Below are 72,089 nucleotides of genomic sequence, written 5' to 3' on the forward strand. Positions count from 1 at the left end.
CAAGTAGAGAGGGGCAGGCTCAGTTATGCCACGCACACACCCACTTTCTAAACACATAAAAGCAGACAGTGCAGGACAGGTGGAACTTTCACTTTCCACTTTCTGCGGGACGCTTTGCCGAGCGATCCAGACTTCAAATCCATCAATCTCCAGAGACCGGAAATTAACTCCAGAATTTGTAGCAGAGAGGCCTGAATCCACAAGCTGAATCCTCTTCAGCAGGCCTCAAAACCAACCAAACTATTCAACAGCTGGGGCGAGCTGTTTGAATTCTTTGCAAAGAACTTTTGCAAGAACCTGTAGCAGTATCCAGAGAGACCGATGTATCCGGAACCGCTAGCAGAACCGATAACAGAACCGGAGACCCAGAGACCAGATCGCTGTGAAGAACCGCTAGCAGAAGTCCAGCCAATCCTGACCAGATCCGTGACGAGGCCCATTCCTGTCCAAAATCTAGTGTGAGTACCCAGTTAGCACTGTGCCAAAACCAATCTCTTAGTTTAAAATAATCTAATCCAAACTATGTTAGCCTATTAGAACTGTCTCCTAGAATCATGTCATTCTGTCATCTTTAAAACTGAAAACTGTCATCTGTCATTCTGAGCTTTAAAATTTCAAATCTGAGAAACTACCTTTGCTAAATCGGCCGTATCTCTGGAACCGTTTGTGCTAGGAGCGAGTTTTAACTGTCATCTTAACGCTAAGATTCTATGCTTTCCAACGAGCCTAGAATCGACTTCCTACACTAAATTTGCCACAATTTGACATTTTGCTTAATTTCTGCCACGTGTAAAAAATATTTGTCCTTGCCTTCCTTGCTGAAATTCGTGTGCAACCTGACAATCATTGATAGAGTATTGCTAAAGTGATCCTGAATTAATTTAAAGTATCTCTCACTCACCCGGAACCTCCTATAGGGAATTAAAAGCAATTTTAACATATTTTTCATTTAATTGCAACCATATCAAAGTATCTTGCCTGTGTTTAAAACTCCTACCTGTTTTCCTATAAGCTTGCTAGGGGGGAACTGAATTATATTTGATTGCATTCCTGAGAACTGTGTGCTCTCCTCCCATCTCTTTACCTTGCATAGAGGGGGGGTGAATTGTCAAAGAAAAGTGATTACATTGTCTTTCATTGAAGTCATATCAAGTTTATTTTATGTACTGCATTTTCATTCATCATTGCATTGTCCTTGTCCTTGAAGCCATAAAAGCATTCTCAGCTACTTTATCCTCTCTATATCACTTTTAAGCCATCAAAAAGAGTGAACCACTGTAACATTATCCATTGTTGATCACCATCATCTTCACAAGTGTGCTATAAAACCGTAATTTATTATAAAAGTGTGATATATATATATATATTGTACAGAAAGAAGTATAGTGAAGATTTGATTAGAGACAACTCTGTTAAGCCGTAACAGATGTTAAAAGACCAATTGTTAACAGTAGTTTCGAATGACGAAAAGACAGTAGCCACGACTTGAATGGCATCAATGACTTAAGAGGTAGCCTGGTTTATCTTAGTTCCCAGAGGCATATTGTGTGTCTTTGAGGAAACCCAACCGGTTGTACTTTGTATATGTTTTTATTTAAGGGTTTCTGTTGAACCTAAAGGCATTTGAGGGGGCACTAACACACATATTAGACAAGATCAAGGGGGCGCTATATTAAGAGGAAGCTGCACTCGGGAGGGGCCTAATTCTCTAAAACTGTGTTCGGCAAAAGTAATGGGAAATGCTAGCACATCCCCTTCACTTGCACCTAAAATGGAGCATAGGTGCCACAGAGGCCATTTTAAAGTCCACTTCTTAGATCTTAGATGTGACCACTCAGAGACCCTTTTTTAGACCCCTTTGGACAATTGAGTGATTCTGGGATCACTTATCCACACTTTGAAGAGAATCTCTAATTCAAAACAGTATATCTTTTAAAATCCATAGAAAATAAACACTTTCCCCTGCGTCCATTGGCATTAGGAGCACGGGGGTGTGCAATGCATTAGAGGGTCCACAGTAGGGGTATGAACCATTGCCACCAGCTTCCATTTCGGTCCCTCAAACAGAGAAATGCCATTTTCTTTTTTTTTATTAAATTCACAATGACAGGCCATTTAGGTGGGAGTAGCTGTTCGACATCAATTTTGGGAGAGTGTGTCTTGCCCAGATAATTAGCAGGTGGTGGCACGCATATCCTCGAAATGTGCATGGGCATTGGCAGGGGTGGACCGGCCTACAGGGAACTCTGGAGATTTCCCACTGGGATTCTGCATCCTGGGCCTCTTGGTTACTATTTTAGTTCCAAATGTCCTCATGAGAAATTGTTGGACTCACTCACATTGTGTGATTTGGGGCCACTTTGAAAAACATTTTCAGGGCCTCTTTTGGTTCCTAGTCCATCCCTGGGCATTAGAAAAAACACATCCTTGCGTTATTTTTAGACGCCTGATTTTCCGATTATCAAGCACAACAGAGCACCCTGAGAGCTGTTGCGAGCATTTGTGGGTTTCCCTTGAACACATCTTTGACAATGGCATTTGCACGTGAGCATCTGAAAAATGCATTTCCAGATTCACCCAGTGTGTAAATTATGAATAAAGTGGCAGGGGGAATCTGAGATGACCTCACTTGCTCCACTGCAAACCTTCATGCATGAGGCGCAGTTTTTTCCCCACTGCATTACCATGGGCTCTGTTGAATGAACACACGCTATAGATCAACCCTTTACATATTCAATATGTTGAAGCCATTTGCTGTCGCAGTCTCCCTTTACAGTTATTTTCATGAAGCATGCCAGCCCATATAATTTGGTGGAAATAAACGTTTTGAAACTATTTTATCATCACCATCAACCTGGATCTTTCGATTCCTACAGCAAAATGTAAATGGCGCGCGCTTTGTAAATCAGTTTACCCTGACGGCGACGGCATTCGGGTATTCATATTTCCATCAGCTCAAATTAAACTACGCAGTTTGCCGTGCTCCGGAACGTTATTGAAAGCTTTCCAGCACGCCATCATTATTCTGGCGTGCAGCTGAAGGTTGCCGTTAGCATTCTGGAAGGGTTTCAAGAGCCACGAAGAGGACGGCGACGCTATCCCTGAAGGATATCGCTTAGGCCGAAGAATAATTTCCGCACGAGGCTAGAGGGCGGTAATGCTCCGTCTGTCGGAGCCCTTCCAGACAGATTTACTGCTCTCGGAGCAATTAGGCAACTGCGCGAGGCCAAGAAGTGGCCTTCCCAAGCTTTTCAGAAGCATTTTTTCTTCACACTTGCTGTTTCCAAGACCCAAAATTGGTAACCTATCTTGCTTCTAGTCTCTCTAATATTAAAGACTCATACGCCAAAAATGTTTCATGTATTTTTTTTTCATTTTTGCACGGGATCTGGTCAGTAACACTTTCTTTAAAAATACGGCATTTGTCAAGGAAAATACTGTTCAGGCATGGCTCGTTGTTTATGCAAATACGTTTTCATCAATTTACCCCATGGATGCACTAATTGTTTATTTATTTTATTTATGGTGTGTGTAATCGGCAAGTTGAAATCTTAATTGCCTTTATGTGTGATCCCTTCCTCTTCCAAGGAAGAGCAGATAGGGAGAGGTTTGTGTTTGCTGTGAGAAATACAGAACAGGTCCTATAGTAAGATTATATTTCAGGATAGATGTATGAGACGAGGCATGCTACTATACTTGGCCCATTAGTTAGCGAAGCAGTTGCCTATTTCAGCAGTTAATTTGTCAGGAAGCCAGGGTGTGTTCAAACTTGAAAGGTGGGTGATGCTGGTGATTATCACAGGAGACCCAGTGTGCATATGCAATGATTTCACTGCCAAGCACCACTGCATCTAGATGGGGCTGGACACCAGCTTACATCTCAGTAGATGCTACACAATCATGTTCTTGGTGATCCAAGTAGAGGTGCCCTTTAAGAGGCCAATCCTTCCAAACTTTCTATAACTGAATTGTAGAATCAGATGTCACTTCATCTGTCATGTCCTCTGGACCTGTGACATCCTGCTACCACTCCAACAGGGCCTTTCTCAAATAGCCCCCTATGACTGACACTCCCTTTTTTGACCGACTAGAATTGGATCCTATTTTTGTTCAACCTACACCATTACACCATTAAGCCCACCTTTGAAGGCATTCCTATAAAGTACAACTGCACACCTCATGTGGCTGCTGTCCGGCCCATCGTATACACATCAACAGGCCGAATTGCCTTGGATGGTCTATCCCAGTTCCTAAAGGATATATACTTTTTCAATAGCTACCATTAGCCCAGAAGCTGCCATTTTAAGCCTTCCTGTATAGAATCAGCAAGCTCACAGCCATACCTTTTGCTACCATTTTTCATAGCACCCTCAATACACCACCCCACCATCTTGTCCACCATCTTGTGCCACACCCCTACCTGGGACCTTTTGCATAAGCCCCAAACACCTTTTAGGTCTCCTTGGCTTGTAAAAGTGCAGACCTGCATAATTTCTGCACGCTTACCACCTGCAGCAACACTATTGCTGCTTTTCTGAATTTCCATAGGAAATTCAGCAAAACTCGTAATACGGCCCGTTCTACCTACCTACCCTTTTGATATCAAGTGGTTGGAGAAAACGACAATTCTGTCAATTGTGTGAATTAACTTTTATGAAACTCATTCTCAATTTGCATTTCTAAAGTAATATATAAATATATTACATTGTTGTCTATAATAGTCGCTCATATTTATTTGTCTATGTATGGATGTTTGTGTTAATTTGGCATGAAAACTCAAGGAAACAATAGCAGGCAGGTTGTGTTTTCCTTTCTGTAGACAAGCTGCTTATATTTATTTGATATGTTATGGGTGACCCTCTCCCCAGCTTTGAAAGTTCGGGGCCCACTTGAATTCCTTGATTTTTTATGGTAAATAAAACATGTTCAGATGAAAAGAGCCTGCTTCTTATATCATATTACAGGGTGTAATTGTTACATTTGCCAGATTGTGGGCTGGGATTGTTGCACTGGGGGAGCATTACGTTCGGTTCATTCTTTGGAAAAGTAAATATGTTCCTTAAATAGATGTCACGGCAGTAAAAATAGTGTAACTCCTAGGGAACCTTCCAGAAGAGATAGCCTGTTAAGTGTGCCTGAGGGGAAGGCGTGGAGGTTTGTAACAGGCTGAGCAGTGAGGGTGGACAGACGTATGGAAGCAGTAGGTCACTCAACACTGGAGTTGTATTGGACCAAGGTGGGCAGAGGTCGAACAATGCTAATGAAAATGGCACACCTTGATTTTGGGAATGGGGGAACCTCTTCGAGGAAATGTGAACCTCTACCTCTGGGTTCTTATTTGCTATGTGTAAAGATGTTGTGTTGCTATAAAATGTATGATACAACAATACAATTGATTCGAAAATGTAACTATTTGTATTTTTATTCTGCTTCCTTTTCGGGATGTAGGGCCCGTATAAAATATTGCTGGTGTGTTCTGTATTTGAAACTTTTTCAATTGGGGATGTCCTTTGTTTAGAATCTATTTTGCATTGATTCATGCTGAGGGCTAATAATTAACATTGTGTAGAATACCAATAGACAATAAAAGGTAAAGGGTCCCCCCTCAGCACCAAATGATGAAAGTAGGAGAAGACTGTGAGTGATACGATGGTAGGCTTATTATAAGGACGCATGCCTTGGGATTGGTTGGAAATGAGAAAAGGATATTGACAACAGCACACCTGTCCTTGGCAGGGATGGCTGCACAAAGAATGAGCTTGAAAGGGAAAACATGATTTGTTCGGGCAATTGCCGAGGTAAATGATCTGGGAAGTGTATACCAGGAAATTGACAGTCACATCAATCGATTAATGGCAGAGAGACTGAGAAGATGGTCTGTGGGGTCAGCTTTCTGCAAAGGCCTCGCCAGTGGAAACAATAGTCACTGTGGCACTTGTAATGGCACAGAGGACACACTTAGAGTTCAGCCCCAGGGGCAACAACAGTTATCTCTGGGACCATCATATTGCCAACAGGCAATCAATGAGATCTCAGAATCTCAGTATGCCAAGCCTACACTGCATGAGCAGTCCCACATGGCTGTGGCTCCGATCTCTACACTCCACTGACTTCATCACTGATAGTGGTGGTCATTCATTCTTGGACAAGGGAAATTAGAATTACACTAATTATTTTGCATTTCACAGACCCAATGCCACTGGGAACCATGTGTCAGAATGGTGAACATTTGGTTTAAGTGCTTGAGCATTTGATAGAGAATGTAGCACTTTAATATGCCCACCCTCTCACTGGGCTGAACAATGCATTTCACAAATCTCCTCAAAGGAGGAACCTAATGAGAAACTGCTAAGGTGTACTTTGGTTGGAACCTTTGGTAATGAGCATGTCAGTTTCAGGGTCTTCACCAACACCTGATGGGGAAATGCCATGTTACCTGGAGTGTGTTTTCCCCTACCATTCAGGTTTTATACCCTACATCACTTCGAAGGCCAGTGGCTGAAATATGTAAAATGAAGGTTTTGGGAAACAACTCAACTTCTGCTCATAGAAAGGTGCAACAATGCTAGGTTTGGGGTTAATTGAGCCAGCCACCATTTTGGTCTACCACCTTGTTGTTTGGGAAGGGGGAATTTGCAAGCAAAGACAACTGGTGACCAGTAGAGAAAGTAAATGTCTTGCAATTTGATAAAGCAAAATATCTTTAGTTTTCTTTGAGATTCACAGCTGAAATCTGCACTGGTGTGAATTCGAGGAGGTTCATCACACAGAATTTCAAAGGCATTGGACAGGCATTGGAGGCAGATAGAATTACCCATTAGGAGGACATAACAAAGAGCCCTACCACACTTCACAGCCCTTTGTCTGTTCCTAAAAAATCTCATAAATCTACCCAAGCCCCTTCATGACCAGTCAAGCCTTCGTGCCCCCATTAGTTGCACTAGCTCCCCATGGATACCAATGCAAGGAGAACATTCATTTTTTAGAGGTGTTCACAAGCTTGTTTGAAGTTGCCTTCTGTCCCTATCCGACAGTTCATAATTGATGTAGGGTTAGACTACTGTGTCCTAGGAACTCACACATAGTGACTATGTTGTGTCAACTGGTCTTACTAGGCATGCCCCTTAGCTTCTTTTTCTTTTCTTAACATCATTGGGGATTGTTGTTGACCCGTCTGGTCTCAAATGGAAGTGCTTTAGGTTTGGTAGGCAGATGGTGCTCCTTCCCAGTAATACGTTTTGAGCATTGGCACACCTCAATCAAGTTACAAGGCTTAATCATGACATCATGCTATCATTCAACATACATCCAATAAAGTCCCTGGCTCATTTTTTCTAGTTGTTGAGTTTATCTATTGACCTGCGATTTTGGATCCAGCTTTGAGAAGAGATTTAATGATGTAACCTCATCTTGAATTATGACTAAATCTTTGAGAGACGCGGTTATTGTTCTCATATTTAAAAAGTTGATGTTTTCATCAACAGCAAGCAAAAGACCCAGTTCTTGGCTGAATGTCAGCTCTACATCATCCCTTATGTATGATCGTGTATTAGAGCGGCTTGAAAAGGACAACACCATGCTATTTAGCCAACATGGATGTCAGGTAAGTAAGGCCACAATTGAGCAATATGCTAACCTTTTTTGATAGTGTCAAGATAACTACCTTTTAAGAAAGCAACAATATACCTGCCCTTTATATACTAACATATCATATTTGATACCTCTGGCTTATTGCAAAATGATGCTACAGCAGTATGCTGTATTGTATTATGGCTTTTCAGAAATATAACACAGTCACAGTGGTGTCTGGCATTTTAGGGTTAATAATCACTTAAAGCCATTATCAAATACTTCACATGCACTTTGATAAACTAGCACTGAATTTGGGTGCAGAGGCTTATTCAGCATTGCTCCAACAGCTATTAAAATACATTGAAATGAATGAAAACCATATCTATTAACAACATAATGTATAAACTCACTAAGGGATAGACACCAGACTACCCCTCCCTTAAACGTACAGGTAGGGACCTATTCAGATGCTACTAATTTCTTAAGCTAGCTATAGACGATCACACTGATATTTATACAGATAAAACAAAGTTTAATTGAGGCAACAACATGTTAAAAACATACCCAAAAAAGGTTGCTAATGTTAACCAGAGAGAAGACAAATGGACACGTGTCTTAACATGAATATTAAATACAACAAGAAAAAATGTATGTGTAGTTACAAATTCCAAACACATTTTAACTGTCGACACACATTGGTATTTCTAGCTCAGAGACCCAGATTAGTGTTTATACCTCAGATGTAAATATTGCAAACACTTCAGTATTATAGATGGAGAAATGGCTTTCACGGACCCCATGCTTTCTTCAGGACAACGTAAAGATTATTAGATGTACAAATGTTCATCTAGAAAGTTAAAAAGAAGTGCGAATTAAAAAGTGTGATCAAACCATTATTAAACGATGGAATATAGAAAGCCAACTAAGTTCCTACCCAAGACTGGATGGTTACTATTTTTCCTACAGTTCTTACAACTAGATTGATTTGCCAGTCCCCAACCATGGACCACCACCAACATGTCACATGACGTGACTCCAATTAGTCGTGCCAGGTAATTAACAATTCTCTTGCTTGCCAGTATATATTACTGTAGCATTTGGCATTAAATTCAGTTGCTGTCTCTATCATTATAGGTAGCCTCTGTGCACTAGAGTCTTCCAACACTGTATGCAAGACATTTTCAAACCTTTCCCCTATCCCAAGACATCATTAATTACTTAAAGGTGAAGGTCTGACCTATTCTTTCTATATTCCATTATTTAATAATGGTTTGATCACACTTTTTAATTCACTTTTTAATTCACACTTCTTTTTAAGTTTGTAGATGAAAATTTGTACATCTAATAATCTTCATGCTGTCCCGAAGAAAGCACAGAGTCCCTGAAAGCCATTTCTCCATCTTTAATACTTTAGTGTTTGCAACATTTACATCTGAGCTATAAACACTAATCTGGGTCTCCGAGCTAGAAACACCAATGTGTGTCGACAGTTAAAATGTGTTTGGAATTTGTAACTAGACATACATTTTTTCCTGTTGTGTTTAATATTCACGTTTAGACACATGTCCATTTGTTGTCCATTTGTCTTCTCTCTGGTTAACATTAGTATACTTTTTTGTGTATGTTTTTAACATGTTGTTGTTTAAATTAAACATTGTTTTATCTGTATAAATATGAGTGTGATCATCTATAGCTAGCTTAAGAAATTACTAGCTTCTGAATAGGTCCCTAACTGTACGTTTAAGGGAGGGGTAGTCTGGTGTCTATCTCTTTTTTCTCTTGATATTCACTTTGCCTTCCAGAACTAGGCCCCCCTTTAACAAAAAGAAGGCTACTGCCCTCTTACTTTATAAACTCACAAAGGGGCATGCTGAATTGTTCTCATACAGTTTACTGGAGCCATGAAGGTGGATATGGAATTACCTAATATATCATTAACACGTAATAACACCTATCATGTTTCCATAGTAGCTGTGCGTCAAGTGTAACACAACGATAAGTGTTATTACGTGGATAGACTGGCCTGCATTCAGTGTAGACCAGTCTAACCAGGTAAAGACATTTGTTACTGTGCATCAAGGGTAATGCAAACAAGAATGACATGCCCCATGCGGGCACCACCCCAAAATGTAAAGGCCCCCCTTTATGGATGGGGGCTGACACACACACACAGACACTTTCACACATCACTCATATGAACTCCTTTCATGTAAGCATTCACTACATACAGACATACATGCATGCATATAATCCATATATGCATACATGCACATCAAATAAAAAAAGACCAAACTTACCTGCATGCACCCTCCACACTAGCTCACACTGCCACGGGGAGTACCATATGGCCTCTCGCCACCTCACCGAGATGTAGACATGCTGTCTGACAGGAGAGGAGTACTATCTTGTCAGTCAGCATGTTCACGTTATTGATCTGCGCAATGTGAACACACTGACTGACAAGAGAGGACTCCTCTCCTGTTAGGCAGCATGTCTATGCTACTAGCACAATAATAGGAGGTGGGGGCCAGTCTTCCTAGGCCCTGCCAGCTCCCATTGTTGTGCATTACGTTTGTTATGGAGCCGAAACAGCTCTGCAACAAACAATCAAAAATGCACAGCAGGGGGTGCATCTCTGCTGAGAGACAGGCAGCACAGTCCCCCATGCAAATGAAGACTATGGGGATTGTGCCTCGCCTGAGTGACAGGCCACCACCTAGCCCGACTGACAGGCAGCAGAGTCCCCATGACCTTTTTTGCATGGTGACTGTACTGCCTGTCTCTCAGCAAGGGTGTGTCCAGCCCTATATGCTACCCATATTGGGACAAGGAATAGGGAGGCAGGTAATGCAAGGAGTATTAATGGGGTACTGGGACGAGTAGGAGTGAGACGAGCTAATAGAGTAGAGGTACGAGGAAGAGAACAGTGGCAATAATATTACAGATTACTAATGGGGTATTGGGATGAGGAAGTAGGAGGTTAGGGTAATTTAATGGATTGCTACTTATAGGGCAGCTGATTCCTGTGATAAAAACTGAGAACCTTACTTGGTGCTGTGCCTTATACAAGAGAATGAAAACGTTTGACAAATGTGTGCTCAGAATTCGAAAAACACGACTTGCTTTGTAGTCAGTACAATTGAATCTGTAAGGCAGCAACTGGTCAGGGCTTCTTAGTCACTACTATAGCTATCCGTTTCCCAACCACACACACCACAAAACAACGCTGCTCCACATTTCAGTGTCTGATTTCAACTGGTAAACAAATCAATGTCGTCATCATCCAAGCTGGTGTGTTAGCTAAGGGTAAATATCAATACATAGTCTCCCGCTATGAAGTGACTGTTCATTTTCACACATGTAAATGGTTCAATTTATAGCAATGCAAGGCTTTTCCTGCGATTAGATACAAAATCCCAGGTCACACTGAAAACTCCCTCAGACTGTACACTTTGGGATGGGGAGTGCACACATAGAGATTGTACCACAACTCACATAATAGCTTCTTGCTAGATGGACCACTTGCAGTACCAGTTCCATAACAGGCCATTATTCCTTTGCATGGTTGAAGTGTCCAGTAGATAGTCATCCAGCATCTGTGGAGCTGATGGTCTTGTTGATCATGGCCCATCTGTATTCAATATACCAGAATCATTGCTGTGTCCAATCTGCTCTCAAAGCTTTCAAGATGTGTCAGTGATGCATTGCTCTTTAATGCTGCTTTTGCAGGCAAATTCAACATGTCAACATGCCTGGTTCACTTGGCAACATTTGAAGTGGTTGATGTACTTCCTGTGTGCTTGCCCCAATTGATGTTGTAAGCACTGCAGCAATGCATCTTTGCACATTTGCACAGTGTCTCTTACTGGTGATGCTTGTTGTGTTACCTCCTCTCCTCAGACATGAAAAACTGACACATTTACTTTGAAACATGGGTCCATAAAGGACACCAGCAGGCACTCAATGTCACATTTAAATTCAACTAACCATGGGTCACCACACAAGTTTGAACACAGGTTCCTCATTCACGTTACCTGAAAAGGTGTGGGTCCTCTTCATAATAAACAAGTTGACCTCAAGCAACTACACCAGAGGAGGGCCTCATTCAGGAATTAGTTGTGATGGCTAACCCACTTGGTCACCTCCTTGAAAGGTTGCTGCGCTGAGTAGACATTAGACAGTAGATGCCATTGTTAGAAATGCTACATCTTGGGGTACGTTATGAGTGTTGCTGTAATCTGCAATGGCATTGCACTGCTCACATAGTCTGTCAAGCAAATGCAAAGTATAGTTCCAATTGGTGGACACCAAGCTATTCAGGTTGTGCAGTGGAAACTTGTGTCAGACTTGAAGTTGGCACCATTGATTTTTGGCATAGGAAGCCTGACTGAAATAGGGGCTGATCTTCTGAGCCACAGGGACTATTTTTTGACAGGATCATTATGGCCGATAAAGTGTTTGACCATGAGGTGAAGGACAAATGCAAAGCAGGGGCCGGCATTTCCTTTGCCTGCCAATTTGTATGGGATCAAGGAGATTTGATCCACTGTCTGCTGCAATGATGGACTAAAACTATGACACTTTAGCCACTCTGCTTTCATCTCCTCCATCGTCTCACAGAGTTCAACTCCCCTGTGCTTCTGCCCTGAAACCCTTGCATGCACCTGGTTGCCTCATGCAAATTGCACACCACTGCTGCCCCCTTGAATGCTCTGGGAGCCCTGATGTCTGTTGGAGGAAGGAAAGACCACCCAATGTGCTATGATGGCCATGTAATGAATACGCTGAACACTGGTACGTGTCCCTGCTGAAATTGACTTTTTGCCTCTTGAACAGCTCTACTACCCACCTCTCTGCAGCCATAGCCTTTTTGTACATGACAGTAATGCTTTGCAAGAGACAGATCGCTGGCTAGGAACTTCTTAGCAGTGATCTACTTTTCCCGTTAAGTGCCAGAATCCAGTTTCTTCAACAGATGAGTAGAGCAAGTGATCTATTGCCAACATAATAGCCAGGTTTGAATTGAGCAGGAACTGTATGCCATGGGACTAGTGATATTTTGGGCCATGCACTGATGCTTCCCTAACACTGCCTTGAAAAAGAGGGGAGGACTGCTATGCACTGCTTTGTTAAAGGAAGGAGATCTTGCTGTCTTACTCCCTGTGTCTACCACTGATGCAGCTGAAGTATCTTCAATGGTAACAGTGCAGACTGGGTCAGGTATGCTGCGCGTATGAAGGTTCCGGGTGGTATGACACCTTCCCATGTTTGTGCATGGTACTGATGCATATACAGTTGTGATACCCCATTTGTCCCTGCCTTCCCTTGCTGCACTGATTTCCTGCAGAGTGTGCATGTATCCACGTTTTATTGCTGTTTATTCTATGTGAAGTACTTGCATGCTTTTGACTTTTATAGCCGGTCAGCACGATAATATGGGTATCGTATGGTGGTGCTGGAAGTTTTGGTGCTGGTGGAGTTCTTCATGGCACGTAAGGATGTAACATGCTTTCTGATCTACAATGTGAGGTCTGTTTCTTAAAGATTTTGTATACCACAGACTGCATCTAGCTCATTCTCCTCTTCTGTCTCAGAATTAATGCTTTCAATGCTTGTACACTCCTGGGCTCTGATGGAGCATAATCATTAACTAGATCATCATCTCTCTCATCATCATTACTGTCTTACCCAGTGAATCGGGCAGCAGAGATATAGACGTGGAATTTTCAGTCTTCTACCACTGATCAAGTACTCGATCTGTTGTACTTCTTAGATAGAAATTGGAAAACTCCCACTTCTGCCCCCTAATTGCTGGTTGGAACTAAAGGGGTTCTAGGTCATTTGGTCAAAAATAAATGGTCGACAGGACAAATGGTCGACACCAAAAGGTCGACAGGTCAAATGGTCAATTTTTTTTTTTTTTTTGTTTTCACATTTTTTTTTATTTTTTTGGGGGGGGGGTCCTTCCCCAACCCCCTTTTTTTTGCTAAAAACCCCTAAAAAATATATATATAAATAAAAAAAAATTCGACCATTTGACCTGTCGACCAAATTGTGTCGACCATTTGTCTGTCGACCATTTGTCTGTCGACCATTTGACTGGACACCAACTAAAGGTACAAACTCCTCGGATGGTCTAGGAAGATGTTCATTGTTGTGCAATACCTGTCTATTTTCTTTTTCTGGTGTATATATTCCTGGGTGTCTTGTGACAACGGGTGTTGTATGTGAGTTGGATGATATTCTCAATTCACCACATGCACTTCTACCCTCCCCAGTGCACACGCAAGTGCTGCTGTAGGAGTGAAAGATAATGTGCAGATTATCTCTCCCTGCTGCATGCTCACTTAGGAGCTGACATGGTGTTCCAAATGTGTCCAACTGTGTGTGTCTCACCAATATCTGTTTCCCAACCCTGAAAAATTTGGTGAGAACGACTCTCCCACAAGCTGCCCTCTGGGATTCCCGGTTCCTCCCACTCCTTCTCAAATGTGTCACCCTGTGGCACATATCTCATCCACTCGTTTCAAGAGAATGACACTGACTGGTGTGTCACTCTGCTACTCCCTCCCAACAAAATCATATGAGCATGCCTTTCTCACAAGCTCTCTTCAGGGTTTCCCAGCTCCTCTTGTTCCCCCTCCCTACTGTCATCTGAATTTGCATGCCTCATCAAATCACTTCAAAAGATGGAAACTGATTGGTGGCTCACCCACTGCCTCCCCAAATCACTGCTGCTCAACCCAGCAAAATTAAAAAAGCATGACGCTTACAGAAAATCCAAACATAGAGGTTTGAACTGTTCATAGATAAACATAGATATGTTAATACACATACATAAATGCAAGACAGTTGTTTTCCGGGGTCAAGCTCTATATAAATCACATTCAAATACTTTCAATATTTCCATAGAGCGACCATATAACACTGAAAAGTGGATTGAAAATAATGAGCTAAAGCTGGTCGACACTAGTATAACCTGTTTGATTTTTCAAGGTATACTAAGTGTGTCGGACATATCAAGTGCCTTTAGATTTCTTGGTTCTCTTTATTATTTTGATTATCTTACTACTTAGATACCACTAAGGCCGTAGGATATCGCTTTCTTTGATGTCATCAGGATTAAAGGTCGTGTGATGATACTTCCTATGATGCCATCAGGTTTGTGGTGCCATTTCTTCTGCCACTGCCATTTTGGTGAATTTATGTCCCTGGGAAAGGACCTATTAGGTCCCCTACTTGAACAGTAGTATAGCGCCGCAATGGCGCTGTAATGGCTCTCTCCCGCACTAAAATACAGGCATGCTGTTATTTTGTTACTGGACAGTGCCTAGGGATGGCGGGTACATGCACCATAACTGTCACTTTGACAGGCCTGTGGAATATGCAATACTTTAAAACAAAGCAAACTGGGCATGTGCGTTGCTTTAACGTTCCATGAAAATGGTATGCCAAAGCTGCAGAAATAGCCAGTATGCTGGGACAGTGGCTCACATTACAAGACACGTCTTCGTTCCCAAAAGATCCAAATGAAAAACATTTCTTAGGGGGCATGAAAGTATCCCTCCCCAGATATTCTGTTTCAGAATGAAGTCTCTGGGGGAGCTTGCTCTCTGAAGTGAAATCGCTGAATCTGTACAGAGGTGGGTGCGTTTCGCAACACAGGCACTGTGCAAACGTGCTAAGCAGTCCTTAGGAATCGTTTGGCCCTAACGCTCAGGAATATCCCCCTAAGGAATCATTGACGAATTTAGAGATGATTAATGCTTCCTAAAAGGGGTCAAAGAGTAAACGTGACCTTCTTCGGCTTGAAGAGGTCATTACTGCCCGAGAGAAAAGCAGAAGTCAAGTCACAACTAATCCACGTCAATGACTCCTTGATGTAATATTGTTACAATTATAATTGTTTTAACTTATGTGAACGAACATTGATTTTCCATGGATCGAAAGAGTGACGAAGTTCCATAGCAAGCATCAGTGCAGAATTTGCGCTCGCTGTGGCTCATGGGGTGACCTGTGTGAATGGATTGGAAATGCGTCTCTGGAAACCCTATGCACTCACTGAGCTTTTTTCACTTTTGGCAATGACAGTAACATGGTCAGATGCTGGTTCACGAGAGTGACATAAGGCAGCACTGGGGCAATGCGATTGGCATGGGACAGAACAGAGGGCGTTGAGAGTCCCATGTGGTAGAATTGGGGAAATCAGCCAGGGACTTCATTTAGGGGTCGCCAGAGGTCGCAACTGTAACCTCTGAGGTCTCCCTTGCTACCCCTGGGTCTCCCTTGCTAACTCTAAAAAAAAACTTTTTTTTTTTTTAATGTAATCTCCTAGGCTGTGGCCAGCACCATGTGGCTCTTTACTTCTGGAGTGGCTGGCTTTCTTGTTCAGGCCTCTTAAAAAAAAGAAAAGAAAAAAGAAAGTCTGGCACCCACGAATGGGCAATTACCAGGGTAATCCCCTTTTTGTGGGTGCCGGAATTGGGTGATCCCCATGCCCATTAGAGTCCCATAGGGCTCAATGGGAATGGGGATGCCTGTAGCACCGGCACATTTCAAAACGGTGCCTGTGCTACAGGCATGCTGTGCTCGCGGGTGCCTTTCATACCGCCAGGTCAGACCTCGGTGGAACTCATAGTTTGCCGGTTCGGATACAACGATACCGGCAAGCTTAACGGTACCGTTGTATCCGGACTGGCAAGCTGGTAATGAGGCCCATGTGTCTTTCTGGAATTCTATACAATAATTGCTAGACTCATTAAAGGTTTATTTCAGGCACACTTCAGGGGGTGAGTCACTGAATTAGTCTATTCTTAAACACCTCAACTCAGCCTTTCATCCTTCTGAGGTCGATAAATGAGTACCAACACAGGTTGAGTGATATTGGGTGTATATTTTTTCTATATAAATTGCTTAAGCGTAAGTGCTATATAATAACACATCATTATCATTTGGCCATGCATTCACAGTAATTTGGTAATATGGGTCTATACACACTGATTCTAATGATATATATGGCGATCCATTCTTTTATGAAATGTACATCACATTATAGGGATATTGTAACCATATCTTAGTGTACTTGGTAACAATGCTAGGTGATGCCAATTCCTGTTTTGTCAAGGTGTGAAAGGTCGTGTTCCATCGCTTGCCGCAATATCACTTCGGGGTGGGGTCAAATGACATCACTTCCTGTTATGTCATCAGAGGTCAAGGGTCGTGTGATGTATTGTATTGTATTGTATTGTATTTTGTTTTTGTATAGCGCCGGTAGCCCGAGGGCATCAGGGTGCTTGTACATAAAACACCGGTACTACAAGACGAACAAAACATATGAGACAGACGATGGGAACAAGTACTATTGCATTGCAAGGTCTCTAAGAAAGTCCTACGTCCAAGATCTCATATAAAAAGGTGTGTCACTTCCGCTACCCCTGGCATTTTAGTGAAATGACGCCCCTGCAATCCGCATGATCTTGATATAAATATGTGGGTAGTGGGAATGACATGGAGTAGAACTCATCCAATGAGAGTGACATGTGGCAGAATTGGCTTGGAGCGAAATTGCGGGCAATGAGAGGAATATTGGGAGAATTGGAGCAATGAGGGTAATATTGGAACACATCAGGGGGTAATGGGATATGGCATATGAAGTACTGTAATATGTAATTTGTGCCCCTACAGAACTACTTGTAATCCTAGGTCCCTTTAATCTGATTTCACCCAAATATGGTGCAGTAAAATTAACCATACTGACACATTTACAAAAGGCAATTTTTCAGAAGGAAACCTCCCTCCAGCCCCATTCGTTAGACTTGCATAAAATAAAGGGACAATCTGCCACTTCCTCTAAGCCGTCATGGACTTCTGCTTAAGACGCTAGTTTTCCCAGCTCTCAACTTCAGGAATTAGATTGAAGCAGTTTTAGTAGACGATCAGGCAATATGAAACTAGGGAAGGAACTCTTGTGAGGGTGGAATTTTGGGAAATCTCATTTGACCTTTCACAAATATCATCTCCCACAAGTAACACCATTTGAGAAGGGTGGGCAAGAATCCATATGTAGACCCAACAGCTCCTGTCGGTGAATAAAAAAATGAAACACACAGAGGAACTCAGGGATAACCAAACTCTGAGGGGATGAAGTCTAGTATAGGCAGAAGCCTCATAGGAGTACAGTGAATCCCAAGGGAGAAGAATATTACAGCAGATCATATAGGAAGAAAAAGAACCAGCAGGGAATTGGAAGGAGATCTCAAGGAGCCATGTATGAGTCAGGACATGTGCTTAACAGTGAATTCACAAGACTATGGCAGTGCTGAAGGGAGAATGATTCAGGAGCGGACAATCAAAACTCAACCAGTGAGGGCGCTAGGCATGAACAAAGGAAGTCCTGCCAATTGAGCAAAATGTGAGCATGAGAGAGGGTAAAACAGAGAGAGAGAGAAGTAAGGATATATTGAGAGACCATGCTTAACATGGGGAGTCTCCCTCAATCAAGAGGGCCCAGAACACATTGATTATTTGTGTTCAGCTAGTCCTATATATGACTCATATAGAGCCACATAGATCTCTCCCTCTGTGCCTACAATGAGCCAAGAACCAGGCCGGGGAACAGAAGAATATATATTTATTTAAATTATCAGTTCAATGAATCTTTTCAGTAAACAGTTACACAAGCCACCTTCTCTGTGGCACAAAACAAAGCTTCAATTTCCTTTTTGGTTCAGGCACAGGGAAAACAGGCCAAATAAACATGTAAAAACTCTTGTCCAACGAACCCCTTTTATTTCAAAATTAAAGAATACCTTGGCCCTTTACTAGAGCATGAAAATTACTTGATATGGTTTAGATTTAAAACAACCGCACAGTTTTGGTTTTCAAAAGTAAATTACATATGCAGCTCTTGCATATTTTAATTTCCCTGCACACTTAAAAATGCTTGCAGTTTTGAAATCACAGACCTTTGAGAATACTTTTGATTGATAGAACCCTTCTTCCTTCTTCAACTAAAAGCAACTAAAAGCAATACAACATATTTCTGCTATCAGGGTCACTTACTCACTCTCTGAAAAGTGTGTGCATTTTTCACTAGATAATTACACTTTTTTTTGTTTGGCAAAGTACTTCTCTCCCCAGTACTAAAAATCCATGCCTAAGTTATATTCAGCACCCTCTGTTTAAAGGCAAGGTCTTGGGAGTATGGACCATTACTAATTTAATTTTGGTCATGGACACCCCTTTTCTTTAGATAAGTCTGGGGTCGACAGAAATAATAGATGTACCACATTACTTTAAATAACTATAACCTAAAATCCCGCTAGGAAAGAAGGCAGAGGTTGCAAACTCCCCTGAGTTCCCCCAGCATCAATCTGTGAGTTAATTAAATTAATATTCATTTACAGTTTGCCCCCTCCCACTATTCAGGGAAAAATATTAAGGCAAGCAGGTCCCTCATACTGAGTTTTGTCTGGATTAAGCTACTTACATTTGATCTCTCTCTTTTTGGCATTCAGGAAGAGACACCAGTGTTTCAGGTCCCTCTCTTGGAGAAGCACAGAGAACCGGTCAGGGACTTCAGTCAAAGATAGCCACCAGCATGCATGCCAAAATCTCAGCTTCCTTTGTCTTTCTCAATTGCTGTCTTCCCAGGCAAAGTTAATCCTGCAGCCATTTTTAGACCTTTCCAACCCAAGTAATGTCAGGCAGCTGTGTCAGGATTCAACCAGATGGTGTTAAGGAAAGTCTCCTTTAATACTTTTAGGCAGACTTCCTTCCCCATAGAGTGAGGGCTTTTTACCCTATAAGCCACAACTCAAAATATTAAAATTAGAAGGTGCAAGTTTATTGGTTCTGATTTTTCATTGGAGTTGTATCCCCTTTTCCTCCCCCCAAGGTCCAACCCCTCTCCCATGATAGGCTCTTGGATTTCTAAAGTGGAATTGATGGGACAGAGGGACATGCTTACTATGATTTACATTTTTACGTGTCGTTTTATTCACTCAGAAAGCCACTACATGACAAAACTTTGAAATTTACAAATTAACATTTCAAAATATATATATATATATATATATACTTATATATATGTGTGTGTGTGTTCCTCTTATCATAGCAGACTTATGAAAATTAGTCACGTTTTGGCAGGACGCTGCACGCGCAAACTGTGATTTTCCACAAAAATTATAATAGTTATGAACGTGAAATGTTCTACCAAGATATCTAATTTAATAAGCCTCCGGCTTCTTATTCAGAATATTTTGAGAAAGCTAGAGACACATATTCAATCATAACTTAGATTCTGTAACTCAGACTTTGTTGAAAGTGATGGCACCACAACTGCCTTGAAATACGCTTTAAAATTACATATGTCCCACTTCTGTAAGTATCACAGTTCAAAGGTTAATGGGCAAAATGTAATTCCTGATATAAACCTATAGCCATCTATTTACATATATCATTTTCAGTTTAATTTCTCTATTCCTCTTAAAACATGTGCCCCAGGCCTCTTTGCTCTCTGTTGACATTAAACAGCTATAAAATGATCAATCATTCCTGTGAAGTCAAAAGCTGAGCTAATGGATACTAAAGAGATTTTATCTCTCTTTCCAGATGGGTCTCTCGCCTCATGTGACAATTTTAATTGCAGGCCACCCGCAAGCCAGTCCAGGGATAGTCCACAACATTTCTTGAATTTGGGGTATTTTACATGGATCATTCCACTCAATAGCAGTCTCTTTGTTTATCCAGCCTTTTGGGATGCAGATCTTATAGGCAGCAGGTGATATCCTGTCTACAATTTCAAAGCTGCCACACCAAGATGGAAGAAATGTCTGTTCCTTGGTCTGATACCTCTGAGAATTGTACAGGCCAACCTTGTCACCTACCTCATACTCCTTCTTTGTGGTCTTTATATTGCAGTAAGTTTTCATTCTTTCAGCCAACTTTCCTAAATTGCACTTTGCATAAGCAAAAAGCATGCTGGAGGTGCTTCCTTAAATGTTCAATGAACTCATGAGTGGCGGGCGCATTAATCAGTGTCTGTTCCTGAGTTCTATAGAGCAGATGCTGAGGTAACACAATGTTTTATCTGTTCATAAGCTCAAATGTAGAAATCTTAGTTGTAGAAGATGGTGTAGACCTAATAGCCATCGGACAAACGAAAGTCAAATTATGCAACTGCACCCAGAGTCTGCCTTGAACTTATTCAGGATTCTCACAATTGTCTTGTTGTACTGATAACCCCCCCCACTCGAGGCTGGGTGGTAGACAATGTGGAGTTTTTCTTTTTACCCCTAGAATCTCCCACATCTTCGCCATCACCTCACTTGTAAAATGACTTCCTCGGTCCAAAAGGTGAAAGTGAAATTATTTTTTTATTTTTGATGCTGTTTGATTTTATTAAATGAATTGTAATAGAAGTAAAAATAATTTTGTAAAAGTTTTTTTTTAACCAAATACAAAAATAAATAAAAAGAAAGCACTTCCTCGGTCCAACTCAATCCTTTGCGGGAGGCCCAGACAAAAGAACATGTGGTTGGTCATTAGTGCTGCAGTTGTGTCTGCCTTTCAATTCAAAGCAGGAAGACATTCTACCCACTTTGTAAACACGCATGTTACCATCAACATGTATATGCTTCCTCTAGAGGAGCAAATCACTTGCCTGATGAAATCAGCTTGCACATCTGACCAAGGCAGTGTCATTCCCCTTTTCTGTATAGGAGCTCTGTGTGTGAGTGAACTGGGTTGAAAATGAGCACACTCGAGGCACCCCTTTCTATAAATGTCGAGGTCCTGGCCCATGTGGGGACAGTAGGCAACCTCATGCAAGATTTCCAATATCGTATGAAACTCCCTATGACCGGCACTCGCTGTGTCATGGGCATGGTTCAACTTCAGGCTATGGAATGAGATAGGTATCATCCACTGGTCACAACCAGGTAGGGATATCCATGCCAAAAAACCATCTTGAACCGGAACATATTGGAAAACTTCATCAACACAAGGAGATCCTCTTTAACAGTATAATCAATTCTATTAGAGGGAAACTCCCAGAGTCTTCAATATGTTAATATCATTTTCCAATAATCTTGTCCTCTTTCTGTGCAGGAATCAAATCTCATCCGGGGTATCTTTAGTCCACTGAACAGTCGAGAGTTCACTGTTGACACAAGCTTGTGAGCTGGTGACAGAAGTGACTTGAATTTCACCAAGCAGGGATTCTATGTCTATGAAATCCCCCTGCAGAGCTTCAGTTTTTGCCAGCTGGCCAGCCAGGTAATTCACATTCTCATCTGTCCCCTCTATTTTGGAATGAGCTTGTATCCTCTTACAATAGATGGGTCATCTAATTAGAGATCACCAGATCATCAATCGACTGGATCAGTTTACCATGCTTTCGGGGTTTGGTGTTGGCCCAAAGCATGCCTCAATTCTTCTAGTTAATCAGGTGTTTCACAAACCCATTCCTGACATAACAAAAGTCAGTAATTATGACCAGTTCTTTGTGTTGGTGGTGTACTGCAGTGACAATGGCTTGATAAACGGACATCAACTCTGCCAACAGACTTATTCAAGATCCTATTTTGTAACCAGCAGAGGGCTCCAGGGTATCATTCACCCAGGCATTCCTAATACCAGCCATTAGTTATTTTGTTCCTGTTATTACCAACATGGTAGGAGCACCCATCCACATAAACTATGAGTATCTCCAGACACGTGTCTTCTTTATAGACCTTGTGCAGGGAAGTTAGGTATGCCTCCATATTGTTTTTGGTCATTAAACTTTCATCCTCGAGACAGTATTCTTGAGCATAATTATGCAAATCAGCCAATCCTTGGACTAGAGGACTCTTCTTGTTTTGGACACATCTGACTTCCACACGAAAGCCTTGTATGAACAGGAACCAGGAAGTAATTCTGAAATTACTTACATTCCCTGCCAGGATTCAGTCACTGTGTAAGTATTGTGCGGGTTAGTGAGGAATCTCTATGATGATGTGCTCCCCCTGGATAAAGAGATGGTAGTTGCCAATTTCCATGCAATTGCCAGGAGTGCCTTTTCACAGTCACTGAATTTTTACTCCACAGGGGAAAAGGTTTTGCTTGCATATGAGATAACTTTGTTAACCTTGTCATGCTTTTGGTACAATACCACTGTTGGGCAGGTATCTGAAAAATGAGTCTCCAAGAAGAAATCCTTATTCTTAATGGGTTAAGCCAAAGAAAGCGCTTTGGAAAGGCTTTGTTGCAGTTCTTTAACTGCCTCAGATTGTTGGGACCCCACTCCCACTTGACCCCAGCCTTTAATAAATGGACCAGGTGTCGAGTGACCTCTGCGTAGTCTTCAATTAACTTTTGAGAAGAAGGCTTCTTAATTCTCGCAGAGTAGTAGGGTCTTTCAATTTCAATAATGCTTCCACCTTCATCGCCTGGGATTGAGACCCTCAGGGGTGATTTTGTGCCCTAAGAAGTTCACTCGGGTCTTAGACAGCAAAAGACAGTTTCGCTTCGGCTTTCCTGCTACTTGGTCAGAACGTAGCAGATTTCTGCTAGTTCCTCCACAGATGAGCTCTTGATCAAAACTTCATCTGCATGGGCAAGGTTTCCCCTTTTGCCTAAATCGAGCATGGCCTTATGCAGAAAGATGCTGAACTTATTGTGAGAGGTTATGTATCTAAAGGGGGTTCAGGTCCACATTTATTGCTACTCCGCGAAGGTAAAGGCAAGCTTGTATTGGTCTTCCCTACTCACGGGTACTCTCCATTGGTCAAATCAATGGCTGTGTACGCTTTTGACTCTTGGATCTGTGCCAGCCCTTGATCGAAGTAGAGAAATGGCCATCTTGACACATGGAGCCGTTTGTTGAACTCCTCAAGGTCTGCATATAGTCTCCATTGGCCATTTAGTTTTAGTATTCCCAGTACTGGCTTGATAAAGGTACTGTAGATCGGATGCATTATTCCACAGGATTCAATATTCTTAATAAATTCTGTCAGTGACTCCATGGATGCAAGTGGTAACCGGTATTCTTTCACAAATACTGGAGCCATCTCTTAGTCCCTGGGTTTGGTGGTTGAAGGAATAGATGTGCATCCAGAGTCATATGAGTACACTGAAAAGATGTCCTGAAAGTCCATGAATACCTGTTTCATCTTTTGTCTTTGCTCCTCAGCTTCACAGGCATTGTCAGAACTGATCCGTTCTTCCGACCATCTGCTTGAAACCTGGAAAGACCTCGGGCGTGGACATTTCAGCATTATCCTCCAGCTCGGTGGAGAGATCTCTTTTTATGGTGTTATGGATTGGAGGTAGCTGTTATTGACTCTGAATGCTACCTCATCCCCCTTGATGTTATAGGTCAGCTCTTCCACCCCACAAGCGCAGGGAGAGTACACCAAGAAATTCCCCCATCACTGGTAAAAATCTTTTCTGGAGGAATACCATTGCTGGTGCTGAAACAGTTGTTTGGAATTGGTCCAATGATTTCATTACCTAAATCAATAGAACAATTTTGGGCATCAAACACCATTCCAATAAATGTGTCTGCGCCCAAAGGGATACTTTGAGGGTCACTATTATCCACCAATATTTGAATAGTATAGTATTTTAGATCCGCTACAGGTGTCGGATGTACATATCAAACAAGTTGTCTTATATGGGAATTCAAATTTACATAGGCGTCCTGATGTTTGTTGTTCTGTCCTTGCTTAATTTTGAGGGGAATCATGAATTGATGCACCTGTCCTGGGATGGTAATCTCTTCTCGCACTTCAACTGCATAAGGCAGCAATTGAGCTGACTAGAATGCTTGTTCAGTGTTGTCAAAGCCCATGGTGTTACCTCCCAGTCGTGACCAGACTTTATTATTAATTAGATCTAAATGACTGTGAATCATTACCCAACTCAAAGGTGGAAGGGACAACTCTCACAACCCAAAAATTATGTTCTATGCTTTTGTTCTCAATGGAAATTGTTAGCATACACCTGCAAGACAGAAAATGTTAGGAATTTGGGGTTTCCAGACCCACTTCCCATTTATCAATCAATGGAAAGGTGTGAACGGTCTGATCTTTTGGGAGTTTCCTGAATAATCCTTTGCTGATTAAACTTTTTCCATTATTCAGGCATACTCTTGTGAGCACAGGCTCCTCACCCTCATTTATCTGAATGAGGAAACACAACTGTTTTGCCCTTTTTCTGGATGTCTGTCAGACTTTGAGCTGGTTCTTCATTATATTTTTTCATGGGGCACAGTGTTTCTTCTAACTTTGGACTAGTGTAACATTTCAGGGTGTTCCCTTCCAGTATGGAATGTCACTAAAACTGGTAGGAAGGTTGATTCTCAAGAATGGAGAAAGGTTCCCATTAACAGTTTGTTCTCCTACCGAGACGACAGTGATGTCTGTGACCTGATTATTCTGGAAATGGAATTCCACTTTCTCAGACAGTTGTTCGATTAAATGGCAGGTACCATTCAAGCTTTCATAATTGGTACTCATTTTTAGTTTTATCGGCTAGTTAGTCTGCGTACAGAGGACCTTGTTTACACAGTTGATTAGAGGTGATAACCTCACAAGGAGATAATTCCCCAGAAAACAAGGTGTGCCCTCTGGAGTCACGGCTATCCACGGATTATTTAACCAATATTTTCCAATTTTGATTTCCAGATCTGAAGTCCATTCGACAGGAATGTCATTCTCGTTGACATTTTGGAGTTGTCTGGGAAGATGTATGAGGGGAATTTGGTGTCCCTCCCCATTCCTGAGTTTAGTTGGTCAAAGGCCTTTTTGGAAACAAGGGTGGTTTGGGATGAAGTATTCACCCGAGCTGATAATTCATACTGACCCAGCACCTTGACTGGGGCATAAAATCTGCCCCCTTTCTCCTCCATGGTGCAAAGAAAGTGTCCGATCTTTTCGGTGCTTCCTGAATAATCCTTTGCTGATTAAGCCTTTTCCATTATTCAGGTATAGTCTATTGAACACAGGCTCCTTTCCCTCATTTATCCGAATGGAGAAAAACAACTGCTTCACCCTTTTTTTGGATGTCCACCAGACTTTGAGCTGGTTCTTCGTCGACTTTTTTCATGGGGCTCAGTATTTCTTCTGACTTTGGACTAGTGTAAAATGTCTGGGTGTTCCCTTCCGGTGTGTTATGCCACTTGGACTGGGAGGAAGGTTGATTCTCAAGAATGGAGAAGGGTTCCCATTACCAGTTTGTTCTCCTACCAAGATGATGGTGATGTCTGGGGCCTGATTATTCTGGAAATGCAATCCCACTTTCTTGGACCGTCATTCGATTAAATGGCAGGTACCGTTCAAGCTTACATAAGTGGTACTCATTTTTAGTTTCATAGGCCGGTTACTCTGGGTCCAGAGGACCTTATTAACACAGTCGATCAGAAGTGATAACCTCCGAAGGAGATTGTTCCCCTGTAAACAAGGTATGCCCTCTGCAGTCAAGACTATCAGCGTATGTTTTTACCGATGTTGCCCAATTTTGATTTCCAGATCGGCAGACCCTTCGATGGGAATGTCATCAACATTTTTCAGTTGTCCGTGAAGAGGTATAAGTGGGCTTTGGTGACCCTCCCCCTTCCTCAGTTTAGGTGATCTAAGGTCTTTTTAGATAGGAGGGTGGCTTGGGATCCAGTATCCGCCAGAGCTGACATTGACCCTCCTTCTTGACCAGGGCATCAAATCTGCCCTCTTTCTCCTCAACGGTGCAAAGAAAGTGTGAGTCATTTGCCAGCTCAGCGTTCCTTTTTTTGATATTGAACTATGACACTGTGGGACCTTGGGTGTTTTTCCACTGCGGAGAGCGGTAATCTGTAAAACAATTTTTGCATTTAGCAATTTGTATCATTGGGGGATCCTCTTTCTGCACCTATTCTTTGCTGTCTCATTTTACCTGGAGACAATTCTCAGAACCTCTTTGGGAGAGGATACCTTTTAATTTGTGGCCTTATCTGGCTCACATTGTTGGGATCTAAGATTGTTTTGATCTGGGTCAGTCTCCATACTTACCCTGTCCAAATCAGGGTCTTTTGAGACCCATTTGTCTTTGGGATGGATCCCCAGTTCCGGAATGAGAATATTTGCTTACCTGAATTCTCCAGGGACTTTTCTATTTCAAAGGTTGTTTGTGTTCATCCTCAATCCAGGTTTTTCTTTGACTTCTCCTACTTATCCTCTGTTCTTTGGGTTCTAAGTTCCCAGGGGTAGAAGATTCACTTTCAAGCTGAGCGGTGTCCAGGGGTTCTGTCCGGGTGAGAAAGGAAGCTTCATCTAGGGCTTAGCATCTCCCCTCTACCCGGGGCCTCCCCTCAGGAACCTGTGGCTTGTTCGATGTTTCCTCCCATCATTTCCCACTGGGGCATCAGACCCGTGTGTTGGGGAATTCTGGAAAGCAAGGTTAGGTTGAGGGTTTGACTGAACCCTCATCGTGCACTCCAGGACATCGGTCAGTTGCTGGACCTGTCGCTCAAGCTGTGAGACTTTTTATGAGTTGTAGGGATGTCTCTTTTCATACCTCTGCTGCTTCCAAAAAGGGTAACTGTCCCTCCTCCCAGAGTAGATCTGGTACAGGAAATTTCCCCGATAATATTCCATGCTGATTCTCCCTTCTCGCTGTTTCAGGGATCTATTATTCAGGAGGTTCTGATTCTGAGGGAACCAGTTGAAGAAGTTCAGGTTGGGAGGTGGAGTGGCACTTCTCTCCTGAGGTATGTTTGGAGGGATGTTTCCTGGGGGAAGTATTTACCTGATTAGTAACGACATACCCCAAGATTGGTTTTGTACCCTTCTATGCATTCTCAGCACAGGGTCAAAAATCACCCTATTCCTGCTTGATTTCCACAATCAATGCCAAATTAACAGTCGATTCATATCAATTTACTTTTGCATTTGTACTTGGTACAATCTTATTGCTCTATACACCTCCTTGGCTCTCAGGGGTCAAGTCGCAGTGGTACTTTAAAAAAGCATGAATAACCTTCTATCCAACTCAATGTGGTTACACCAGGATTGATAGTCTGTCACAATGCACTTGTCATGAGTCAAAGACAGCGAGCTAGATCCTGGCAAATGAGCCCCCATTTTGTAACAATATATTAAAAGACCACTCTTAACATGCAGAGTGCCCCCAATCAAGAAGACCCACAGCACATGTATCATTTGTGTTGAGCTAACCCTATCTATGACTCATGCCAACAATGGGCCAAGTACAAGGCTGGAGTACAGAAGAATATATATTAAGTAAAATTATAGGTTCAATTAATCCTTTCACTAAATTATTACACACGCCACCTTCTCTGTGGCACAAAAAAAAAACTTACATTCAAGAAAAACACATTTTTTCCTTTTTGTCTCAGATGCAGGGAAAAGAGGCAAAAATAAAAATGTCAAAACTCTTGTCCCACAAACCCCTTTTATCTCAAAATAAAATAATACCTTGGCACATTAGTAGAGCATGAATATTACTTGATAAAGTTTAGATTTAAAACAACTGTACAGTTTTGGTTTCAAAAGCAAATTACACATGCAGCACTTGCATATTTTAGTTTCCCTGCACACTTAAAAATGCTAGCACTTTTGAAATCACACAGATTTTTGAGAATACTTTTGATTGATAGAGCTTTTCTTCCTTCTTCATTTCATCGAAAAGCAGTACAGAATCCTTCGACTATCAGGGTCACTTAATCATTCTCAGGAAAGAGTGTGCATTTTTTAATGGATAATTGCACTTGGTTTCATTTGGCAAAGCGCTTCTCTCCCCAGCATCAAAAACCCAGGCTTCAGTTATATTCATCATCCCTCTGTTTAAAGGCAAGGTCTGGAGAGTGCGGACACTTAGGAATTTCATTTTGGGACAAAGACAGCCCTTTTTTTAGAGAAGTTTGGGATTGAGCGGAAAAATAAAATAGATTAACCCAATTACTTTAAATTACAAATCGTTATAGACCTTTTATTTTGGGATTGCAAAACGTTCCCATAAAAACAACAATTGCCAATATATTTACACATCCCACAATAAAAGAATAAACAACATTCCACCCTCAATACAGCATTTTAAAATACAAGAACCTTCAAATTCAGTCAATTTTCATTAAATATTTCCTCAGAGTTAGCGCTTTCTTTAAAAATGATAATAAACCCCAACCCACGTAGACTGAGTCCACCCATACAGGTAGCACAGTGCAGGTTCACACGGAAGGAATCGCTGGCCCCACAAGAACGGTTTAAGTTTGTGATCTCTAATTAAAGAGAAAGCTGGACAAAACAATTAAAAAAATGGGCCAACTCCTCGTTGGGCGCTTCACAAAAATGACACAATTGATTTTCATTTTCATTGCCATTGGACCACGCTGCCACCACTGCTCTTAGATTGATACAATTGAAGCGTTCCCTGTTAATGACAACCCTCTGAGAAGGGTTCTGTGCCCATTGCAAATATTTCTGCAGAACTGGCATCGCAATAATCACATGTTTCCTTCCTATTACCGGCCACTGGATCTCGATGACTCCCTATTATCCAGAATACCCTGGAAACCCCTTACTTTTATAGCTTTCAGAACATGGTACAACAAAACATCTCTCCCAAAAAAATATTTAGCCATGTCTCCTTCTGACAACATTGCCTTTACATACCTAAGCCAGGGAATCCTCAGGTAGGGGTCCCTAGGAACCAAGTAATTAATTAGCTCCTGGGTTAAACCATCTTTGCTGTTCTCTCCGACTCTAAGCCAATGATTTACAGGCTGAGCTGCAATGGAATTACTAATAAACCTGCATCCCAATCCCTTGTGGACTGCAAAATTAGCAGCTGAGCATGGAAGCCCCATATAATTTATCTTCGTGCTAGGAAAGAGGGCAGAGGTTTCGAACTCCCCTGAGCTCCCTCTGCGTCAATCTATATGGGAGTTAATTAAATGAATATTCAGTGAAATATGCGAGGGGTCTACACAGTTTGCCCCCCACCCACTAGTCAAGGAAGAATATGAAGGCAAGCAACCCCCCACAATGAGTTTTGTTAGGATTAAGCTACTTACATTGAATCTCTCTGTTTTTAGCACTCAGGAAGAGACATCAGCATTTCAGGACTGGTTTGGGACTTCAGACAAAGATAGTCACCGGCATGCATCCCCCTGTTCCTGCTCTCTTTGTCAAAATCCAAGCTTCTTCTGTCTTTCTCAATGGTTGTCTTCCCAGGCAAATTTAATTCTGCAGCAATGTTTTGGCCTTTCCAATCCAGGCAATGTAAGGCAGCTGTGTCAAGATTCACCCAGATTGTCTTAAATCAAGTCTCCTCCAAGATTTTTAGGCAGCCCCCCTTCCTCATAGAGCAGTGGCTTTTTACCCTTTAAACCACACTTCCAAATTTAAAAATTAGAAGGTGCAAGTTTATTGGTCCGACTTTTCAATGGCGGTTTATTTCCTTTTCCTCCCCCAAGGTCCAACCCCTCTCCCGCCAATAGGCTCTTATTACATGACAAATTTTGCAATTTACAAAAATAATTACAACCTAGATATCTCTTTGTTCCTCTAATAATAGCAGACTTAATAAAATTATTTCTCTCTTGGCCGGACGATGCACGTGAAAACTAGTTTTTCACCATTTCCACAAAAATTATAATAGTCATGAACATGACATTTGTTACCCAGATGCCTAATTTAATAAGCCTCCAGCTCCAAAACTTTTGGATTCAGAACATTTTTGGGGAAGCTAGAAACACATGTTCGAGTATAACTTACTTTCCATAACTCAGATTTGGATGAAAGTTATTGCAACATAACTTCCATAAAATAAGTTTTAAAATTACATATGTCCCACTTCTGTATGTATTATGGTTCAAAAGTTGCTGGGAAAAATGTAATTCCTAATATAAACCTATGTCCACCTATTTACATATATAATATTCTGTTTAATTTCTCTTGAAACATGTGTCCCAGGCCTCTCTGCTCTCTGTTGACATTAGCCTGGTATACTTCTAGCAATCATTCTAGTGAAGTTAAAAGCTGAGCTAATGATTACAAAAGGGATTGTATCTCTCTGTCCAGTTTGTTTTTGGCCTCAAAAGATATTCTTAATTTCAGTCTACCCCCAAGCCGGTTCAGGGATAGTCCGCAACATTTCTTGAATTTGGGTATTTTACACAGTTCATTTCACTTAATTGCAATCTTTCTGTTTATACAGCACACCAATAAATTCCTGTCATACAGGTACGCAGCTGCTCTGAGGTCCTGAACTTCAAATCAATTGTCTTTCAGAGGGAAAGCCGAGCATAGCATGTAATGGGCAAAGTGGCATTGAATCTCAGTGTGGAAGTCAGCTCAAATGAATTCTGTACTTTGCATGTCACAATAGCTTTCTTTAGATATGGTGCCTTCCTATTTTTCTGAACATGTTTGCACATCACTGTTCATTTTTATCATCATGATATATTCATTCTTAGTAACATGTTTCCCCATGTCTATATTTCCATTGCAAAATGCACATGCAAGGCCCTTTTGAATCAGTTTCTCGTGCACACAGCATTTGTTTTTTCAATGGGTCAACTGAAAGTGAAACACTACTGTTAATTGTGTCATTCACAATGTGCATTTTCAATAACTTTATACAGTCTGGATATATTTTTCCTTGGTTTACTTACAGAAAGACACAAACTCTGTATTCACTTGGCATGTTATATGTGTTAAAGTTGGAGGCTTGCTTTTCATTCTGCCAGTATGCCTTTCCATAAGAAGAATGTATTTGGCATTAGAGGCCTGAGCTAAAAATATCCCACAGAAAGAGAGAGGGACAGAGAGAGAGAGAGAGCAAGAGAGAGAGAAACAGTAAAGGCATTGACTTCTAGTCTGAGGAATACATCAATATAATGTGAAAATTACCTTAGGGATAACTTAAACAATGGGATCTCCTCTTATTAGGTCATATTATATTGACTGCATATCTAAAGGTAATGTAGGATACAGTCACAATCCATTACCATTTCAAAAAGAAATCTAAGTCACAATCTAAAATGTTATTTATTCATATTTGTTGTAAAACTACACAAGATTTTCTTCTTTGCCTTAGATGTCAAAAGTTGTTTCTTAAGAGAAATTCCAGTTTTTTTGCAGTGGATTAAAATGAGGCGTGGGGAATTGGAGACAGTCATGACATTGCACTGTGAGAACATTTTACATTTGTATGTTATATTCTTTGTAAGAATTTCCTTTCTGGGATACTGTGGATTGGGAAATGAAAGAATTTACAAAATAATTCCTAGCAATTATAACTGAAAATGGCACTGGCTAAGTAAACATTTTATTAAACCTCTGCTGCAAACCACCTAACACGGTTTCCTTTAATTGTTTTAGAGGTTTCATGCTTAAAACAATTACTTCAAAAGAATTGTCTTCTTTCAACACCCTTTTTTTAAGAGAAAACCTGGTGCACACTAATGGAATGCAAATGTCCCATTATTTCACAGCCTATAATTGTAGAGCCTTACAAGTAGAAATTTCCATATTAAAATTATATAGCTTCTTACATTTTTATTTCTGTTCTTTTAGTTGAAGCCCATCACCTGTTCTTGCCTCCTTTATAAGATTTGTACCTATTCTTTCTCAGTATTTTTTATCCCGTGGCTATTTCCAGTTAATTGGTAATAAATGTCTGCTATGCTTTTTAAATGGCAGGCGACTGCCAACTTATGTAAAGTCACCTTCAATATAGTATGATTCATTCTTGACTGAATGTATCCAAACTCATACTTTTGATTCCTTCATTTTTCAAGTGTAGTCTCAGCCACTGATCAGTATTTTGTCATGAAAGCTATAATGTCTTATTTCACCCTAGTTTACAGCATTGAATGCTTTCTCTATCACAATATTATTATTGGACACTTTAGGGAGATTTGAGCAGGACTAAATCTGGGAATATTCCTTTTCTATATTAGGGCAGATCATTTGCCAAACTTTAAACAGAATCAAAATCCTGCAGCCACTCCTGCAATTCCAATGGAGTTCTGGGTTAAGCTCGTAAGGATAGGACTGGGTGAGATTACAATGATTTCCTATGCAATTCAGGATGGAAATATAGACTCATATCATGTAATACCATGAAAGGGGTTAGGAAAAATACTTTTCTTTTTTTTCTTGTTGATGTCTTTCAAAATATGCATAGTCTTGACATCTTTTACAATATAACAAGGTGCCAGATAAAATCCTAGTTGTCATGAATCTTTGGACAAGTCCTTTCTGGACTTCCTGGTCCCTGACCCATCGGGGCTTGCACTCAGCAGTACTCCCAACATGGCCGCCGAACGCGGAACGCTGTTTACCAGTTTCCACGTCGTATGCACTACGTTCTATAAAGCTGACACGCCCCCGCGCCCCCACAGCCCTGCATGTCTCAACGCTACCGCTTGCAGTGGCTAGACGTGTGCTGCCGTAGTTCGTACTGTGAATTCCTTTGATTACTGGTTCCTGGTCCCCTAAATTCCTCCTCCTTCATTCCTTCCCTTCTTGTCCTCTGTTGCTTCCCGGATCTCCTTGCACTCGTTCCCCAAGTGCACTCCTCACCGCTTCCTGGACTTTTCCCGGACATCTGAACGTTCCCAGGAGACGGAACGCTGAACGCACGCTGGAACCCGAGGACCTACGCAGAGGGTTATACAAGACCCGAACTGTGCGAAAGAAGACTCCATCGAAAAACTCCAACAAACAACAGAGACAGGTGAGAAGGGGGAAACATGTGACAGATTGAGACGCCAACAAACTGATACAGATACGGACATGGAGGCTGCAGTTCAAGACCTCATGCGCGGCATGCAGGAGTTAACAACAGTAGTTCAGAATCTCAAAGCCGAGAATGCCGCATTAAAACAACTAGTCCTGTCACGTGATTTCGCGACCAAGGAAAGTGGATTGCTGGGCGGAGTAGTGGATAAATATGATGGCTCATTAAAGAACCTTCGTGGCTTCCTTGATTCATGTTTAGTACACTTTACCTTTAAGCCCTACTACTTCTCTACCCCCAGGGCAAAGGTGGGCTTTATCATTTCGCATCTTTCTGGGAATGCATTAACTTGGGTTACGCCCTTAGTTAATTCTGGAGATGCCCTCCTGGATGACTATGATGGGTTCGTACGGGCTATAAAGACCATGTTTGACTGCCCAGAGCAGGTTTACAGTGCCCAAGAACGCCTACTGGATTTCCAACTAGGGTCCCAGGATATGCTTAATTATGTAACACGCTTTAAGTAACTGGCCAAGGAAGCAGATTGGTCCTCAGAGGCCTGCTTTACCCTTTTTCGAAGAGGATTGAATGAAGAGATAAAAGACGAGCTAGCCAGGGTAGCTTGACCAGGTTCCTTGCAGGCTCTTATGGACCTCTCTTTACAAATAGACTTTCGTATCCAGGAAAGGAAGGGGGAAAAGAAGAAGATTAAAATGCCTTACCAAAAGACCTCTATAGAACCTTCCTATAGACCTGAGCCCGCTCCTGCCCCGGCCACAGACCCAGAACCCATGCAACTAGGGGCCTTCCGAGGACCCATATCCCCGCAAGAAAGGATGCAACGGATTCACACCGGCCTCTGTATGTACTGTGCCTCTGATAAACATCTTGTGAGAGAATGTCCTTTAGCCCCTCCACGGCGTTCGGGAAACGCCAGCTCCCGATCCTAGATGGAGCACAGCTTCGGGAGAGAGATGTTTGCTCCACATCTATTCCATCCTTGTACTCTCCTGGACAAAACAACCTTGTGATCTTGCAGGCCTTTCTATCACCGTCCAAGAAAGAAACGTACCCCATTCTGCCATTAGTGGATTGTGGGGCCATGGGGATATTTATAGATAAGGATTGGGTCACTACCCACCTCCATATGAAACTCGAGACATCATGCAACCTGTAGAGGCCATCGATGGAAGACCTCTCTCTTCACGACCCATAACCCTGCAAACCAAAGAGATCCTGCTCTCTATAAACCATCATCGAGAGGTGATCAAATTTGACATCATAAAGGCTGCCCATTATCCAATGGTACTCGGTATGCCCTGGTTACAGAAGCACAACCCATACATCAACTGGGCGGTAGGATCCTTGTTTCTTGATTCAGAACATTTTATGTCTCACTGTCTATCCCTGGATTCCTCGTCAAGATCCTCTGAATGTACGCTGTCAGACCAGCAAGGCCCATTCACAGTCTCAAATATTATCCAGGCCCCAGGGCCTATCAGGATTACACTGATGTGTTTTCAACTGCCATAATTCAGGCCCTACCCCCTCACAGACCTGAAGACTGCGCTATTGATACTGAACCCTCAACAGTGATTTCCTTTGGAAGGATGTTCATTCTATCAGAACCAGAGAAAAGGGCCCTCCGAGAATACTTGGATACCAACCTAGAAAATGGCACCATACAACCATCCAAATCCCTGGCGGAAGCTTCATTGTTTTTCGTTCCGAAGAAAGATACCAAGGAGCTTAGGACTTGCCTGAATTATCGTGGTCTTAATCAATGCACCCTCAAGGACCGCTACCCATTGCCCTTAATCCCGGATATCCTGGAAGCGGTGAGAGAAGCTGTAGTCTTCACGAAATTGGATCTCAGAGGTGCCTACCATCTGATCCGTATAAAGGAGGGTGACGAATGGAAAACAGCCTTTAGAACACCCTTTGGTCACTTTGAATACCTGGTTATGCCCTTCGGACTTGCCAGTTTCATGGACCGGGTGCTCTCCGATATGTTGTTCCTCTTCGTCATAGTTTACCTGGACCATATACTGATATACTCCAAGGACCATCTTAAGCATGAAGAGCATGTTAAGGCAGTCTTACAAGGGCTACATGAACATAAACTCCTGGCTAAACCCGAGAAATGCCTTTTCCACATCTCTACTGTTCACTATCTCGGATTTGTCCTTAGTCCAGAAGGAATTGGAATGGACCACTCAAAAGTAAATTCCATACTATCCTGGCCTGTTCCAACTACTGTGAAACAGATTCAATCCTTCCTGGGGCTTGCCAACTTCTACCGGAAATTCATACCTTCCTTTTCGGAGATAGTACAACCGATCAATACATTGTTTAAGAAGGATCTTTCTTTTCTGTGGACAGCAGCCCAAGATGAAGCGTTCCAACGATTGAAGTCAGAGTTTACATAAACCCCCATCCTGACTCAACCTGACATTGATTGACCTTTCTTAGTGGAGACGGATGCCTTCAACTACGCAATCGGAGCAGTCCTAAAACAGGAATTCGAGGACAAGTTAGAACACCCCATCGCTTATCTCTCGTGAACCCTAACTCCTAGCGAGACCCATTATTCTGTTCTGGAAAAGGAACTATTAGCCATCCGTCAAGCCTTCACAGAGTGGCGTCATCTACTCCTGGGAGCAAAATATCCTGTTCAGGTCCGTACGGACCATCGGAATCTTCAAGTTCTACAATCCCTGGAATGTAGGAATAGTCGTCAAGCCTGTTGGGCCTTCTTCTTTGCCCAGTACCAGTTCCAAATCCATCATGTTCCTGGAACATACAATATAATTGCTGACACCCTATCCCGACGTCCCGACTATGAAACTCTTGAAGATCGATCCTTTCCAAAGATGTTTCCCCACACAATATTTTTACCCCAAGCAATCAGCCTCCTGGAAGACATTCGGATTCAAACCCAGTTCTCTGAGATCTGGAAGGAATTTACTGGGAAGAATCGATGGAATCTTAAAACAAAGGATGGGTATTTGTTCAAGGATAATAGCCTGGTCATCCCCACACAGAGACTGCGACAAAGGATTACACGCCTCTGTCATGATACCCTTCATTCAGGACATTGTGGCATCACCAACACTCTACCGTTTAATACAAAGACAGTTTTGGTAGCCAAAAATGAAAGTTGACGTCCAGCAGTACATCCAAGCCTGTGCAGTCTGCAATCAAAACAAGCATGATAACAAGAAACCGGCGGGTCTCCTACTCCAACCAACGCTACCAACAAGACCCTGGGAATTCATCGCTACGGACTTCATTGTGAAATTACCACATTCCAGGGGATACACAACTATCATGGTTACCATTGATTTATTCACTCACATGGCTCATTTTACACCCTTGTATAAACTACCATCTTCCTCAGAACTCGCTGGAATCTTCCTGGAACACATATTCCAACTTCATGGACTCCCTTCCAAGATCATATCAGACAGAGGACCTCAATACATATCTCAATTCTGGAAACACCTATGCCGTATACTAGGAATCCAACGTGCCCTTTCCTCAGGTTATCATCCACAGACCAACGGAGCTACTGAACGTGTGAACCAAACACTGGAGCAGTATCTTCGTTGTTTCACCACCAAGGTCCAGGACGATTGGTCACTCTTAATACTTGTGGCTGAATTCGCCTACAACAATTCGGGTCACTCGGCTGTCAAGACCAGCCCTTTCTTCTGCAGCCAAGGATTCCACCCTTCGGTTCTACCATCCATACTCCCACATACTACACCGATTCCTACAGTCGACTCCTGGATTGAAACCCTCATCAACGTACACAAGGAAGCCAAAGAACACCTCGAAAGGGCCCGAACTATCACCAAGCACTATGCGGACTCCAAAAGAAGACCAGGGCCTTCCTATGCAGTGGGTGATAAGGTCTGGCTATCCTCGAAACTACTGCCTCAACACTTACGACCAAATAAGTTGGCTCCCCGGTACTATGGCCCTTTTTCCATAAAGGAAATCATTAACCCAGTGGCCTTCCGACTCAAACTACCAGACTCCTGGAAGAGGATCCACCCAGTGTTTCACACTTCTCTATTGAAACCATACGTCCAGACCTCCCGGACTGCTCCAAGGTCTACCCCTGTGGTTGTCGATGATCAGCTAGAATACGAAGTGTCCAGAATATGTGACTCCAGGTACAGACGTGGTCAGCTACAGTATCTGGTTGATTGGAAAGGGTACCCTCCCAGTGAACTCACCTGGGAACCAGTCTCAAACCAAAATGCCCCCACACTACTCCAAAGGTACGACCTTATTTACCCGGGCAAACCCGGAGGAACAGTCCTTCGGAGGAGGCATGCTGTCATGAACCATCGGACGCGTCCTTTCTGGACTTCCTGGTGCCTGACCCACAGGGGCTTGCACTCAGCAGTACTCCCAACATGGCCGCGGAACGCGGAACGCTGTTTACCAGTTTCCGCGTTGTATGCACTACGTTCTATAAAGCTGACACGCCCCCGCGGCCCTGCCCGTCTCAACGCTACCACTTGCAGTGGCTAGACATGTGCTGCCGTAGTTCATACTGCAAATTCCTTTGATTCCTGGTTCCTGGTCCCCTAAATTCCTCCTCCTTCATTCCTTCCCTTCTTGTCCTCTGTTGCTTCCCGGATCTTCTTGCACTCGTTCCCCGAGTGCACTCCTCGCCGTTTCCTGGACTTTTCCCAGACATCTGAACGTTCCCAGGAGACGAAACGCTGAATGCACGCTGAAGGCCGAGGACCTACGCAGAGGGTTATACAAGACCCGAACTGTGCGAAAGAAGAATCCATCGAAGAACTCCAACAAACAACACAGACAGATGAGAAGGGGGGAAACCTGTGACACTAGTACATGTATGAGCTGCCTAAAACTTTAGTCATCCCCCTCATTTGGAGCATAGAAACAAACCTCTGTGAATAATTTCCTACCCTGAGTCTCTTATTTAAGGTTTCAATAGCTAAAAATACATGATTCTTGTGTCCCTATGATAAATCAAAGAGCTATTGATTTTCCAGACTTTCTATTTTTCTTTTTACATGTATTTGATTATGAAACATTTTGCCCACATTCTTCAGTTATTAAAAGCAACACCCCTCCACTTTCTTACTGAAATACAAAGTAATCGCTTCTGCCAATAAAACTTCATACTCCATTCCCTGTGCATAGGAAAATCCTGATAACAGGGGGGCTTTCTGTTCAACAAATCTTGTCTTGCTTGGTCATATTGAGCAGTACTCAACACTACACGAAGATGCAACTCATATCTGCATGTCAATCCCTCACAAAGAAGCTCAGACACTTCAGAATGATGGCACCAGGTTGTGATCTTTTCATCATGTTATGCTTTCATAGGATATAATGAGCTTTCTGTATGTGCTTGTGTAAACCATCTCTTTCTAATTCTAGACACGCTTTTGCTATTAGAATAACCATATTTTGCTCAAAGTCTGGGCTTACTCCTTATCGTCTCCAGGATTTGGAAGAAAGAGTGGTTGGTACTGACAGGACAACTTTTACCATCCTTATTCTTTGCCATATAACTTGCATGTCCTGTGGTCTTCACATGTTTGCTCTTCACTGACTCCTCCTCAATATTCCTTAGTGTTCCCCGCTATTTCTTTCAGAGATACACTGCCTTAAATATGCTGACTTATGTATTGATTGATCTTAGAGCTCCATAACCTTTCTGACCTTCCTGTTTGTTTTACCTTCACCAGTCTGTAATGGAGTATCCCTTATTGCAATGATGCTTGAAATTCTGGTGGAGTTGGCTAGCTTTTTGTCCTGCTTCTGGGATCTTGGATCACCTTCTAGTTTGGAGATATGTGCCTTTGCTGACGCTTGGGTGATTGATATTATTACTAATCTGCTTTTAGGATCAAACTGTCAAATGGTTGCAAAGCTATTCCTTTAATTCAAAGCTTGTAGGATAGGTGACTTTTTTCTGGACACACTATATAAATGATTGCATTGGCTTGGTAGAGGACTCAAAATCCTAAAATGCTGTCTGACTCTTGCGTCTCTTTTCCTTGCCCTCCCTATTCAGCATTTCTCTTTATTTACTTTAAAGATGTTGTCATATAGCTTCGGTACTAGGGTGTTTAACATTTTAAAAATATTTTACAACAATGTCACAATTTCTGAATAAGAGGAACAATATTCTAGAAATGTAAAAGTGAGCCCCTATGTGATCAGTCTCGGTGGATTTGGCTCTACACACTTGGCTGATATACCTGATATTCTTTCTGTAAATTAGATGCGTGCACATATTTGAACCAAGAAATTAAGAATCGAAACAGTAAGCAGAGACAATGCACCTAACCCCTGTTATCTCCACAGGCAGGGGCAATTTAAAAAATACAAAAGCTGTTATTGCTCTCATTAAAGAAACTCCTTCAGCCTCCCAATTCGCACCCTATTTATAATGAGAAACCAGTTTTGATTTATGACAGAGGGACCAATAAATCAGTGACAAAAAAACTCAGTCAGTGTAGTAAAACAAGCAATAACTTCCGGAAGGTGTTGTAGTGATTTGCCTTGCCACCCCTATCACTGAAGATAACCAATTGTCTCAACTTTAAATACCTATGGAAAACAATCCATCATCTTGCCTTTTTTATTAAAACACATTACAAACATTAACAGGGACTCTTTTCACTAAGTAATAACAAAGGCTTGCAGGTACAGGAGTTGACATTTTCCCCTGATTTCTGTATATGAGTGCATCTATGTGAGTGTGCACAATATTTTCCTACATCCTTATTACTTCTTTAGGGTTGCTGATCTGATATCCCAGCTTTAAAATTGTTTTAAGGGGCAGAAGTGAAGTTTGCTGACCATAATGTTCACCAGCGGTGGAAGGTTGGGCTTTTCAAAGCCAGCAAAAGACAAACTTTATGGCTGACTGTGTGGGCTGTAAAGAGTTAAAAATTCACAAGGTAAGTGAAGAGGTTGTCAAACTAATCTCAGAAAATTGGGTAGTGCTTGTCACCAACTACCAGTGTCAATAAGACACCAACGGGCCGATACATGAAAAAGTGCACATTGTTCCTGCAAAGGCTGCATGCCTCGTACGACACTGTGTGAGCCTGCGTACATAATACAAAATGTGTGCCTCATGTATTCATGACATTTTCTGCGCAAAGTAAGCGTATATGCAAGTTGCACCCAGAATGCCCCGACACGCCCCCATGTAAAGCAAAAACAGCCACAAAAACCACCTCTGCGTGCTCTGCTGGTTGCGAATAGACGCAAAAAGTAACTGTTACCGGCACCCCAACAACATGCGTATGATGTATTGTAACTTGGGTAAAACTCTGGAAATGTGCGTGAGAACCCCCGTAAACCATTCCTGCACCAAACTACACTGCGTACACGCACCCCTTAATCCGATCGGATTCCCAGCTGCGTACACACACCCCTAAATCCAACATGCAAATACATATGCGCGCTGCGATTCCTATGTGCAAGTGTTCTTACACCAGCCCTCGGGTGGCAGAAAGATGGAGGGATTTGTGTGGGCATTTCATAGGCGAAAGATTGCGCAGTCACATCCATGAATACGCTTTGTTGTGTGCAAGTGTGGGCGTTGTAAGGACTGCCTGCTGCCCGTCCCTCATCACGCCCACTTTTTCCCTTGTTCTTCCTCATTTTCTGAGTTCCGTCCCCTACTCTGCCCTCTGTGCAAGGCACTCAACTGCTCACAGAGATGTGGTGAGCCTATGTGAAGTCACCGCAAGTTACGAAAAAGTGCTCCGCAGTCGATTCCATGAATCGACGAACGTGGTTTCACACACAGAATGAAGCACAAATCACTGATTTTACACGCAAATAATTCCATGAATCAGGCCCCAAGGCTGACAACATAATGCTTAAAAGTTACTCTTCTGGGGGATTATCATGTTCGAGGGGTCAACAGAAACGTATATGTCTTTATAATATGATACAAAAGGTTATAATTTGCAAATAATACATACTAAGGGTTAAGGAAGGCTGGAAATAAATGTTTCAAACAACTAAAGAAAACCATTATGAGCCATTCGAACCTGCTTAAGAACCTTAGCCCATTAGTCTGTCCCTTTTCTTCCCTTTGGCTCTGCCACCTAGAGGTCAAGTAAGGTAACTCACATTGTTTAGGTTTTAAATGTCCTCACACTTCTTTCTTGGTTTGATTGTTTGACAGGTCACTCCTTTGTTGCACTTGTCAGAATGTTACTCTACTTAGTAGCAAATACCATGTTTTCTCCAGCACCTCTTCTTGTTCTCAGCCCTTTTCTTCTCTGATTTACTATATTGCATTTGTATTTGTCTTTTGTTGAGTGACACTCTAGCTCAGGAACAAAAGATTGTGGTACAGAAAAAATTTAGCAGACAGTCTTGCAGCGATGATAATCCGCAGAGAGTGAATCCTATGTCACAAAGGAAGGTCTTCTCTTTCCCCCTCAATATCTTGCAATGACAGGGCTTTCTTTCTTTACCTTGCTTCTTGGTTTGCTTTACAATCTCCAGCTCACAGCTTCTTCCTTGATCTCCCCTATTGCCTCATTCCTCCTCTCCAGAAAGATGTTTTCCACCACCTCCCATATCAGGCTACTTTCCACCTCTTTCTGCCCTTAGTATTCCCCTCCTCACCGTCATTCTTCTCTAGCAAGTCTTCTTATCCTCCCCGTGCTCTAGATACTTTTTTGAAGAGGGAGCATTTTATTCCCTATTATTTAAAGTTGGGAGTAAAATGATTTTTCAGGGAGTTAAAAAATAAGACTCATTGCCAGTGGCTGTATTTTATGAGAATAACAATATGTTTCAATTTTTAAATATTTCTTTTTAGCTAATTATTCCTTTTTACCTCTTCAGATCAGGCAGCAATAATAATAGTAATAGGCCACCCACACAGTAAATCTTGGTTCATGAATTATTCTTTAAAAAGATGACAATATGCTTGAATGCATCTCGTTAATGCTTACAAATGCGAGTGAACGCAACTTAACTCGGTATTGACAACTATATTTGGCCCCTAGGTCTCAGGCTGCCTCACTCTCCCGTGCACAAAACCACTAGCTACATGGAAAGGGTAAGCCTCCCCTTCCATTTATTTTGTATTATTCATGCGCAGTGTGTTAAACAATAACCACATGTAAGACTAGAAAGGTGGGAATCATTTTATTTATTAGTATCAGTATGTGTTTGGACAACTGACATCCCAATTCAGGACACACACATTCCAAAGGGGTGGCCAGGGAGAAATGTAAGGATGGAGAACTTTAATATGCATGCATAATCTACCTTTACATTCAGCTTTGTTTGGAATGTCTCAGTCACTTTTACTTAATGACTTTACAAACTACAAAAAACATAATGAAAGCATTACAATTCAAACATTAACTCAAGATAAAAGGGATCACTCTCATCTTATTCAATTTGATATCCATTTAGGTTTCTTCTGTAGCCTTGGAATAAAAACTATCTTGCCAAAAGTCTCCTCTGCATAGTTTGCCTGCAATGGCGGGCCTGGTAGCATGAAAAGCACTGCTTACACAATAGTTTTCAATAAAGGATTGTGCCATAATTCTCTCGGCTTGCTTTGATGCTGAGATGCACCTAGAAAATTGCCTAGGTTTTCTAGTTGCTACAGACCAGTCATACAGTGTCAGTTTGCAGAGAGGTGCACGGTGCACCCCTTTTGTGTGATATTGATTACCTTGTTATGTTATGTGTGCTTGTATCGCTCCGGGAGCAGGCGGGCATCGAGCGCTGGTAACATATGACAATGCTAAATATACAATGGGACACACCTTAAGCATCCAGATGGACTCTGTGTTTCCTAAAAAGGTACGATCACTTGAAGAGGCAAGTCTTCCAGCATTTCCTAAATGTTTGATAGTTCTCTTCCAACCTTAAAGTGCACGGTAGTTTATTCCACTGTTGCGTGGCACACACTGTAAAGGATCTGCCCATTCCTGAATTAAGATTATATCTTGGCACATTAAGCAATCCTTTGTCCATTGAGCGTAACTGTCTCAAGGGAATGTATCTTACAAATTGATTATTGAAATAGCGGGGTGCGTCTCCAAAGAGGCACCTCTGTATGATGGTCATTGACTTGAAGTTCACTCTGTCTTCAACCCTTAGCCAGTGCAGGGATTTTCTTTCCGTTATTATGTGATCCCTGGTTTTTATTCTCTTAACTATACGTAGCGCGTTGTTTTCCATTACTTGACACCTGGAAAGATCTTTTTTGGTTGCTCATAGTAACAATGCATTACCTTAATCTAATCTTGACAGACCTATTGCTCTAGCAATAGTTGCTGTGTTGTCCTCATTCAGATACGGTCTGATTGCTCTCATGAGGCGTAGGTAGTATGCATTTATTTATGCAAGTATTTGACCTGAGCCTCTGACCTCACCGAGGCATATACCATCATCCCCAGTGTCTTGACCCTGCTCATGACATGTATTTTGGCCCCTTTAATAGAGAAGGTTTTGTACTCCTCCCCTAATTTAGCTCTAGCTTTGCTGGTTCCAAAGATCATAAGCTCTGTTTTCATGTAGTTTAAACACATACACTGTTGCTGCATCCAGAGATCTATTATGCAGTACACTTCAGCTATTTTAGCACTATCCCTGATATATTCTCCCTCTAATTCAATAACAAGTTGCGTATCGTCGGCGTAATTTGTAAAGAAAACACTGACGTCATCCAACAAGTCACAGAGGCTTCTCATGCAGATATTAAAAAGCAACGAAGATAAACTTGCTCCCTGAGGTACTCTAAAGATAATTGATATGGCCTCAGAAAACGTTTCCCCCCAGTGCACTCTAGCCTGGCGCTCCGTAAGAAAAGATGTGAGTCAGTCCATGGCAACCGGGGCGGACCCAGCTGTTCCAATGCTTTTACTAGGAGCTGGTGATCTACCAGATCAAAGGAAGCGCTAGGATCAAGCAACAAGCATCCCTGTTTTGCCTCTGTCAACCAGCTCAAGCATGTGGCTTTGCAGGTCCAGCATGGCCGCTTCCATACTATGGACGGCCCTAAAGCCTGATTGTTGTTGATTAAGTAAATCCTGGTCTTCTATGTGTTTCTGTAGTTGAATAGCTGCTATCTTGTCTAGTATCTTGAGGATGAAGTTAGAGTTAGTGATCAGACGAAGATTGCCTGGGTCCTTGGGGTCAAGACCTGCCTTTTTGACCAATGGCTTGATAGTTACTTTCTTGATTTCCTTAGGCACTGAGCCTTCTTTGAAGGATGCATTGATTATTTTAACAAAACCTGGAGCAAATATTTCGTTATTTTCTAGTATGATTTTAGATGGAAGTATGTTTTCAGCACACAATGTTGGTTTCATTTGATTCATAACCCCCAGCAATTATTTTTCAGAAACTGGTGTGAAGTTAAATGTATCTATAACTCCCAGATTAGGACAGTCTTATTCCGGCGGAGATTTTCCAGAGATTTCTCTGGCCTTAATAATATTATTTCTTGCCTTTTGCGTTTTCGCTGTGAAGGCATTTTGGACTATGTCGCAATCTTTCCTTTGATGGGGAAAAAGGCGGTGTGAGGACCTTTGGTTTTTCAATATTTTTAACTATCTCAAATATTTTACTAGTGGTGTTTGATGCTGCTGCTATTTCCTTATTATAATATATAAAACCTCTCTGTTTTTAATTGCGTTTATCACAGTATTTTAGTCCATAAATTAACGCTGTACCACAATTTCAAATCTAGCAAGGTTTTTTCCCCAACAAAGTTAAGTGAGCACCACAATGCCAAGATTTCAAAAAATAGACAGGATATTAAATACAATGTTAAAAATACAGAATAATGGGACAGAAATGTTAACATTTTAAAATTCACTTTACCTTCCCTCAGTGAGTGAAGTGCTCTTTAATTAATAATGTTCTTAGATTTAAACTAGACATTTCTGCTGGATATATTTCCTTGCTTAAAGTTGGTTTCAGGATTTCATGTTGCGATACACAGCTGCAGGGGCCAAGAGTTGCCCATTCTTCTTTCACTTACTTTTTTCAAGCTCAAGCGTCCACATCTTTCTTTAATGTTGTGCAGTACTATGGTGCACCTGTGAACTTCACTGAGCAAAGCCCAACTTGATAAATGTCTGTTACTATCATTTTCCTTTCCGTCTCTGCTCCAAACAGTTACCTTTCTTGGAAAGGACACATTGGCATTGGCTAGTTTTTTTATCTGATAGAGCAGCAGAGAAAACGTCTAAGGGGTGAGAGGGGAAATGTGAGCATGCGAGATGCACCCTTCCCAAAGTGTTCTTGTAGATCTAACATCCAAAAACCCAGATATACCTGGGAGTGCAAACTGATATACAAGGGTAGATGGGACAACGATTACACCCTCAGATCCATGGCATTAGAGGGACCAGATAAGCAACATCCTACCAAAAACCAGCCCTATGTTTTTTACTTACATGGAGGCTACCACGACTATTTTCATGGATTGGAATACTTTCTAAGTCTAGGATCTCATATCTTTGCAGCTCTTTTTCTCACAGGGGCAAGACACAGACAACCACCATAAAAGTCTAAAAGTAATGGGGTGCCCTGATTTAAACAAAACTTCTGCTCTGCATAACAAGAATAAAGATCACTACCTCATATGTAACAGAGATATAGTCAATCAACCTGAATATGACAAAGTGCTAAGGATAGAAACCTATTTGCTGCTGTCAATCTGCATTTGGTCTCACATGTTTGAGGCATGAGGCATTGAACAAACAAGGCAGTCATAACAGATCAAGCAGCTCTCACATACCATTAGAATGCTTGGAAGTAAATGACCCTACAACTAAAACTCCTAAGGCATATCCTTGGGGCAATGACTCATCACACTTTTGATCAATGCCCCAAATCACCTCTGTTTCCGACCTCACACTTCTCTGAACAGATGGTGGTGGATTTGTGGGGTAGCTATGACTGCATTTTTGAACACCATGAAGATTGTGGCTAACCGACATTCTGAAGATACAAGAGAGGAGTGATCACAACTTCAATCAAGCATTGGTAATGCCAACAGTGTGGGGTTTTGTGGGCAGCTAATAGCAGTGTCTGTGAAATGCCTAATACTTATGCACATGGTCAATCAATGGGTGGGCAAATAACCAAACACCTACAAGCTTTGATTCATCTCCAACATACAGTACTCACACAATACGAAGATATGGACAAAAATGGCCCAAAAGGCAAGTGCCCGCAACCTCAAGTAATCAATTCTGTCTTGAGTCATAATCCCATTGCTGTTATGTTGCCGGTCAATAAGCACTTGCTACATGCTATTCCATCCACTCTTATCACCAATTCTGCCATCTTCTAGTGAAAAACGGAATCATGCCACTAAGGTTGTCTACATAAAATGGAAGTGGACCATGCATGTCATGGCCTGTGAGAGGAAGGACAAGCTTCAAGCTCTTGTGATCACAGATGGCAAATGGTGACTCATGTGCTGCAGTGGGTGTGCAGTAATGGCCAGAGTAGATTTGAAAGGATCTCTTCCATCATTCTTGTACCACACCCTAAATCCTAGCAGGGTCAACTGAGCCCTTCATCTTTCCAAAGTCATCCAATTAGTAACAATTTCAGTTGGGTAATAATTGTATAAAGCAGTATGTAAAGCACTATGGCGAATGTGCTACACAAGTAAAATATTACGAATGCCTAAACACAAGCATCAATGCTTGCAGTCTGGGCGCAAATGTCCACTGTATCCAGAAACACACTCATGTGCAATAAACGTTCCTTAAGCAGTTGTGGCTGCATGAATATAATGGCTATTTGTCAACCCTTTGGTAAGGAGGGTAGTGTCACATTTCAAGGCAGATCAAACTGAGCTTTATTTGAAGCACACTGGAGCGGATCAAATTAGTGGTTTGAATAGTCAAAATATAAGAAAACAAAACAAAGGGACATACATCAAATACCGGTTCACAAATATGCATGCTTCTGTGAAGAAAATAAACAGCACATCTCAATATGGATTCAGTTTCACTGTAAATTGAAGAGGACTCCATGTCAACAAGGCTACAAATACTCAGCACTGACTGGGTTAAGAAAATGCATTCTGGGGCTTGTAGTCAGATCATTTTAACTTACGCAAATGGACTAAAGCGTCGGTTTGCAATGCTTTAAAAAAATAAATTGCATATGCCCTCGTCATCAGAAAGCACAGCTCTTGAACAGACCATAGTTGAGAGGCTCAAAAACACACCCTCAATCAGTAGCCTTTGCAGCATAAAATGCACATAACACTGAAAAGAAATAATGCAACCCATTGCCTACTATCCAATGAAATAAGACGTGCATAATGCAAACAGTTGAGCGTACATCAATTATGGATACATTAACACACCTGCATTTTAATTTCAGAAGCTCCTGCTGCGCCTTATGCAGCTCTGGAATTCCATTAGCAACAGGAGGTCTGCTGTGCCTGTTGCCAAGCATAGCAGCTGGTTTGTACCAGAGAAATGGACCCTAGCAATGCTCCCCCGCCTTCTCTTCACGTAGTTACACGTTACATTTTAGCTTCTGCCGTGGTTGGTTCTTGTGACTAGGATATGCGAGTCAGGCAGGGGAAAGGAGTTTAAATCTGCTCCTGAGGATGAATACAGAGCGATGAGCACAGCCCAAATACTTTCCTGAGGTGCCAGAGCACACAGCACCCAAGAACAATAAAAACATAATTGCAATAAAAACATGGTGACCATGATTATTTATACAACAAAAAGAAAATCACACAATTAATTCAAGGTAAAAGAGCATACAGAATAACATATAAAAGTGAGTAATATCAATTATTAAAAGCATTGCAAATTACTTTAGCAATTTTAAAAATGATTATCCACATGAGATGCATGTATCCTTCCCATTCAATGATGGGTGCTGGTTTCGGCTTGTTTCCAGAGAGCGTCCATAGAGACAGTCGTCCAAGATGGCTGCCTCCATGGAAGAGCTCACAAAAATGAAAAGAGTTCTGAGATGGACAGGAATGGATGGGATTACCCAAATGGATTACATTGGCTAAGGGCAGGGAATGGGAGGGATTACAAGTGTTTATCCCTCCTCAATGTCATCTCCATTGCAAAAAGCATTACAGACCCTCATATTTGAAGCACTTAAGATAATGACAATCATTTTGGCTTTAAAGGTAGCACTTTCAATGCCACCTAATAGCCCAAACTAAAAATCAGTTCATTTAGTCAAAATCTTCAGAACATCTTAGTGTGTGTCAATGAAAGTGCCAGGCTATTATGCAAATCTATGCAAAAGGACGATCATACTCGTCCTTGGCACTTAAGGTAGCAATTCCAAGTAAAAGCTGTCCGCACTTCCCATACTACCACAATGAAAACTCGAGAAGGCACATTATTCTTTGTCTGTTTCAAGGCATGGTGCAGTTTTCACAATGTATTTTTAACAAATTGCACATATTCACGAAAATGCAATTCTTTAAAAAATAAAATAAAATTCAAACAAACAGAAGGATGCCCATGGAATGCTGACGTGAAGAGTTGGGCTAGGGGAAAAAGGGAAAACACCAGGGTATGGATTTCCTTTCATAAAAGTAAGATAAGGACACAAATGAAGCCGGTTTGTGAAGGCTTTGGGTGGCATTACAGAAAGGTTACACTGGTTCAAGTGCAAACAGCACTAATGTTAACATGTATAATAAACATATTCTTTCAGTGTGTTTTTCATCAGGGCAATGTTTGTCCTACTCCTAATCTTTTACCCTGGTGCAGAAATGCAATGAAAGGATTTGTTTTTTGCACCTGGGTGATTATTTCTCTAGTGTTGTAATCAGGACTGCGATGCAAATGTAAAGATATTTGGAATTCCATCAGGTCAATAGGGAAATGGCCCAGAAATGTGTGTGGTCATCTCCTTCCTCATACTGCAACCATGTCATGTAATATGCAAGAGCCTGAAGCTCACAGACTACCTACTTGCTTCACGCCTATTCTGGATTAGTCGAAGGGGGCGAAGGGAGGACCAGAACTCTGGAGACATTGAGTTTCTGCGGGAAGGTGAGGAAATGGAGAATGCCTCTGAGGAGGTGCAGCTGAAAGTGGGCCTTCTTGGCAAGGTTGGTGATTTAAGGAGAGAAGGAGAGAGAGGAGTTGAAGATGACACCAATGTTTTTTGCCTCACGGTAGGGTGAGGGGAGGAGGCACATGGATGGCGCCAAGAGAGTAGGAGGGTAAGAGGGAGATGCGGTCCCAATGAGAAGGATCTTAGTTTTACTTGTGTTAAGGTAGAGATTATGAGCAGTGCACCATGCCGGAATATAAAACAGACATTCAGGAATGAGAGAGGAAGAAGAGGAGGCAGTGGAGGGAAGCTTGAAGGAGAGCTGCGTGTTGTCCGCATAAACACTGGAAGTTAGGAGAGATGGCTGGGATCAAATGGGCTAGAGGGGCAAGGTAGATGTTGAAGAGCCAAGGTGAGAAGATAGAGCACTGAGGGACACCACAGGTTGAGAGTGTGATGGAGGAGTGAAAAGGGCCCAGATTCACCTGGGAAGGTTAAAAAAAAGGTCAGTCAGAGAGGAAGGAGGTCACCTCCATCACCTTGCACTATCCTCTCACATCAGCAACTGTCTATCCATCATTCATCATGGGGTGGTGTAACATTGGCAGGTCATCAACAGCAGAGACAAAAGTGATCCTTGTCCCTACCTCCTCCGGTCTCTTCTTTATATCCCCAACAGCTCACAACCTGGTGGTCCTCTTTGACAGCAAACTCAAACTCCAACAATTCATCATAAACTTAATCTCAGTGTTAGACAATAAAAGCAGTTAAATCATTTATAATTTGAAAGTGTATACATAAAGGATACTAATATGAAAATAGAAAGAACAAGTCTATCAAGTCAAAAAGATTTACACAAAATAAAATGCAAAATTAGAAGACAGTCATGTATTAAATTGGAGTGAAAGAAGGGCAGATTTCAGATAAGAACTAAGTCTGGAACTAAAGCCACAGCTGGGTTAACTTCTCACTACAAAGTTCCCACCCACTAATCAACCACAATTAACTTTCTGAAGAGTCGAAAAGCAGAATAGATGTTATTTAAAGCTATACATAATCTAATCAAGTAGCTACACTTTTGTAAATGCTTTGAAAGTGCTCGGTCACTGAAATATGAGTGATAGAAACGCAACACCTGCCAACACCTGCCCCATCTCAGGGAGGAGCATTCTATGAGCCTACTAGGTGAGCATGAGCGATTTCAGAATTAGTATAGGAGTAGATGAATTACCTTTGTACTAATTATGGCAAAGCATCATTAAATGAGTGTTTTCTCTTGCTGAGGACAATATGGGCACAAATTAGGAATTGCATCCAGTTATAATCCTATTGATAATGTTTGTCCAATAGATAACATATTACATCTTAGGCAAGTCAGTCATCTTCAAGCAGTTGAGCAGTTGGCTCTTAAATTAGTGCAAGTTCTTCTTAATAAGACCTTCAGAGTTGAGTAAATAATGAGCACTGCTACTCTTTCATTTGAGCTGTGTGTCCCTGCCTGTCCCCTTAAATGTAATGTTTGAATGGGACTTAACAAGGATTTTCACCGCATGAGTGATGATATTAGGAGAAATAAACCAGATGAACCAGCAGAAACATTTAATGGGAGTGAGCTGATTTTAACACATGCAAGCCAGGGAATCATTGAGTCACAGATCCTTGCACAAATATCTGTCAAACCTTTTCTAGTAAGACCCGGCTTGGGATTTCCCCAGAGAGATAACCAGGCATGAACTGTCTTCGAGCTGAACTCATTAGAAGTGTAGTGGCGTTGAGTTAATTATGGGTCTAAATAATCGCTTGGAAGTTGGAAAATTCTAAACTCTCCTGAGGAAAAGATTTGTTGTTTTTTGTAGGCAATGAACGCTCTTGCAGCCCCACATTTCTGCACCATTTGAAGCAATGGCCTAGGATTTTACTCTTTAAACTGCAAGATTGCGTTGAACGTTTGACTCCCCAAAAGGTTTGTGAATGGCATTATTGCCCCTTTAGCCAGTGACGAGGCAACTGACTCGTTATTTACACGTGACGCTTCGTAGATACTCTGTGATAGAGAACGCAAATAATCAACCCCTTTCACCTGCTCCAATTTTTCCCTGTTTAAAAATAATAACTAAATGAAATTAGTTTTCACCGAATTAATAGAAACATCTTTGTCACTTGATTACATCTACTGCTATGGCTGCTGGACTCCACCCCCTACCTCACACATCACTCAACTAAACTCTAATCTCCAGTCCTAACCACACCATACTGGATTGCTGGTGGGACCTCCTCATGGAACTCCAACTCTGTTCTTTTGAACCTCGTAACGGAGGACTGCGCCTTAGCACTCATACCCTCTGCAAACTGCTGTGGTCCTCATCCATCCCTGCTCATTTCCGTCCTTCAGGGTGGCCCTTTGTGCCGATTCATGGCACTCTTAATACCCTAAACCCAAAGGTACCTGCACAAGGAGAGGGTTAGGTCCATCCTAAAACTGCACATCCTCTCTGCGGAAGCAGCCCCTAAGATGTACATCATTATGTTTCGTCGCACCTTCAGGGAAAAATGCTTTTTAAAAAGTGTTCTTTGGAGATGTGTTCAGGGGCCACACCGGTCTTGCATCAGTTCGGAACAAGGGCAAATTACTATCAGGGAGAAAAGGAGCAGGTGAGTTGCTCATTTCCTTGGTGTCTCTCGCTCCCATTGCCTGTCTATGGCCATATTCTAGGACACACAGATTTTCCCTTCACAAATTGGGCGTTAATGGAGGTGCCCTGTTTTATTTAGGTTTGAGATTCAGGAGCACCTTGCACTGTTGCAATCTGCGGCTACAAATCTGTTTGCAGCTTTGAATAATTTTGTGACTAGACCCACTACTTGTGCAGTTTAAACAATTCACCCAAAAATCCAAACAACAATCTAAAATCGCGAATTAGGAGAAATATCAGCTACGTTGAAAGGCACTGACATTCTCTTCAAAGGTGTACTTTGAAAGGGTTCATAATGACTGGAATACGATTTGCAGACACGGAAGCCACAGCTGCACTCTGTACTGTGAGCCTGTCTGGGGTCTGCGCCTTCATATTTCATAATGAAATCTTGTCTCAGAACGTGCTCACAGCATCTGTTCCACGGGGATAGTGTCATTTGAGCAAGGCGGGTTAATTAGGCCAAACGAGCTGATCAACACACACGTTCGGTGACAGAGGCACAGAGGGGGCGAGGCACAGTCCATCATGGCGCCATGTCGGCGTATGCCCTGTTCTCTTGTTCTTAACTTGCTGAGGTGGCAGGTCACACAATCATATCTAAATATTTTTCTCTGTTATGACAAGCACAATATTATTCACGCGTTCAGTTCACTGAGTTCTTTCCTGATGTAGCCGACACGAGTCGCCATCTTTATTAAAGCAAATGGAAAATTTGAGAGGTCCTATGAACAGTGCTAACAATGATTGCAACCGTGCATTGCTTCAGATAAACTATGGACATGTGTATCTTGAATCAAAGCCAAACGAATGATTGTGATATTAGGTTTAAATCGTGATTTTAAGCAGTAACCGGCTTACAACCCTTTTGTTAAATATATTATGAGAGGTTTCCTGTTTGTGTACTGAAAGCTCCACCTGCAGCAGGCAATGCACCACTGAAGGGTACCTCTCGCAGGACTCCCTGCCTAGACGACACCTCTACATGAAGTGGTTCTGCAGTGTTTCCAGAGACTCGGGCAGTGGTGGTACCAGGGCTGGTCTTTGGGCAGGGCCACCTGGGCGACTACCCGGGATGCCATTAGACCCCACCCCACCTGCTCAGGGAGTATTTCAAGGTCTCCTCCGAGCTGGCGTAGTTGGAGAAGGCACAGCAAGTTCCCTATTGAAATTAAATGTGCCCCACACTCTGGAGCGGGTGCATTTAATAACAAAAGGGCGCTGATGCTTTCGCATTGGTGCCTATTGAAAAATGTTAGCCCCCCGCATGACCAGGGGCACACAGGGGGAGGAGTGGGTGCCACATTTTTGTTTTTCTACCCTGAGCGCTGCCACCACTAAGTCTGGCACTGGGTGGTAGACTCATCAGCCATTTTTGAACCAGTGCCTTTCTCTACCTCTTTTCATTAATTGTATTTATTTATTTTTTATACATTTGTATGGCACCTATACACAAGTGTTTCCAGGAACCACAAGAAAGTTTGATGGGATGGGACATAGGAAAGAAAAACTGCAAAAAAACAACAATTACGGTTAGATTGGCCTTGTGACAATCCTACTGTGCAAGGGCAGACAAAGATGGTAAGTGTGGGGGAGGGGGAAAAGTACAGGCGGGGATGCCCAGAAGAGGGGGGGGGGCGGTGAGCAAGTGCTTTGGGGGACAAGACGGCCAGTGCCTGGGGAAAAAGGGGGAAGGGAGGGTACGTGCGATGGACAGGATGGACCAGGTTCGGCTGGTTCAGGGAAAGGTGCCTGAGGGCAAGTGCAGGCAGGGGATGCTGGGAGGAATGGTAGGGGGTCAGGGTTGGGCTGGCCCCTGTAGGATCCAGAAGGGACCAGGCCCCAGTCGCAGTGGCAGAGGGGCATTAGCAGAGGAGGGGGAGAGGGAAGCAAGAGGAGGAAAGGGAAAGTCTTCAGAAGTTTCTGGAATTTAAGAAGATCTGGCTCAAGTCTGAGGGGGGCAGGGAGGCTGTTCCAGAGGGAGGAACCTGCTGAGGAAAGGGATCTACCTCCCACTCTCTGCTTGGAGAATCATTTAGCCAGCAGAGAGTTTGAGCCAGAGGACCAAAGAACTTTGGCACAGAGGTATTAAGAGAAGGAAAGTCCCCAGACAGCCTTGTCGACGATGCAAAGGGTCTTGAATTTGGTCCTTTCAGTCATCGGGAGCCAGTAGAGAGACTTTGGGCTCAAGAGATGTGGTCCCTGGGCTTGAGCCAAGGATAAATCCTGCAATCCTATTCTGGATTAGTTGAAGGGGGTGAAGGGAGGAAAGGCAGATTGAGGAAGAGTCTGTTGAAGTAGCCCAGCCTAGAGAGAACCAGGGATCTGGAGGCGTTGAGCTTTTGGGGGAAGGTGAGGAAAGGTAGAATGCCTCTGATGAGGTGGAGCTAAAAGTTGTTTTTTTTGGCGAGGTCTGTGATGTGTGGCGAGAGAGAGGAGTTAAAGATAACCTCAAGGTTTTTTGCCTTGCAGGTGGAATAGGGTTGGAGGCAATGGGAGGTGATATTAGCTGGTGGTGCATCTTTGATCGTCGCTTTGCAAGAAAGGCACAACGATGAGAACTTGGGGACTGGAGGTAGCTGTCTGGGGTGCATTGTGGCAATTTACTGGCTGGTTGGTGGGAACAGAATGGAAGAACATATTTTTATATTGGGGTACTCCTGCTGTGTTCCTTCACTCTGCTTGCTACATCTAACATGAGGATTTGGCCAACTATTCTTTGATTTGGAACGTGACCCTCCCTCCACCTTGACTGATTTAGGTATTTTAAAAATATGCCTAGATTTTACATATCCCTGAGGGACCATCAAATGAGTACACTGCAGTACCTCAATCAGAACTGATCTTTCTAGCAGAAAAATACTCTTTAGATCATTGGTTTGGATGAGCACCTTGCTCTGATTTTAAGGATTGGAGGCACTGCCTCAGACTCAATGGCCCAATCCTAAAGTCCCCTTGGGGCTCTCGGTGAAAGAGCACTATTGTTCTCTTAGGGGGTGAGGGGTTTACATCTAAATTAGGCATTCTAACGCCTGCAGTATCTCTACGTCATCTACATAATCCTTTGCAACGATTCACTATGAAAGGCGTCTAAAAAAGCTTGGATTCATATAGTTTGCCTAAATGCGGTATTCATCTGCTATTTACAAGGAAGCTCACTGATATATCTAAGGATTAATCACCAGCTGGCCCCACCCCTAAAGATAGAAAAGACCATAAAACATGTTTTGCCAGCCTCTATTCCTCCCACGTGGCACATGAATTTGGAAGGGATTTTCTTCTCCCCCATCCCTTTTAGCTTCTTTTCATCCTCGCCTATACGAAGGCATTACCTTGTTAATGGCTTCAAGTGCTGAAAGCCAGCCCTCATCACAAACGTCCTGGAACCATTGTTGGACACTCTTCCTCTACCATTTTCCTGTGTCATTCCTACAGGGGCAGGCTCCAGGAATGCTTCCTCAGACAGTGGTCTGATCATGAAAACCAGACTGTTGCTACAAGAATCAGGTTCCCTTCTGGTTGATGCGCACTATGCATATCATGGTGTAATGCAGTCTATGAGTACATCGGAGGAGGCTACTCATGCTGAATGATCACTCCACCCCAGGGATCAAGTTTTTCTTCAGCCTCTTAACAATCAAATCCTGAATACAAATGCAGGATAGGTTCTTCAGAACAAATATGCCCCACTAGCAGAAGCCGAACTGCAGCCAAACTGGATCCTGATCCTCTGCATAGGATAATATTTACTACCAATATGTGCCCATTATGCCCTGTATGTAATGAACCTGCTCTTAACCAAAGCAGAATTATGTCTGTACACTCCATAATGCATACAACCTTGTAATCGAAACATCAGTCTTCTGATGCTTATTTGATTGATCAGCAAAACTCCACCTCTATGATTGACAAGTAGGGTGTCCTGGAAGCAAATGCAATTCACACTCATGGCCTGAATAAAATGAGGTCTCAGCTGACAAGAGGGAACAGTCAATAAGCCTAGACAGATAGATTGCCCAACAACCAGCCATAATAATGTATGTCTGAATATACAGGGGGGCTTACTATGAATTTAAAGTCTTCCGTAGCCCTCATTTTGTTGAATGCTTTGCAAGAAGAATAGTTCAGAGCAGACATGTGCCAGGATGTCTAAAGACCTTAGCTAAGAGCTAAACTTTACTATCATTGTGAATGTCCTCACAAATAAGGTCCATTATATCTCCAGAAAAAACCAATCAGCATTCCCCCTGGACCTTTTTCATTTTATTTTCTCCCAGATGAGAGTTTATTCAAGGAATTGTAAGCTGCGGTCTATATGTAGTACTCGCTGCTATTTCTAAAGTAAAATGGTGCAATGAGATCTGACACATTTAGACTAATAAGCAAGCAGAGAAGGTCAATCAAAAGGTCCCCACTTCTGGAAATGTTTAACACTGTTTATGTTCTACATGAACTTTGATTTTATGTTTTCACTCCCATCTATCAATTGTTTTTTTGAGAGCCCCAATGCTGAATAAGGGGGAGTGTAGATTGATGTATAGTGCACACTTTCAATACAATTTCAATCAATACTGGGAGATCAAATATTAGTTGCTAGAATGTTAACAGTTTGAATGAGTAGGAAACTAAAGAACGCTTTCAAATTCCTCCACTGGCAGAACAAGCATATGCTATTAATGCAAGAAGCACACTTAGATAATAGCAACTGTAAATTGCTGAAAGGCCCAGGATTTTTTGAAGTGTGTGTCACTTCATTGCGGAATTCCACTTCAGTGGCAATTATTCTAATCAGGGCTCCACAAATCTTGGTGGACGAATCAGCCTCTTATTGTCTGGGTTATCGGTGGTTACTGTTTAATGGTCTTAGATTTACTGTCATTGCTCATTAGAGCTCAAACACAGGTGAACCTAGGATTATTCGAGAACTAAATCTTGACTTCAATGGTTTGGTACAGATAAATTGTATGTTTGGTGAAGTTAACATAGTCCCAGAATTGGTTAGGGGTAGATTGCATGATTGCAAACCCAGATTAGGCAGTGCTTCAAGCAAGCTGGTTTCTGAGCACTTATTAAGTGATGCATTAATTGACAGCGAAAGACCCTTAGAAACACTGCCCCTAACCTGTGCATCACTGATGATGCCTAAAAGGCAGGAACATGTGTAGGGCTGCAGTTTGTACTCTTGTTCAGAGGAGAGTTGCTTAGCATTGTGTTGCTGGACTGCCTTGTAGGTGGGACTCGACTGATATTCACAGGAATATGTCTACTCTGCTAGGGCACAGTGAGATAAAGCATTATTACAGACTGTCCAAAGAGGACACCGACCCACAGAACACATTATTTGGTGTAGTTCATTCTGTCTAGAGGTACTCAATTTTCACAAATGTTGATCTGCTTGTAGCTTCACCTTATTCTATAAGGGCAACCCACATGTGGTCTCCTTAATCTCCGTGCCCAGAGAGGTTCTGTACCTCAGTTGCATTTTACTAATGAGGCCTGAGAAAACAGAAGCACATATCTGGGTTGCTGTTTGCACTCTTCTTCAGACGAGAAATTAATATGTTTAATGCTGGAATATGCAAATTTATATTTCTCCTAGGGCAATGGCTTGCTCAACTGACACATGATTGCAGACCCTTCAGAGAGGGCACTATCCCATAGAAAAGGTTATTTGGTCACACTTTTTGTTCTCATTGGTTAGACTTTCAAATTGTTGGCTGTTGTCCTGCTGAAAGTGGAACATTGCTCTTGCTCTTTCTGGTAAGATTTATTTGGCCTATCGCCTGATTGACTGGTCAGAGGGTGGAAAGTGGGGCAAACTATTGTCTGGTACCTTCCTGTTAACCATGTCCCTGATTTGTTGGATTAAAAGTTCCACTGACAGGCTCTAGACCATGGAATGAAAACTACGAGGTAACAAACAATTCTGGTCAGAAATTCAAACAGCTATCAATAAATGTATCTCTGTTAATGAGCGTTTAGCTAGCTACTGTATTGTTTGGGTTCTCTGAAGGGGTACCTGGAGGCACTATGATCCCTTTTGTAGGGAAACATATTACAACTATTCTGGAGTATAAAAATGATACCCATCTCTCTCACACAGAGATGCAGTTGGGGAAATTCAATTGTGCAGAGAAAGAACTCGGATGCATTTATGTCTCAGCCAAAATTTGATAAAAGCTTAATTAAAGGCCCATGTGAATCTTTCATTGGAAAAACGATTTGACCAGGGGCTAAAATGGATACGGTTCTGGTTAGTCCGGTCTAGGACATTTTTCAACAGGGTATATTTCCCTCCATACAATTAGAGGATGGGTGTTTACTTGTGCTAAACATGCATAATTATGTATACTTAAGAAGGAGAGCTCCACAATAGGACACATTTTAACTTCTGTCCGCTATCCAGTCCTCTGATCTACCAGAAGATGAACAAACCATGGTATACTTTGCATTAACTTGAAGAAGTGATATCCGCTGACGCCGCTCGTCAGGCAAATCCTTTGATGAGGATGGACTCCCAATTGATTTACATAGAAAACCCGTGGAACAGCAATTGTATTTAATTATGTTCTTTCTAATCCTGTGTCTCGGGTGGTTGGCACAAGGTGCAGGGCTTTGTCTCTGGCTTTTCTTACACAGAGAATACAGACTCATGCTTCTTCAAGCACACATGGCACAATGCACCGACTGGGGATGTCCTCTGTCTCCACTCCTTTTTGACATTGCTGTGTTATTTTAGTTTTACAATTAACACAAGATGTAGGTGTTGACATATTTTATTGGACTAACTGAAAAGAGTGTGCAGAGATGGAGCATTCCAAGTCAAATGCATTTCAAATGGTGCAGAGTAAAATTATTGGTAAAGTAAAATCCACAGGACAATTAATTCCCACAGCAAAGAGAACAAAGAAAAAAGGGGCATTTTAAACTTCATTGGCTGAAGTAACAGGATGCATGGAATGGGGGCAGCTCTGGGATTTCATTTTTATCGAAAAGACCACAAACTTTTTTCCATTCCTTCGGGAAATGGAATCACCGATCCCGCCTGTTGACAACATCCCTAAAGATAAAACTTGGTGCACCGACATACAAAATGCGTTGTCAAACAAAATTGCATCCCAACTCAAAATAGCTAAAAAGAAAGCCTCACTGCTCCCATCTGAGCAGCAACCCCTCCAACCTACACCAGACAGAACCACCTTACCCTTCAGCTTCCAAGAAATGTCCATCCGTGAGACAGAGAAAATCATGCTCTCCCTGAAACCTTCTAACTGCAAAGGAGACAGTTGCCGGCCCAAATTATAAAGGATGCAGCTGGAGACCTAACACCTTTTATCGCTAAGCTTATTAACGCCTCATTTAAGACTAACACAGTGCCTAATAACCTTAAAGAATCCTGGGTCCTCCCTCTGCTTAAAAAACAAACACTAGATCCCACCATCCCGACCAACTATAGACCTATTACCACTGTCCCCTTCCTACTTAAAATCATTGATAGAGTTGCTTACCTCAAATTCAGGACTATTTGGAAGTTAATCAACTACTAGGATCACGGCAATCTGTCTTCCGCCCTCTTCATGGTACGGAAACAGCCTCAATAGACCTCAAAATCCAAATTGACGAATTAAAGGACAATGGGAAAACAGCTATGCTACTCCTCCTTGACCTATCTGCAGCCTTCGACCTGGTGGACCATGCAGTCTTATGCAACCACCGCAGGTCGGCTGCCCATTTCTCAAGTGATGCCATAACCTGGATCAAGTCCTTTCTAGCTAACCGTACAATGAGAGTCTTCTCCCCTTCAGCCTCAGCTGTCCCTATACTAACATCCTGTGGCGTACCCCAGGGATCTTGTGTCTCACCCACCATGTATAACATTTTTACTAAGCCTTTGTTCGACAAGTTGGACAGATTGGGTGTCACCTACACAAATTATGCAGATAACACCCAGATCCTCATTCCCCTTTCGAGCAACTTTCCCGAGGACACAGCCTTAGTAAATAAGATATACCTCCTCATTCAGGCATGGATGGCATCCCATGGCCTCTGCCTGAACAACGATAAAACTGACATATTGATCCTAGGGTCAGAGACAAACATTAAAAAATGTAGCCCCAGCTATGCCTCCTTTAACATTGACAACAACCCCATAAATGTGATGCCCGGTTTGAAAACCCTAGGTTCCTACCTTGACTCTACACTTACCCTTAAGAAACAAGTTAACTCACTAGCATCCACAACAGTTTACACCTGCAGACTTATCCGAGCCTGCAGACCATTTATCTAGGAAATGAGTTGCATTACCTTGGCCAATGCACTCATAATATCCAGACTGGACTATTGTAAAGCCCTATATTCAGGAGCTAACAAATATATCACTGATAAAATCCAAAGACTGAAAAACAATTCCCTAAGAGCAGCCCTAAATATCCCTAACAGAGAGCACATCTCCAAATACAGAAGGGATGTTGATTGGTTAAAAATAAATGACAGGATCCTCCTGAAAACAGTCTCACTTACGTCTAAATGTCTGAACAAATTAGCTCCACCTTACCTCTCTGAAAGAATCACTAAGAGACTCATCACCCGCCCCATGAGATCTGCCAATGCACATACCTTGGAGATCCCGAGATTCAAACGTACCACTGCTGGGGGCAATAGATTCCCGGTCAAAGCAGGGCAATCTTGGAACGCACTCCATTTAGATCTCAGAATGGAACAACCCTACCCTAAATTTAGACGTAACATCATAAACTGGCTACGATCTAATGACTCCTGACATGCTCCATCTTGTACTAGACGGCACCTGTTACCTGACACCGGTTTCCCTGACTTACTCAATACATTTGTCATCCAGTACATTACTTAACTGCATTATGTAATTTGTAATATGTGTCTTCAGTCCCCACCACTTATTGTAACTTGGAAGTGGCAGTACATTTATATTTCCTGTATGTATGTATCTAACCTGCTTTGTAACTAAGCTTTAAGCCTTCTTGACCTGTCTGTACCCCACTACCCAAGGGTTTGGTGCGCATTACCAAATAAATAAACAAACAAACAGTTTGAGCAAAGTCCACATTTCTAGCTTAGGTTTGCATTTAAATAAAGCAAACCATTTTCAAATGTAACTATTGAATGTAAAATGTTTTAAAAGTTAGCCACAGAGATGGGCCCAGTAATTTCTTAAAATGTTTGATGTTATTTTCCACATCTCAAGCTGAGAGTTGCATTTCAAGAAAAGAAATCTTGTTCACATGACACTGTTGAATGTTATTTGTAATATGTTAATAACGTCAGTAATAACAACAACACCAAAGAAATATTTTTAAGGTGAAGTGGGCACAGATTCTGGTTAACAACTGATTTATTATACACAACGTTCTTGACCTTATTAATTTAAACGATTCTCCCAGTTCCCAGATGCTTTAATGTGATCTCCAAATGGTGATGTATGAATATGGTGAAACAGACTTAAAAAGGGCCAATGCATTTTTGACTACAAGTCCATTGTCAGGTCAAATGTCTGAAAAGAATACACATCCTTAAAAGTACAGAAAATAAACATACTAGGGTACCATACTATTGGAATACACAACATTCACAGAGTTACTATACATACCTGATATTCAGGAATAAAAAGGTAATCTAAAAAAGATAATATCAAACAAATCAAATTTATTATCAAATCGAAAGAAAATCTCAATAAACCAATAAGAGTGAAATTCAATGGACTACTAAGCTTGAACAAATTATGGAAATATTAATTGATTGAGCCTATCCTGTTAAATCATTAGATGAAGCCGTGATGAAAGTCCAAATTGTTATACTAGAGGAAGTACTGGCTTAACAAAAAACACATAAGGAACCATAACTGGTTTATGCATCACAATTTTCTATCCGAAGTTGGAGGATTTGAACAACCATACAAAAGCATTGGGACATACTAACTAGTGACTCTAGAAGAGAACAATTGCTTCATGAAATTCGTGTATTCTCTTAGCAACGGGCAGTAACTTTAGCAATCATCTAGTGCTGACTGACACTGTCAATAAACCCAACATCGCTAAGCATACAAGATCAGGAACTCTTCCCTGCATGCATTGTACAGAGCAATGTTAATATTGTGGTCCATCTTAGATTTGATGAAAACATATTCTTGAGGGATTTTGCTAACTAGGACAATGCCAATATTATTTACTCTTTGCTATGCCCTTGTGGCAATGATTATGTGGAGCAAACGATTCGATCCCGTTACCCCAAGAGGAATGATGAGGACTGCAACTTGCCTTGATTCTTATGATTTAATGTCGGTATTTCAGAACAAAGGTAGTGGGCACATCTACCACAATCAAGAATTATTATGAGTTATTTTCTATGTTTCCTGATAATTGTTCACAGATTCTGACAAAAGAAAGATGATAGTGAAGAATAGAAACATAGGTTTATCACAAAGAATTATTGCCTTTTACAGTATTTATTTTTGTTTGAATCTACATTCGGTATATCCTAATCCCCATATAATATTCTTTTCTTTCTTGATTTTATCTTCCTTGATTGTTCCAGTGTTTTATTTTAGTTAAATTTTTGTCTAGAATTCCTATCTCCTTGATTTTTGCATATGATCCATACAAATGTTTTTCTCCTTGACTTGTTTTACTGTGTTGATGTTTTCTTTTGATCACTTTTGATATGTTTATACCTACCTTGTTGGGTAATCGCCTTAAGCAAGTGTGCTTATCTTTCACTCGGCCAGATGACATCATTACATCTTCGTGCAATGATGTCATCATGCACTACGAATATGCATGCATATTGTACTCACATGGAGGATTTATATGTTGAAACACTGAACAGAGGTCATCTTGTCCCTCTAACTCTTGCACTACAGTAACTCCCATTACTGATAGAAATACAAGACGTCTTTACAGACTTGGTGAATTTGACTGAAGTTTTGGATAAGGGAATGTTGCCCATTTCTCAAGTGATGCCATAACCTACATTACACGTTTATTAATCTTTCAGGATGTTTTTTGACCCCATATACATAGACGAAGGGATCAAGTACTACTATTTTTTCACTCCCATTGAGCTGTTAAGAATTATTTTAGATTTGAAAAAATATTATTTGATATTATCTTTTTTAGATTACCTTTATATGCCTGGACATCGGGTCTGTTTACAACATTTTGTACATATCAATTGTATTGTATCCCAGTATGTTTATGTTTTGTTTTCTGTACTTTTATGGGTTTTTTCTTTATTCTTTTCTGATATTTGCCCCGATGATGAGCTTGTAGTCTGACATTCATTGGCCCTTTTTGTCCACGTACATTACCATTTGGAAATCACATGAAAGCATCTGAACACAAGTGGGAAAATCTTTTGTTTTAATATTGTCAAGAACAATTTTGTGCATAACAATTGAGCCTTTGACCATTCTGTGAGAATGCAGCACCTTGGAAAGGTTTCTTAGGATTTGCTGTTATATTGAGCTGGTCTAGCAGAATCACTAGCCATTTCTACAGAAAGTTACTTAGAAAGTATATACCTATGAAATTCAATGGTAAAACGTTGTTACAGGGACGTCAGGGTTACAGGTAAAACCAAAAAAACCCGGAATTCACCAGTTATGGTAAGCTAAGCAACCATCACTTGCACCACCAGTGTGCACTGCAAGGACTAACACCCATGACATTAAAGATTACATCACAAATCTCATTGATGACATCACTGATGATATCACATGTGTGGCTGACCCTTTTTTGTTCACTGACATAAGTAGGCAAGGTGCTTTTCTTCACTAACAGTCAGGAAGTAACAATTCAAAAGGTTCTATCTTTGTGTATGGCACCCTTCTCATATGTTCTTGCCCTACTTTCCTTAGGGTTCACTCACATCATATTATACATATACATATAGGGGAAAAAGAAAGCGTAAAACGCATCAATCTTTTCTGTGCATGAAGGTAATCAGTTATGATACGAACAGTTTCTGGTAATACTGCTCCTTTTTTTCTTACTGTAATTTCCCTGCATATGCTCAGATTTGTATGTGTTGTGGTGTCTTTATGTTTTCTGTGCAGTAGTGCAATTATGTAGTTATTAAGGCAATGGTAGCTACCTCTTACATGTTTCACCGTACCCGAAACTCTAAAACAAAAGCATTAATGATTTCACTATGTAACATGGGAAGATGTTCAAGATTACTCTTCTATGGGGCATGGTGCAGACAATGGCTACGTGTCCACATGAGTTGGTTCATGTACTGCAAGGAAGGCTGTAATACAATAGTGTGTATAGCAATGCATTGTGCAATGAACTACTTATTTCATGATAGTTCCACCAATGATCTTTGATAGTTTTCTGACATCATTACAATAACATTCCCTTGTGGAGGCTTTCCATGAAAACTAAATGCACATGTGATGTCATCAGTAATGCCATCAATAAGATTTGTGATGGCATCTTTGATGTCATGGGTGTTAGTCCCTGCCGTGCACACTGGTGGCGCGAGTTATGGTTGCTTAGCTTACCATAACTGGCAAATTTCGGGGGGTTTCAGTTTTACCTGTAACCATAACGTCCCTGTAACAATGTTTTTCCATTGAATGTCAAAGGTTTTTGCTAGTGCAACTTAACCATAACGTCCTTTAAACAAAGTTTTTTGTTAGGGAATTTCATAGGTTTTTAGTAGGGCACTGTAACCAGAACGTTGCTTTAGAATAGTGTTTTCAGTAAAGGCGATAGTTTTTTAGTAGTGTAACTTAACCATAACGTCCCTTTAACAACATGTTTTCAGAGAGTACGGACTGGAAAGTACCAAGACCAGAACGTCACTACAATGTAATAATCACACAGAAGTTTGTCTACTAATTGCATAATGTCTCATTTATTATGGAGCAATGGCAAGCATCTTAAAGTGGCTGGAAGAAAATTCCCCTCATGACGCAATGACTTACACTACTAACCCCATTGGTACACACAGTACTGTAATGCGTACATTATGTAATATATATTGCTATATGTACAGCAAACACATTTTCTTTTCTGTGAGAGAACATATTGGAAAGGAAAGCAAGGCAGCACATGCGGCAACCCTTCCACAACAGCATACGGCCATAGCAAAGGAAAGACACTTTGTGCATAGCAAAAAGGACAGGCTGGAAGCCAAAGTGTAAACATTGGTGAACAATTGTGCCAGCTAAAAGATTGCATACAAGGGTGTATTATTTGCAAAATGAAACAGCTCCCCATGTCAAAGGGCGCCATACCCTCAAAATCTGTGTGATGGGAGACGTTAATGTGATACCTCAGTGTCTTCCTCCCCTCAAAACCAATTTCAGGAAATCCCCTATTCCCCACAATAAGTATCCACTTATGCTACCCCTTCCCTTTGCTAATGGTGTGTATGAATGTGTACAAGTAAACGTTAATAAGTGAAAAGTTGTTGCGTGTATATGTAATATGTTTTTTTTGTTGAAGTGCTCAGCAGCACACCGTCCTCGTTGGAATGATTGCAATTAAGGAAACGGTAGGTGTCCTACGGATGCCACAGTTGCTCGGCCTATCCACAATGACAATGGAGGCATCCGTACGATGCCAGCAGGCTCTGCATGTCCACATTTTGTCTTCCACCTATGACATGTGGGAGGGGACATTTGGTTGTTGTGCAAGTACACGCATGTGTATCTGTTTCTCTGTGTACTGGTAACACTGCCACTGTGCAGCATATGCGAACGAACGGTAATTAGGTCGCGGAGCCCACCCATGGCCTACAGGTACCTATACAGATAAACATCCCACTTGATATACCCTATAAACAGCCAGCATCTCCCAAAATGCTCGGCACACATATGGTGCCCTATTATTCAGCATAGAAGTTGCAATGGTATGCACATGTGCACAATGTATTCTGCCCAAAACACGTCTTGCGGAGAGCAGTTTGAAAGGGGAGCAGTGGTGACGTCACCATGCGATCGTACCCATGCTGCGCGTGGGGCCTTATTTCTGTGACACGATCCTTACCCATGAACAGCAGCAAAGTACAGTGTTGAGGAGCAAAGTACAGTGTTGAGGAATGTAGGGAGTGTTTTTCCGAAAGTAAACGCTTACAAACACACCACAATGGGACGTTGTACATGTATTTAGGTTTTTGAACAATGTAGTCCTGTTTTCTGGGTGCAAGTTCTCCACAGCAGCTCTACAAAAGGCCACACCCTAGAGCTGCTCCGCAATCTGTTTGCAGCTTTTCAGAACACAGTACCAGACCACATAGGTTTGGCATCTAAGTAATGTTTCACCAAATGGGCTGTGCTACATTGCGTTTGCAAGTAAATGCAACGATGACAGTCCGGCACACTGTGCAAAGTAATCTAGAAAATTAAGAACGGCCCTTCCTGTGACCTACACCCAGAGGTGTGATAGTCCCCACTGTCCCAATGTCATGGCTAGGAAGCTGAAACTAGGAGTATGTGCACGTGCATTTCCTCAAAGACAGCGAGTGCTGTGGCACAATAAAGTATAAACAGTCCTCTGCGTACACACCAAACCCAGAAACGTTATTGTGCAATCCCACTGCCTCCACAGTCCCCTTTCCATTAGCACCATCCTGAAAGTTCCCAGATGTGGCTTTCGTGCTGCGTGCGGGCGTGGGGGAATAAATTGCAACCAGGGTAGGGGGAGTTTGTTGTAAGGGGCAGCTCTCAAAAGAGCCTTTTGTTTGTAGATGCTTCTAGAGAAACACCTTTTTTGGGGGGTTTTATTTGATTTTGTGTTTTTATGTGCTCACTTTATTACAGTAAACTCTTCAGTGCATCCTGTAGACGAGCAAAGAAAACTGCATTACCAATGGACGACAACAAAATGCCATTTCATTGGAACAACTCTGCATTTCCACAACTGATGGGGTCATTGTTGCAGAAGAACATCCCACGAACAGAGAAAAAAGTATACATGCTTCTGTTGATGAGACCCCTTCCTACCTCTAGCTGGCGACAGCAATCATTGGAATAGGTGCATAGTAATATTGATGGTACGCATGAGAAAAGCACCACACAACAGTGCAGCTCTTGCCCACACCCACCACAACACTATGGATCCATGCATGCTACCATGTGGGCAGCTAACATTATGCACAAACATAACATATGTAGCAACACTTCTACCCACCCCCCCACACCATAAAACACCCATTCATGAAAATGTTTCATAATTAGCAAAATCCACAAACATACCACAGCCTGCAGCACCCCTACCCACTGCCATTCACAAAGTATTGTGTCACTGGCAACATAAGCATAACATTTTCACAACATTGGGCCTACTTCAATAAATCTGCACACAGCAGAGTGGCCAAGCACATATAAGATGCACATCAACCATACCCTCTTCCATACTCACATTATATTAACACTGTACCCTGTGGCCACACTACACAACTTCTCACTGCACCATCTCCTGCCCATACACCAAATACTGTAGCATGTTGCAACTATCACCACAACCATGGAACGTACAAGACACGCTTCTCAACACACCTGTGCTGCTGTAGCATGCCTACAATGTGCTCGACACCCATTCTCCAAAGATCACCACCCTGTGCATGATGCACTGTCAACCCAGCATTGCTGCAGCGGGTGTGCTCCCTGCACACATTCCACGCACTGTAATGCAATCATGCATGTCAGCATGTCACCAACCAGCACTTTGCCAATATGCACCACTGGCACCAGCACTCCTACTCAACCTCTGCACCGCAAAGCAGCTATACAGCGTAAAATGCAACAGTTACCATAATCTACAAACATTAAACTGTCTCCGGCACCCCTACGCCTTTCATTCACATACTATGGTTTTACCACTTCCACTCAGAAAGTATTGTGTCACTGCCAACCTAACCACAACATTTTCATAACATTGCCCTACTCCAAGCAATCTGCACACAGCACACTACCCAAGCACATATAAGCTGAACTTCAAACATACCCTCTTCCCTACTGACAGTACACAAACACTGGACTTAGTGCCCACTATGCCTAACTTTTCACTGCACCATCTCCAACCACACATGAAAAACTTTTTCATCGTCTAACAGTGACCTCACCTGCAAAAGCAAACATACACGCATGGCAGCTCACTTCTGATGCTCTATTGCATCTAAAATGTGCTCCACAACCATTCTGTACTAGTGACCATCCTCTAACTGATGCAGAGTGAAAAATGCATTACTGCCGTGGGTGTGCTCAAGCCTTAGGCTCTTGAGTACATGGCCTACTGCCTGCGTCCTTCGGCCATGCACCCAATAGTCTAGGCCTTGAACACACCCACTGCAATGTAATGCCACCATGCATGTCAGCATGTCACCAACTCCGACAATCCACATACACACCACTGCCACCAGCACTCCTACCCAACCTGCGCACCGCCATGGAGCTATGCAGCAATAAATTGCAACAGTTACCATAATGTAGAAATAAAACACTGTCTCCTGCACCCATGTGCCCTTTCATTCACATACTATGGGCATACCCACTTCCATTCACAAAGTACTTTGTCACTGGCAACCTACCCAAATACTGTTCACAACATTGGCCCTACTCCAACCAATCTGCACACAACACACTATGCAAGCACAACCCTCCACCGGATGCAGAGTCAGACATGCATTGTTGCGGTGGGTGTGCTGAAGCCCTAGGCTCTTGAGTTCATGCCCTACAGCCTACGGCCTTCGGCCATGCACCCAGTAGTCCAATCTTTGAACAGACCCACTGCTACTTCATGCACCCATGCATGCCACCATGTGCCCAACAACCGCAATCCATCCGCAGAACACAGCCACCCGCACGCCTACCCAACCTATGTCATGTGCAATTCACTCCCCTTCTGAAAGTCACCTGCTATCACTCACCATAGAAAGAGGTCACTGCAAACAGGTTGCAGCACAAGCTATCGGGCCATCACAACAGCTGCCTCCAATCACCACACAAAGTAGTCGCCTGTCTAGGTACACGCGAAGTGTCACAATAAGCACGAATACTGCAGGCACTCCTCCGTCTTCTTCCACCTATTTACATATGTCACATGAACCACTTCTCACTCCCCCCTTCCCCTCCCTTTTTGCCACCAACACATGGCGTAATGTATATTTTCCAGACCCTTCCGCCGGTGCACTGTCCTCCGATACACCATGGCGGCGTTAGCCAAAAAATGTTGACGCACACCCGCTTCCCTCCAGCCAACCACCGGCCGCATCCAAAGTTCTCCAACAGCACGCTGTTCCGCAAGCCAATGACATTTCTGTCCGCGGAGCGAACAGGGAAATGGTTCAGCGGAGTGGACCCAGATATCACACATTTTTAGAGACGTACATTTCAGTTGTTTGCAACAAAAGTACTGATTGGATTCCCACCAAAAACACAAAACCACGCTTTCTCACCAAAGCCCCTGCTCCTGCTGCAAATTTGGTGCAAATCCGTCCAACCATTAGGGTGTAGCTGTGTGCAAAGTGTTTGCCCATTCAGTCTATGGAAAAAACATATTTGGGGCCCTCCCTATAACTTTGCCCCCCCCTGCACAAAACCTCACCCAACTTGGCAAAAGAATTCAGAGCCGGCCATATACTTTTTTTGCAAAGTTTGATGAGGATTCCTCCAGGGGTATCGAAGGTATAAGCCACCGAAAAAGTGTCTTCCTATGAGTTTAGCAACTTAACCATAACTACACGGCCGCAGCATATACCTTCTTATATAAAGCTGGTGCCCTCTTCTTGTATTATAAATAACTTCAAGAATTAATTAGTAATTTTAAGAAATTACTGGTGCCCATTTTAAGACTCCCTGCAGATAATTTTGGGTATGTTATGGAAGAAGAAAAACCTTGAAGTAGCTTGAGCTAAGTCAAGGTTTTCAATTGAAGGTTGGTTTTCTCTCGAACTTACAGGAATAGAATTTACCCTCCCAGATCAATCATTTGTGGTGGTGGTTTACCTCATATACTTCACGCAGTACCTCTGCCATTAGAATGCAGCTATCCCCCATGATAAATTCGATATAGCTGTACACATAATGTCTCTCCTACCCCACACACTTCGCACAGCACTTCTGCCATTAGAATGCAGCTATCCCCCACAATAACATTTGGTCTAGCTGCACACATAATATCTCTCTCTCATACTCTCCAGATTACCTCTCTGCACCCTCCCACTTGCCTGCTCAACATGGGTGACTACAGGGACTTGGCCACCCCTACCTACCTTCGTATTGGCTAAATGCACAGATGCATTCTATAACTATCTGCTAAATTTCCCACACCTGGACTTTGATCCCCCAAGGACGTTCAACCAAGAGTGCATTGAGACCATAACAATGGTGAAAGGTGCTATGCAAATGCCCATTACATTACTTCAAGTTCTTCCAAAGGAACTGCAATCCGAGACTTGCAGTCATACATTATAAGAAGTTTTAATTTCAGAATACCTTCCTTTTCAGAATACCTACTTTCTTAATAGTGTCTAATTTAACCTATTCTATAAGGAAGTTCCCCTTCACTGGATGCATGAGCAGTTCTACGCCAAGCCTAGTTACCCAACAGAAGTGTGTTTTGCTGTTTTACTCAAAGTTAACACATTTCTGTTTCTTTAAATATCTCTGCATAGGAGATTTCTGGCATGATCCGAAGGATAGCCTGGATGGTGCCCCTCAATATAGAAACCCTTGCATTGGGTTGCTGTTGGTGATAGTGTTCAAAATATATTTGCCTTGCATTATAGTGCTGGACTGTTATGCAAGTGGATATTTCTCCTCTGTGAAAGGTAAAGTAAGCTGAAATGGGGTTGTAGACCCTCAGAAGTAGGTACCATCTCAGGTTCTGCACGTTTGGAATGATTGTGATACACTGTAAGTAAGTAGAGTAATTCAGATATGGACCCCTTTCTTTCTGTGCCCCAGAGAGTCCCGGCTTCATCTCAACAATATCAGAAACATGCGGCTGGGGCTGCTTTTCGTTCTCTTGTTCAGAGTAAAATGACCTAGCACTTGATGCTGGACTGTTCTTGTGAGTGGCACTAGACTGATATTCAAATTGATATTTCTCCTCTGTGAAAGATACAGAGATGTTACATATTGTTGTAGCCCATCCTGTGAGGGAACCATTCCAAAGCACAGGTTATTTTGCTGTGTTATTTGATCATTCTCAGTAGGTAGGCTCCCAGAATTCAGAATTGTTTTTGAGAAACAACTAGAGTGGAAACCTGGTATCATTACAAGCTTTATCCACAAGACCAAGACCGAGACTTCAATCTGGGACTGGTAAAAAAAGGGAAGTATGGTTTGCGAGAGGATGATGTAAGAGTTTGAGTAGGCGGAACTCTTACTTGGCCCCATGGGTATATTTTACTACCAAACACTGTCTTTATAGTGACAAACCTTGGTAAAGCTACTGGTCTCTTAAATGCCTTTGAGAATGGGTATGCTCTTTCCCAGCCAGAAGCAACACTGTCCTAAATGTGGTGAAATGTTAACTGTGTTGCTTCATATGCTTCTTACCTGCCCTTGGGCAATGCAGTTCTGCCCTTTTGTATAGAATTACCCTGCACTCCGATGCTTAGAACATTCTGAGTTGATCTAAACCAATGGCAGAAAATCTGGGCATCCCTCTGGACCATTGTTTTTTGCTATGACATTACAGAAGGCTAAAGACCATTAGCAAAACAGGAGTGTTTCTATCTCAATAGGGCCAGTCCAACCAAAACTGCTAGATTGCATCATTTCTCTACAGAACCATGTGCAACCTTGTGCATGTTTCAGCTTAATTGTGATGCTGTCAGTCAAATGTAGCTTAGATCTCAAGGCACAGCAGGTTTGTGACCACATGCCATAATTTTCCATCATGCAAAACTCTGGTATCTTAGAAAGGGCCCTTCTGTTGTTCAATATTCTCTCTTGATAGAAGAATGCACAATGGGCTTCATTATAAGGTTGCCGGTCTGCGCACTACGGTACCGGTAAGCTTTCAGGTACTGTAGTTCCCG

Source organism: Ambystoma mexicanum, chromosome 6q, assembly GCF_040938575.1.
Source record: "Ambystoma mexicanum isolate Mex_15411 chromosome 6q, UKY_AmexF1_1, whole genome shotgun sequence".
NCBI classification, from domain to species: domain Eukaryota; kingdom Metazoa; phylum Chordata; class Amphibia; order Caudata; family Ambystomatidae; genus Ambystoma; species Ambystoma mexicanum.